The sequence below is a fragment of the Bidens hawaiensis genome, unplaced genomic scaffold (assembly GCF_021521415.1).
Source record: "Bidens hawaiensis isolate Kalapana, Puna unplaced genomic scaffold, B.hawaiensis_p1.1 tig00021999_1, whole genome shotgun sequence".
NCBI lineage: Eukaryota > Viridiplantae > Streptophyta > Magnoliopsida > Asterales > Asteraceae > Bidens > Bidens hawaiensis.
In genome coordinates, this window is record NW_027493407.1 from 33,393 (window position 1) to 105,481 (window position 72,089).

A 72,089-nucleotide genomic window follows, 5' to 3' on the forward strand; every position below is an offset into this window, starting at 1 on the left:
AGTATTGGCTGCCAAGCTGAGAAAACAAGAAGAAGAGAGGGCTGCAATGATAAGCATTCTCTGTAAAAGAGGTGTAAATTTGGGAAAGTTAATGATGCAGAATGATGAGACAATACGGAATTGGTTTGAAGAATCTGAGAGGAAAAATGCAAAGAAAGACCCTCCTACAAGGTCTGGTAGACTTGTAGTCAGATCAGAGATTGTGAGGCCTACTGATCCACCAAGAGCCTTGAATTTGCCCACACATCTCTTCTTTGATAAACGATCAAGAACCTTGAGGGTAATCACTGAATATGGTGAGGAGACTCTCATCATTTTCAGAGATGACTTCAGGAACTTTTCAAAAGAACAACTACAGAATATGGCTTAGTTGGACTTACTTGATAATTAACAAGGAAATCAATTTGCTGGCCAACAGAGGAATGACTTCTCAAAATTCTTAAAAGAACAAGTTGAAAAAGGATTTCCATTCCTTAACCAGAAAAGGAGAGAAGCCCACAACGAAGCAGAGAAGGAAAGAAGAAGAAAAAGGATAAGTGAAATAAATCTATTAGAACTCTCCCTATGGGAAACAAAGAAGAAGGAAACTCAAAAGGCAAGCAGTTCCAGCTCAAAAGAAAGAAATTTAAAGGAATGCTTGGCCATGAGAAGGGAGATGAATGAGCCAAACTCACAAGTCCAACAAAATGGAAGAATTGCTCATCTCACCTACAACAAGAAAAATAATTCTGTATCCTTGAGAAACTCATCAGGAGGAACTATTGCTGTGGTGGAGTATGATGGAGACTTACAATTCATACACATCCAAGACCTTGAAGATATTATTGATGCAGAAGTTCCTCTTGATTCTCAGGATCGTGTGGAACTTGAGATGTTCAAGTAGAAGGCTGCCTTGGTAAGACTTAAAAAGAAGAAAGCTGCTAAAAGGAGCCTAGGAAGAAGATAGCGGGATGGAGCATATGGATGATCAAACTTGTTCCTGTTTATCTTTTGTTTTTGTCTCTTGTTATGAATATTTGTTTTGTATTTTGAACGATACTTAAATTTGATGTGTAATGCCTAAGTGGCAGAATTCCTTTATGTAATGTAATGATATTTGTGCCTAAATTGACTATCTTAAATTTTAATACATGTGTAACTTTATGCAGGTATGTTTTGGTACATCTGAGTTTATTCCAATCTACGGAGAGTTGTTGAATCGGATATTTGCAAAGGAAGATTGGAATCTTTTCAACCTCCTCAAGAAATCTGCTAAGGATGGACTACGAGCAAGCTTGGACCATCGAGCATGGTTTACTACCTCGAGCATGGTCTTCCAGATCTTTTACAGTGAATTCTTCTAAGTGTTGAAGGCTTCGAGCAAGCTACACTTCTCCGAGCAAGATTGTTCTTCTATCAAGTACGGATTGCCAATCAAGAAAACGACTTGATCATTCAAGTTTCAGCCAAGTGATCCGAGCACAAGTGATCCGGGCACATTGGTGTCGAGCATGGATGAAATAAGAAGATGTCATATGCTCTAAGTATCGACTTCGAGCATGGTTCAATCTCAAACAAGATTTACATCCGAGCATGCTGAAGATTGCTAAATAAGTTACAAGGCAGGATTGAAGACATCAAGAAGAATATTCTTGCTCAATGGACAAATTCGAGCAAAGCAAGGATTAGTAAAGAAGAATGAAGCGTGCTAGAGGAGAATGTTTTCTATCAGAAAATATTCTAAGTAAAGTATGCTCGAAGACTCTCATCAAGCATACAATGCATATTGAGTCTGCTCGAGCAAAATAAATCATGCTCGAAGACTCTGATACTTGTACTATAAAGCCATATAGTGACATACAAAAAGTGCCATTAAAAAACATAAATGTGCCACTAAAGACCACTATAAGAATGCGCGGCATACAAAATAAGTGTCACTAGAAGTGGTGACACTAAATCCTTTTAGTGTCACTTTTTCAAAGTGCCACACAAAGTTTTTAGGCTTTTAGTGACACTTTTTTTATGCCATAATATATTGAAAGACTTTTGTGGCACAATCTTTGCATCTTTAAAAAGTAACCTCAGTTGCATATTCAGACTAATTTTAGTGACACTTTTCTTTTGCCACAATCTAAAAACAACTTTTGCGACACAAATTCTGTGTTAGTAAAAACTGTTCAATCTACATATAAGCACTACTTTTACTAGTACATAATTTTGTCACATAAATCGCAATATTTACAATACAAAATATTAAATAAAAGTTTGATAAAATTATAAATGTAGAAATAATATTATAATAACTTCAATCCTAAACATATTACAAATGTTAAATATATACTCTGTAATAAATGACATTCCAAATTTTAATTGTTGACAAGATAAGTCAAAACGTTCTATTGGGTGAGAACTTCAATTTCATAAAACTAAGCTCCAATTCTTCTCATGATATCTACCCTGTCATCATCAACCATAAAACAAGCATTAGTATTGATTAAAAAAACTCTAAAAGTTCTTTTTTTCTTTTTTATGAAAGTCATTATTCTTGATTCAAAAGAAAAACAGGTATATGAAAATGGCCTAAACACCTAATAATTCGAAGAAAAAACCATCACGTTACCTTAACTGCAATATTAACAAAATTTTAAAGATCAATTGTTCAAACATGTTGAACTAGTTCTTCCCATGAAACCCTTGATCACACCCGCAACACATACAGCTCCAAGGGTCTGCATAACCATGTAGAACACTGGAATGGTCAAATATAGTTTTCTTGCGAGCAATAAACCAAATGTCACAACTGGGTTTATGTCTCATGTTTTAAAACAACTAGTAACATGATTAAAAGAACCCATATCATACGGAAGCAAATTGAATTGTGGCCGATTTAAAGAGGGTTAACTAAATGAATTGATAATGAAACCCAAAGAAGAAAACATGAAGGTAACACTATCTTTAAAATAAAGCGTAAAACTCAAGAAAATAAAACTTTTAATATAGTACAACACTTTTTTACCCAATACAACAATAGCTGATATCATATGAAGCAATATTATGTTCAGTTTAATAACAGTATAGAAGCCTAAATTAAAAATAAAAAATGGTAGAACTTTAAGGGAAAGCAACATTTCTTGAAATCAATTGTAAAATTCAAGAAACATAGTCTTAAAACACACTTTTTCTTTTTTACAAAAACTCAAACCTTTTAACTCAAAAACACAGAGAGAAGGTAATTAGATCAAAGTTGAAAATCATTTAAAAAAACACTTAATTTTGTCAAATTAGCAATCACTCATTAAACTAAAAGTTATAAATAGCATATAATAATATCATATGATTGAATAGAAAATGTATATTAACTGAACAAGACAGTGCAATATCAAAACAAATAAATCATGGGAATAAAGTTTGTTTATCTTGTTTACCTAGGGTACCAAGTCGATGTCGACGACAAAGGTTGAGGAATTAAGGTGGAAGTTAGCATCTTTTACTCATCTGCATTTCCCTTTACCTGTTCAACCAAAATGCAACAAATGAATTCATTTAAGCATCGTACAAAATCAATATTTATACCAAAAAAATAGTAAAAAAAGAAAAACTATTCACGGGTAATGTTTGAATTATTTCCCTATTCAACCAAAATGTAACAAATGAATTCATTTTAGCATCCTACAAAATCAATATTTATACCAAGAAATCGTAAAGAAGGTTGAAAAAAACGAAATCCTATTTTTTATACACGCTTTATCTAATCTAATATATTAATATACTACTATACAAACTATTATAAGATAAAAGTATGTTAAAGTTAGCTAACAAGTATATAGTATGGTACATATAGATATAAATAAATTAACAAATTTAATAAAAAAACTGAACTGACCCGTGCATGAGATTTAGAAATAGAGTTTGATAGAAGCTAAATTCATATCCCCACAAGTTAAACTAGCCAAGCTCTAGTCCCTGTAAGTTAAATGAACCGATCTTAGCTTTAGCATGGTTGGGCTTGACAAATTGAACCTTTCTTACATTAATGAAACTCAATTATGCGTATAAGTTAAAAGGGCCGGGTCAAATACAACAAATATAATATTGTCTTTTAATGGCAAAGAATCTCACGTCTAAACTCACCTGTTCGAGGCTATATCCAAGGTCGACTCCTTGACCTCCGTGAGACCGTACCCCTATCAGGGTTTCGAACATAGGATTAAAGCCCTGATTCTTTCCTTCACCGGATGTCCATCGGACTGGCCTAAGTGGAAATCAAACATGCGTCTCCACTAAAAGAGGGCATGCCTCTAATTATTACCTAGAACTATTAGTTGTATCTAGATAAAAGAAATGCCTTCGATACAACCCTATGAAATAGTTAGTTGTGTATACTTCCATTTCTATGAGTTAACTGATAGAGTGATTCACATGTCTCTATTTACCAAATGTTCCCGTAAGTAAGAAATCTGATTTTTTAAAATTTTGTTTGTTGAACAACTTCCTAATTCCCATACTTGTCTTCTAGTTGATCATTCCATTCTTCACCCATATACCAAAAGCAAGTTTGCTTGTGCAGCCCTTCAAAAGATTACTAACATTTATTTAAATAATTTCATGGATTAAACCGACATCAAGTTCTCGCATAAATCATTATATATACTATTTCTTTTATTAAAAGTTCAGATACATATCGCATAGCTAGTTCCATTTAAATATGATGGGTTCTCGTGGAAGTAAGGGAGCACAGAGACTACATAAAGATAAAGATAAATTATATTTTCAAATTAAACATCTCTACAATAGCGTTATGTCAAACAACAATTAAAACTGTGGATGGAAAAAGAACATGGAATTGAAACTGTATATGAATTTCTTCGAACTCATTTCTCCCCATTCCAATACCTATGCTTGAGAAATCGAATTTTAATTTCTTAGAACTCAATTTCTCCCAATTAAATTATTAGTAGGACTACAACTCGACACTAAAGATGGTTTTAGTCAATTTGCTATGAGATTAAATTTCAGGATAACTTCGTACGTTTCCGTATATGTTGATGTCAACTTGTCAGTTTCTCAACTCGGATAACACTTTTCAAAGGTCAACAATTCATTACGTACATCGGTGTAGTTCTTTTATTAAATTTATGCGGCCTTCAGTTTGTTTTTGATTTCTACGAGTTTTATCTGTGGTTTCTGGACTCAAATTGGGTTTTGAATTTTGAATGTTGCAAACTTTTAGCTTTTTAAGCTAACAATTTATACTCTTGCTTGTATCGTACCAGCTATAGTGTCGCTCATATAATACTATGGTAATTATTAGAATACGAGAATTAAACCAGTGGAAAATGCTGGCCTTAACTTTCTTCAAGATTTAATATACATTTGCAATGTAATTATCCGAATATTTGTATAGTTCACCCAGCTCAATCTATTATTTGGGAATGATAGGTTGTGCTCAAACCGATTGGGTTTCTTAAGTTTTGCCAAAGATTAAGAGGTCAAATGACTATTTCAGTTTGAAGTAATCGAAATACACATACCATGTCGAGGTATGATTTTGTTGACATAATTGTAGGTGTGCCTTTCAGTTGTGAAATTGTTATGGATCGGAAGAGAGTATGCAATTTAAGTTAGCCGGCCTATTTAGTACCCGGACTATACTATGTTCTCGGAATGAACAAGTGTGTTATGAGGCTTATTATAATCTTTTCCCACTTCTATTGGGAGTTTCCGGTTGTTATAACATTATTGAGGGTTTTAGATACTTTATTTTAGTTCTCGCACAATTCAGGTATTTATCGATATGTGTAGTTACAACTTTCTTCATACCGGTCACCATTAACATTCCTTAATTCCTTGTATGTCTTAACAGTTCCTGAATAGTTGGAATATCTAGACTCGTGTACTACGTCCATGACCAAGCCACGTAAGTTACCAAGATTTAGAATCTAAACTCGATTTGTTCGAGGTATAGAATTTCTTCTGTTTTCCTCTTTTAAAGTTCTTCTCGTCCCCGTACAGGATTTAATTTTCTAAATATTATACTCTTAGAGTTTTATTTTGGGCGTTAAGAATAGGCCCAATTATGTTTGCCTAACCAATCGTTTTAAATACCCGTACTTTCCAATGTTAAAATTTATTCCTTCACATTTTTTTTACAATTGTTCCGTACTCCGAGTCAAGGAAAGTGTAATTTTCTCGTGTGTTTTTGATTGTTAGGAAATGTATGTTATAACCTTTTTTCTCTGCATTACTACACATTCTAATTCTTCTCGGATGTATCACATAGATTACAAGATCATCAGTCCCTTCTGGGAGATTTAGCATGGGGTTTGACAAAGTTTCTATTTTAACGATTAAAAGTCATTTCTTGTTCTCTTTTCTAATCATAAATTCAGTTTTCTTTAGTTGAAAGGGTTAAAGGTTGGGGTTAAACTGGAAAGCGTACAATGAAGCGCCAATAATACTCAGCTTTAATACTGGTGTGCGTTAAAACTTATTAGAAACCCATAGGTGTCTTTTGAGAAGGGTCAGGGGTCCTATTCGGGTTTTCTCTTAGGTGTCTATTATACGATCCCAGTCCATAACTATATATTTTCCCGATTAATTAACAACTGAAATGTAGGGGATTCTAGCCTAGGTAATTATCTCATCATCATCTGAATTAAGTCAAAGTCCTAATTTTAGTCGTCTTTAGTTTTTTAAATTAGTTTATTAGTAAAACCCCCCTTAAACGAATAATAAATAAATAAGTCGTGTCTATAGTTGAGTCTAATTAGCTAGTAAACATAATTTAAAGAGTTTCGTGGGTTCGATATCCGGAGTTACTTAGCTGTACTAGAGTCGATCGGTTCACTTTCTAGTTAGTAGTTTAATTAAGTTTAATAGTCTAGAATTTATTACTTAGTGTCTAGATTAGCGTAATTTAGTTAGTAATGAATAGACTACTTTTAGCACATCAACAGCCATACCCAGATTAGCTATACAGCCCAGTTTAGTATAATGATTATAATAATATTAATGGAAGGGTTCATGAACTGCTATAATGCATTTCTAGCTGGAGACTTGGTTCAACCAGCTGTGGCTGCTGAACTCGATCAGATTCACCCTGATGATGTTGAGGAAATGGATATTGCTTGTTAAATCGCCATGGCAGTGTTTCGCTCCAAGAAATTCACTAAGAGGACTGGTAGAAACAATTGGAACATGCCTAATAATCAGAAGGTGGGTTTTAACAAGACCCTTTAGTGGAACAAATGAATGGGCAAAAGACTTATTGGGTATTATACATTCGGATGTATGTGGTCCCTTTAAGGCAATGACAAGGAATGGTGAAAGATACTTTATCACCTTTATCGACGATTATAGTCGTTATGGGTATGTGTACTTATTAAGACACAAAGATGAAGCCTTTGAAATGTTCAAAGTCTTCAAAAATGAATTACAAAATCAACTCGATAAAACCATCAAAGTACTTCGTTCGGATAGAGGAGGTGAATACCTAAGTGATGTTTTCCAAGATCATCTTAGGAGTTGTGGGATCATCTCACAACTTACTCCGCCCGGAACACCACAACACAATGGTGTGTCCGAAAGAAGGAATCGAACTCTATTGGATGTTCTACCAGCTCATTAGCTTTTAATTCAAGACCTTCATCTTTGTCAAAAATAACGGATCGAAATCTAACTTCCTCCAATATATATCTATCAAATTCAAAGGAATGGTTTGATCTGAAGTCAAATACTTTGAAATCATACATGCACATGGCATACCACAACTTGTGTGAACATGACACTCGCACGCTCTACCAGACTCCATCAACTTGGTGACCCAGTTAAGCTCGTCCCATAATATATCTAGAGCTTTACATGAAACATGACGGCGTAACTCGTTGAAAAGTGGTATGTTGTGGTGATTCATTTTCTTTTTACAACTCTCTTCAAAGGTTGCTTCTAATAACCGTTCAATGAGGTATAAAACATCAAGAAAGGAATCCACACACAAGTCCAATTATGAATTGTAGTTTTGTGGCAATGAGGCCAAAATAAAGTGTTTTGCTAGGTTATGTGTGCTACCTCTAAACTACGTAAAATAATAAAAGGGGTGTGAGAAACTCACATGAAAAGTGGCGCGAGGATTACTACGAACATGACTTTAAATGAATGAACCAACGAAATTCGGTCCAAAGATTGACCCTAGATTTAAATAACTAGGTTTAATAAAGCGCACGAGAAAATAGAAATAATGAAGGACGACGAGTCGGGCGTTTCGACTTTTCGGTTTATAGTTATAATAAAGATAAATAATTTAGTTTAAGGTTCATAGATTAAAGAATTTAGATGTTAAAATGCCTCAAACCAACCTACGGAAGAATATGACGGGGCCCGAACTGTTGGTTCACAGATCATAAGACACTATCATATAATTTAAGTGACAATATCTAATATCACTTTATTAATTTCGAACAAATACACATCGTCTTAGACAATTACAAATATAACCAAAACAAATAATGTAATATCGACTTGTTGTTTTATTTATAACCTAGAGCCCATTCTATGTGATCTTCAACCTTCACTTCGAACCAAAAATAACCTACAATGTACGCACAAAATAGATATATTTGTCAACAACACATGCTGAGTAAGTAATCACCAGATTTTGATGTAACAATATAATATAAATAAAATTAAGCAAACCAGTCTTTGAGTATCAACGATTAAACCGTCAGCAAGTAATTGATATCGTTGTACAAGAACGTTCCTAACGAAATTACTTGCCTATTCTCTAAAGTGTCGGAACATAATGCCATGTTGTGGCATCGTCGTCTCGGCCATGCAAATGTGAAAAACCTGAACCGACTTTCGATGAACAACATTGTGCGAGGGTTACCTGTTAAAGACTTCTGATGCCAATTGTAAGCCCACGACGGATCTTTCAGTATGATATCAGTATACTTGAGGATTAGGCAAAACTAACCTCAAGCCGATTATATGCAATGCACAATACCGCACGTAAAACCAATAGGTGAACACAATAATCATAGTAAAGATGCTTCAAAACACACGTATATTATACGTCGGGTGCTTAGGCCCTTAATCAGTTACACGGTTGATAATAGAATGGACTAACAACCCTAAACCGTAAACTTATTTTTTATATATATTTAACTAAATAAGCCCAACACTACCCAAAATCCCACTGAGATCAACAGATCTCGGTTTACAATCAAAGCTCAAATCAGCCCAAAACTAAAACCAAAAACTACAAGCATAAACCAAAAATACAACCTAGCATTCTCCCCCTTGGTTTATTGCTTGATCACAAACGTTTCAGCCATAGACATTCAATGTGCTTCTATACCTTCATTTAGACCTTTCAGTGTATATATTGTGGCTCCTAAATAGACACTTGGAAGTTGAGTGTCTTATTTAGGGCCTTTATTAAACCTGGCTAGTAATCCAGCACAGGTCATGCTACTTCCCATAAAAAGTAGATGAACATGACCTTTGTTATCATGAACAACATCAAGTATTAGGCTTGATTGACTCAGAAAAATCAAACACGATGTATCTTTGGTAGAACCAACAAGTCCTCGATCAAAGTTTGACCGAGAATGCTTCAAAACCTCTTCAAAACGAAGATCTCTCTAATTGATTAAAAGAATCTGGTCAGTCCTTGCCGAGAACCTCAGAGCACTACTCATCATCTTCATCATACCACCAATCACCATTTATGACCAAACCTGTAACTACAATCAATGACTAAACCGATAATCAGTAACTTCAATAGAGAAACCTTCTGAATGATGAATCAAGTAAATTGATGTGTTGTAAAACACACACATTTTCCGCACCTTTTATCCACGTTTTTATATTATATTATATGTATTTTAACTTGTTTTAGATAGGTTTTACATATTTTTATTTATCTTGTAGGTTTTGGGTTACAAGGAAGAGAAACCGGGACTTTTCGAGGAGCTTACGAGCATTATACGCATACGATTTCAAGTAAAACTCAAAGCCCCGGCCCGTCTACGACATGAAAAAGCCCAAGCCTCATATTATATCATAAAATAAAAAAGAAAAAAACCCTAGGGGTGGGCAGCTAAGTGCCGATCGCAACAGGGAGCAGCAAGGAGAAGAAGAAAAAAGTTTTTTCGGCTTAGGGTTTGATCGTGTGACGGCTAGGGAAGGAAGAAGACACAAGAACCAAGTCTCGGGGACGTTTCTCATCAGTTGTAGCAGCGAAGAACAGCCCCTATTCATCTACATATCCTTTCTTCCATAACATTGTTCATCATCTTTAATATACTTGTTCAATTGATTAGTAGTTTTGCAATTGCTTGAGATATTGATTTGTTATTGATTTTAATATGGCACGCTCTGAGATATCACGTATTCGAATTGATTATTCTTGATATGTAGATGTCGCTTCTTCGGTATTTGCCGCTCACAAAACCACAAAGCGATCTAACAATTAGGTTTTGAAAAGGGTGTGCTGTATGCGAGCCTATCCAAAGTATTAAAGGGGCCTTTTGGTTTTTCGGTTCTTCCAATTAATTATATTATTTTCATGTATTTTACTCATTAGCTTTTGAACTCGTGTATTATAAGGGATTTATCAAATAATAATAATAAATAAAGTTCGTTATTTGAAAGATATGAACAAAATTAAAGTCAAAAAGAAAATAAAATATCTTACATCTTACATCTTATCTTATCTTACAATACTAATAAAAGAAATTGTTGAAGCTTAGGTGTCAAGCCCATATTTTGACCCATAACCCATAAATAGCTGGGATAAGTGAGATAAGATATTAGAGAATTAGAAAGGAAATTATAATCCATTTTTTAAAATGGTTTTGCCCCATAACCCATGGATAGCTAGGATGAATGAGAAGAGAGATTAGGCCAAGAATGATTGTGATATTGCCACATTATCCTCATTATTTTCTTTTATTAGTATAGTTAGATTATATTAGATTCTTGTATTCATATATTTTCACGTTTAAAATATCATTTCTATGATAGTGTTACTATTTTCATTATATTTTTTTTTTCAATTTTTACATTAATTTAACCGGATGCTACATTAAAATAAAATATGTATTAATATTAGGATTAAGTAGAAATCTGGTTGACTCGAAAAAACAAGTCTAAGAGAAAAGTACTCGAAATAAAACTTGTTTCATACTCCCATTTTAAAATGTTAGTATTTGGTTTATATAGGCTCAAAATTTTGGGTTTCGGGACGTTCTATGGGGGTCTAACATAAGTTGCAGGAAAGTAACTAACAATATTCATGGATTATGCGTTGTTAGGGTGCCAGTGTGTAGATAGAAGTAAGGATGTCAGTAGGTTAGGTTTGGGCCATGTATTAATAATCTCTGTCCTATACTCACATACTTGATTGCAAATGCATATACATCACAATCCAAAAAGAAGTCATCATGGTTTCTAGTAATGCACAATACATGATAAAGAAATTAACCTCTAGGTACAAAATTAGTGTTAATATAGGTCAATGATAGCCAATTAAGGTCAAAGGATGGCCAACAATGGTGTATTGACAATTAATCATGATCGAACATAGTTGACGTTAGTCAAATAAAGGTTTAGCACATTGATCACGATAAATATAGTGATCAAATATAGCATACATTATGACTCTGTAAGATCCAATATAACACTTATTTTACAGCGTAGCACATTATGTCAAACTTCGTAATTGAATGTCATACTTGGTAAATTCACAATGATTTATGGCCAAATCTAGTCAACATAGGCTAAGTAGTGGTCAATCACAGAGGTCACGACCAAACATAATATTTTTTTGTATAATTGAGTGTGTGTGGGTGTGTATGTTAGGGCCACCCACAAGCAAAATTGCAACGCTGGTGATGTAACCCAACCAGTTACCAATTCCAAGGGAAATAGAGGTGGAAAAGAGCTGAGCTGAGCTCAAGCTCTACTAAGGTTGAGCTTGACTTGTTTAACTTACACACAGCTCGAGCTCAACTCATTGCGATCACTATTTTTAAAGATCGACCTCCCCTAGTTTCGATCATTACATATCTAAACAAAGTCAACTTAAATATGCAATGATTAATCATAGTGGCCGATAATGATTTAACATAGTAATCATTGCCAAACAATGGTGTATATGACCTTTGATTAGTCAATATAATAATGTACATCATAACTAGAGTTGGTAAACCATAATCTTGTTGTTGGTGTGTAAACAAGCTTCATACATAATTTATATTACTTACGTGTCTTTTTATTATAGACGTAACACTTTTATATTACATATTATTATTGAACTCTTATCTAACTCACACTTTTACTATTCATTGTATTTGAAGCTTAATAAATTATACCATATGCTTTCATAATGGTACTTCTAAACATCATGCCTGAGTAAAACACACGTATTATTTAATCCACATGTCCTGTTCACACCCCACCACTTATATCGATGAACTGTCTTCTTACCCCACCTTATTATATCAATGAGACCTGCAACATATCTCTTTCATTTCACCTTTCAATCTCTCTCTCTCTCTGAGTTTGTTACCGTCGCCGGCATGTGGCGACTCACGTTGCCTCACCATGAGCGTCGGTTTCCATCACCGACAGCACACAGTCTGGAGGCCGGTCGTTGATGATATCCCTTTTGGGTGAATATGTTTGCAATTGATTTTGAACTATGATGGTTTTGTACCTGAGTTATTTGTTTGCAATTGATTTCAAACCGTGATGGTTTTGTACCCGAGTTCTTTGTTTGCAATTGATTTCAAACCGTGATGGTTTTGTACCTAAGTTCTTTGCATGTATTTCTTTAGTATTTTTTAGAGAGAAACAAGGGAAAATGAGGTGTTGCTCCGCCATTGCCGGTGGCCCCGGCCGCCCATGGTGGTGCGGACCTATAACGTGCAGTGTCTTGCCTTTATTGTGACATTAGATCTGGTGCACATGAGGTGTTCGATGAAATGACGGCCTGTCTGTAGTGTCTGTAGTGCTATAGCTGGGTGTTGCCCTGCCGTTGCCGGCGGCTCTGGCTGTCTATGGCAACGACGGACCTACAATGTGCGGTGCCTTGCATCTACTATGACCTTAAATGCGGTGCACATTAAGGTGTTTGATAAAATGCATTCTGTCCGTTGGGTTTTGGAAAGGTTGTAATGGTTTGTTGAGCCTAGGTTCATTGCACACGAGGTGTTTCGTGGAATGCTTTGACGATTATGCTACACCTTTTGGTGCGATGATGATGACGGATTCTTGGCGTAGCAAAATTTGGTGCTTCGAAGCAAGCAACAATAACCGCAGCCATGAATGATCTGACCCTTCCATCTAACTTAAGAACACATTTTAAAAGTGAAAAATGTTACAAATGTAGTTCAATCTGGTTATATGTTATTCATGGCTTATCATGTTATTATAGCGAGTGTTAATAGTATAAATCTTGCATATGTTTCTTTTGCTATGTGCTTCTTATGGCAATTGTGGGATAGTTGGTCAGTGAAGTACGTCTCTCACTATCTTCATCACAAAATTTGTTTTAAAGTTGGTTTCACAGACAGCACGAAGCTTTCTCAAATTTGGTTTCATGAGGTGAAAATGATCAAGGTTCTCAGATTACATGAATTTTTACTGTTTGTCACATACCTGAATTTTTATCGTTGTCACATACCCGTGCAACGCGCGGGTACTAAATACTAGTTCATAATATTAAAAATACAAATTTTATGTTATATAGGTTTAAAATTTACATTTTTATAATTTTTATAGTAACATATTTCAATTAGTAAACTGAATCAGATTTCATATTAGCTTAATAGCTTATGCTTGTTATAACAAGAACATACGTCGGGATAAAATTATCATATTAATTTTATTATTCATGCTATGATGATTGAAAAGAATAGATTGTTTATTTAGCATGCATAATTAAACGAAAATAAAGAAACTCAACATAACAAATTATTTGGTTTCCCTCTCAACTTAATGGATTTCCCTCCACAAATCGAATTCTCCCCTTCCCATTCAGAATCAAAATCGATCCAAACTCTTGGTTCCAAAATCAAATATTTTGCTCTACGTTTCAAAATCAAAATTGCAAATAGAAACTCAAATTAAAATCAAATTAAAATACTAAATCGACAAGTTTTACTTCCAAAACCAAAACCTGAGTATTTTAAAAGCATGATTTCAGCCTCAAACATTTCTCTGATACCTGCACTTTCATTTTTCGGGTTGAATTGGAATCCAAGCAATTGAGATTTGATTTGACCCCCAAATCTCACAACAGCAGGAAACGAAGTGAGGTTCAATTTCTTAGATTTGATTTTGTTATTATTTTTAGTCTGTCATTAGGTCATTGGATATTTTTGTTCTTTGCTGTAGGTTCCTTCACTTTTGTTGCACAACCTAAGCATGATTATCATTTAGGTTTCCTGAGGCATCGAATATCAACCCAGAAAACAAGGTTTTGAGTAGATTCAAAAATCAAGTTCTTTGTGTTGCATTTTTTTTATTTATGTTTTCTTCTCTGTTTTCATAAGCAAAATGCCATTAAAATCCATTTCACGCAAATATGACACGCATAAAGTGATACACAAAACAATAAAACCTTAGATTTACATGACATAAATGTTAAATGCCACTATAATTGTTCTTAAGAAAATAAGGCATACACAAGGTGCCATTAAATACATATATTTTAGAGTCATAAATACTAAATGCCATTAAAAATGTGTGACAGACAAATGTGGCATACACAAAGTGCCATTAAAGTCTAAATTTTAGTGGCACAAATGATAAATGGCACTAAAGGTTTGTGCCAAGCAAATGTGGCATACACAAAGTGTCATTAAAATCTAAATTTTAGTGACACATATGATAAATGTAACTAAAAGTGTGTGCAAAGCAAATGTGGCATACGCAAAGTGCCACTAAAACCTAAAATAGTGGCACAAAAGTTAAATGCCATAAAAAACGTGTGCTAAATGTCATTTTTTTTGGAGTTTCATTATGTAATAAGTAGGGATTCTAGAAGAAATGTCAGGGTCTATAAATAGGGTACTAGGTTTCCAATCATTGTATGCGTAACCCTAGACATTCCTTTCACTGTTACATTAAATGATATATTCAATGCAGCAAATCTTTTTCTTTGATATTGTTCTTTCTGATTATCGATTGTTGTTTTGTTTATATTCATTTCACACCTTCGGTCCTACCAGTATGTTGAGATTCCTCCTCCATTCCACAATGATTATACATCCATTCCAGACACAAATAACTTACAGCAAGTTGATATTGATATCCCTTTGACTATTGATCCTCTTGTGACTGCGAATGAAAGTATTAAAAAGGAGAATTCTAACAGAGTGAACCATTAAAACTAGTTAATTCAAATCAACTCCAAAACCTCAAATTCATAGCAATGTAGATTTTACTGAAACTGATCATGATGCATTAGTTGAAGATGTTGTGGAGCCAAATGTGATTCACAAAGAAGAGAATATTTCACTTTAAAATCATATTCTTTGTGAACTACATGAATTTGAGAAATGTAAATTTTTTTCTAAATATTCTAATGTAAAACATGTTTTATTTGAAAAGAAAGTGATTTGGAATGAGGATTTGATGAAATTCATAAATCCAGTAAAACATTATAAGTAAAAAGTGGAAGGGTTTTCAAGATCAAGGGAAGAAATCAAGTGTTTGATGATCGAACTATTCCCTTGAACCTAATAAAAACTGATATGGTAGAAAGTGTATTTATTTATTGATGAGACATCGAGCTTAATTAAACTTAAGAAGGAGTTTGAAAAGTCAAAATTGATAAGCAAATCTCATGAGAAAGTTAAAACAAATTTGTTGAAACCCATAAAATTCGCAAAGTCTTCTGGCTTGGATTCACCTCAAAATTTCTCTAGGTGTTCTAATTTAGAGTTTTACAATAACAAACGAGAAAACAAAATGGGTAATCCTAATGTAAAGGTTGCATCTTTTCGACCTGAGGATTTACATATCAATGCTAGTGTTAATATCAATGATAATTCACCACAAGAATTTGTGGATATGAGTACCTGTTTCTCATGTGGTGAAAGAGGACATGTGGCAAAGAAATGTGTCTCTAAGGTAAAACTGAATGAAAACCCCTTAGTTAAGGAGCAAGTTCCAAAAATTAAGAGTATTTTGAAAAGACAACCTTCGCAAGTTAAGATTGATGATACTCATGTCATGTTCAGCGAAGTTAATCCTAGGAAGGTCGTGAGGGTTAATGTTGAAAAGAAGAATATAAATGAATAACGAACACAATTGTATGACTTCAAAGCACATGTATACTACGTCGGGTAGTTAAGTCCCTCTCGCAAGAGTACCTATTACAATGATATTGATTTTAATGTCTAACCCTAATGATGATAAACAAAACATTATATATAGGGTGTACATAAGCCGAAGTCTGCCAAGCCCATATCAAGCCCAAACCCAAAGGCCTACCAAAATCCGTATAGAGATTTCGATTATTCTGAACAAAATCATGAACACATAATATCAAGTATAAACGATCTAAAAACATGTTCCAACAACATCATATCGTACTTTATGTTAAAATCCATGTGCTATGGTGTTTTGATTGCTCTACGTCACATGCTACGTTGTTGCCATGTCAGTCAGCTGTTTATTTGTTTCTACTTTTTTTTTCAAATTTTGCATGGTAGTAATGTTAGGGGCTTACTAATTTATCTTTATGATTTAGTGGCGTTACCGTCGATACCGACTAAATTCTACGTTTATGATTTCGTGTTGGCACGGTCGATACCGGCCAAATTTGCATCGGTTCGCTGCTGCAACGCGCTAGTTTTGTTATTTTTTTGTTTTTTTGTTATCGTCGATACCAACCGAATTCGCCTCGGTTTTCCAATTTAACGTGCATTTTTTTTAAATATGTTATTTTGTTGTATTTAGGTATTGATGACTTTATTTAATTTATTTTTTACTTTCATTGTAAATACCGACCAATATTTATTTATTTATTTGTTTAACCGGGGGGGGGGGGGGGGTTCCTAATTTGTTTCTACGATTTAGCGTTGATAGCAACCAAATTCTATGTTTACGGTTTAGTGCTGGTATCGTCGATACTGACCGAATTCACATCGCTCGTTGCATGCACAACTTTTTTTTAATTATCATCGATACCGACCTAGTTTGCATCGATCGTTTTGCCACCGCAATTTTTTTAAATATGTTGATTTCTTATATTTGGGTCTTGACTAATTTATTTATTGTTGTTTAGTTCTAGTTATGGGTTTCAATCGTGTCGGTTGGTAGGTTGACGGGTTGAAATGTGCAACACAAACACGACCTATATTATTATTCGTGTCAAATATTTCAACCTTGTCACACCCCAACCTACGACGGAATATGCCTTGGTGTGAACTGTTGGTTCACAGTTTACAATACACTATCATACAATTTAAATGACAATATCTAAAAATTTTTTATTGATTTTCACATCAAGTACACAAATCTCAATCAATTACTATGACATTCGTGACAAAGCCGGATACACCTTGGTATTCACAAACCGAATAAGCGTTTAACGGCTTATTGCGTAACGAACGAATGAGTAACCGAACGGGTCTGGTTATGACCCAGATATCCCGGGGGGGCATCTATAAGTGATATACGTTTATTATAAGCTAAAATATTAGTATTATGGCCTTAGTTTGATAGCAAAAAAGTTAAACGAAAACATGTTCGTTTAACTACCCGCTATAGATTTAAATGCGAAAGATAGTTACAAACCAAGCATTGTATCATCCGTTAAGCCGAAAAAGATTTACAAAACACTTATTGGGAATGTTTTAAGCAATCCGTGAAAATATTTTCAATTTTTATAAACGTATAGTATGTTTTTCTAAATTTACAAAAAATTGCCGAAAAACACTCGTTTTCGCATTGTTTGTCGTACCTGATATATTTTTCACGCCAAAAACCGAACCCGAAGTAAATTTGGACTTGGCATTTCACATTCGGGCACGTAAATTGAGAAAAGTGGGCCAAACGGGCCCAAAAGGGGGTCCAACAAGCCCAGCCCGCCAAAGTTGACTAAGAACCCTTTGTTTTCTTTTCACATATAAACTAGATCCAAGACATTTTCAACATAATTTCTTGAAAACTCTGGACACAACTTCTGCTCCAGCCAGAAAACCTTCAAACCCTAAGGTAAGGAGCTTAAATAAGTAGCTTTTGTACTTGTTTAAACTTGTTTAATACCATAAAAACATGTCTTGATTACTAAAAATCATTCCTAACCGTGTAAAAATCCTAAAAATGGTCCATAAATATGTTTTGATCATACACATAGTAAGGAACCTGTTTTGATAGTTTTTCTGGCCATAAACACGGATTAAAGGGTTGAAACGGCGTTTTTACGGTTCAAAAGTTCGTTTTTGTGCACTAGCCGAAACCCAAAGTTAAGGGCTGTTATGTTGATGAAAAATTGCTTGTTTTGTGAAATAGGACTTGTACCTAGCTTACTTAGAAGCACAAGAACCTGAAAACTTGATTGAAAAGTCGGAATCGAGCCAAACCCGCTAAGGTAATGCCGAAACACTCGCTTACGGGCTATTTAGGTTAAGGTTGTGATGTGCATATTTTTAGGCCTTAAAATTTTTCAGGGACATCAGGGACCATATCAATGAGTCCCTGTTCAAATTTGGTAATTTTTCGACCATCCGAGAATATTTGGCGAATTTATTACCGAATTGGGACATTTATTTCGGAAAAATATCTAAAATACTTCAAAAACTATGAAATTTTTTTGGGAACTCATATTTGATGTATTTTGATCTCATATGAATTTTGGGATCATTTGGAGAAGTTTAAAGGTGTTTTGTTTATATGTGTTCGTGTGAATTTTTACAGCCGAATTTGGGCCGAAAAGAATATCGCACGAGCTTTTTACATTCTGGAATTGATACAGGTTGATCTGGGACATGATTTGAACATTCAGGAATTTTTGTGGAATTTTTGGAAATTGTTTGGGCTATAAATGAATTTTTATAAATTAATAAATCAGTAAATAAATTCCAGAAATATATTTATAAAAATATACATATATTAATTGATAAGTGGTTAAATTTTTATAATTTAATGATTAACGATTAATTAATTATGCTAATCTGAATATTAAACAAATTCAGTTTTTATAAAAACCGGCAAGTTCGCGACTAGCGAATCTGCGGGAATATCAAAACACCCAAATCATATTTTTGGACTAATTAAGTAAAAACGAACTTTTCTATGAAAAACCTGGACAATCCGGATGGATTGTGCGCGTTTCTTCTTAAATCAAACTGAATAAAAGGAAACGGGCCCCGTGGCTAATCCGGGACCCCAATGTGTGATCCTTCTTTATAACTTAATCATTTATTTAACTAATACATTTACCCAAGCTTATTTTTCCATAACTGTTTTCTAAACGTGTAAACTAACAACTTGGCCCAGCTGGGAAAATAGGAATCTGAGCCAAATTCAGTTTTAAGTATTAGACATTGAACAACATCACAACCTAAGCCTATTGCCACTTTCTGGGCGTTCCAGCTGCACCCAGATTAGTTATACAGCCCAGTTTAGTATTGACATTATAATAATATTAAAATATTAATATTATTATAATATTGATTATAGGAACTACTGATAGCGGACCGAACAAACTACGAGCTGATACAGTACTGATTATCTACTAAACCGTGAGTTTCATGACCCAACTTTTAAACTGTTTTACGAACTTTTGGGGTGAAAAGCATGTTTAATTACATATACATACCTGAATCATGTATTGATGTGAATTATCTAAGTGCTAACACACGAAAGTCCCCACGATCACAGTGATTAACTTCGAGCCGGTGGCTTGTGAATAGTACTATTGATTTGACAAACCCGAACGGAATCGGCCTGGTTGTCGTGTCACATAGCGCCGTTTGCACATGACCATATTTATACAAACAGGCTATGTAGTGTTAGACATAGCTACCGGGGCATGTTGTCGGCGAAAAGGGGCCACAGTGGTTGATGGAGCGTGGGAAATGGATGCACGCAGCACATACAGTCAAGGCTTCACTGTAGCTTAGCATAATTACATCATTTACATACATACATACTTATATCATGATTACAAGTGTTAACTTGTGAATACTCATAACTGTTTTCTTGAAACTTGTGAAACTCACCAACTCTAGTAGTTGACCCGTTTTAAACTGCTTTTCAGGTGTACCTAAATCGGAATGATTTGGTGATCTGTTACTTATCCAAGGTGTGTGGTTGATGCTATGTGAATAGAAGCAAGGAAGTTAGTAGTAAGATCGTATAGTTAACGAACTAGTTTGGGTTGTATCACCTAGACTGTAAAACGATGACAAAACAAGGAAATGTAATATATTGTAAATTAGTTTGTAATGTTTCTTTATAAACAATGTGTTGATACCAGAGGTGTCTGTCATATTCCCGTTTTACGCTTCCGCATTGTGCTAGTCGGGGTGTGACAATTACAAATAAAACCAAAACGGATAATGTAAAACAACTTGTCTTTTTATTTATAACCTAAAGCTCATTCTATGTGATCTTCAACATTCACTTCAAATCAAACAATAACCTGCAATATGCGTACAAAATAGAATATATTTGTCAACACAAGGTTGAGTAAGTAATCACAAGATTTTGTTGTAATAATATAATATGCAAGAAATAAGCCAAACATTATTGTGAGCATCAACAATTAATTGAAAGAGCAAATAATTTGTGTCAGTTGACCATTGCCTTACTAATCGGGCTTTGGCTACTAAGACGACGTATGATAGACCCTAAATGAAAGACTTTAATGACAGACCTCTCCAAGTGTGATAAAATAAACAAATAAGCCAGTAAAGATGTAGCATATAAGCATTCAATTGTTCAGCACACAAATCATGATTTGCTAGTTATAGATAATATGTAGTATGAAAATAATAATAGGTACACATAAAGTCCCCAAAGGTTTGAAAACAGTAAAATAAGGGCAGTGATTACTCACCTTATTAATTAGATGAGTTTAACGATAATAAAAATGTAAAATCAAAGCTTGAACTTTAACGTGTTAACTGAGCCGGCACGAATGAACCTGAAACTTGGAGACAATAAAGTGAAACTAAAATCGAAAATAATGCAAATGGAATCAGTTTAAACAGACATGTGAAACTCAGGATATGAAGTTTTTAGTATTTAAGTGAGTTGGTACTGTTCAGAATCTAAACTTTAAATCTGGAGTCGGGATCTGACCAGTATACTCAAATCTCATGATGAACAATAAAGTCTTCTAGCTCGAAAGCTAGTTTTGACTAGAAGTAGACGTAATTTTTGTGCCCTTAAATGGGTCGGGATCAAATTGACCATCAAAACTCTCTAAATTAATGAAATTTATTGAGGGCTTTGTTTATGATATGAAAACCTAGAACTTTACATAAGACAACTTACCCGTACAATAAATAGAATAAGAGATAATCCAGGTCAAAGGAGTAGAGGAATTTCATGGGATATGGGGAGGACGGCTGAGATACAGTAGTTTTAGGGTTTAAGCATGTGTTTTGATTTGATACATAACTTGTTGATTTAGTAACGAAGTCATTTAGGGAATGAAATAAGCCATTGATGAAAAAAATCGGGTCAATTAATTTAATGGTTTCGTTTGAAAAAAAAATGAACGTGGATATGTTTCAACATCAGATTACTTAGCTTGGGCCTAAATTTTCATGATTTGGGGTCGGTTTAGGAAGGATGTAGCATTAAACGAAAATCAAAAACAAAATCTGAAATGGGCATCGTAGCGGGTCGCCAGGTAGTGAGCTTAAGGCGTAGTGACGCGCGAGGAAATGTTAAGTTTCACATTTTCATTTTTGATACTCTTAGTCCCTGGACTTTTGGTCAAACGCAATAATAACATTAAATAATAGATTTGGAAGCAATTGATTAAATGCAATAATAACATAAAATAATAAATTTTGAAGATTGTTTAATGAGTACATGACAGTATAATAATATAAAACAAGCACGATTTTATTAATATGAAAGATCCTGATTACATTCTCAAGTCGGGTAAACGGAAACGAATACAATTACGAAAATCCGAAATGTTACAAACCCTAACCAACACACACATAAACTCGGGTCAACCAGAACACAACCCCTTTAGCCGATTTATCAAAAAAATTAAATATAAAATTGATATAGTCTAGAGTCGGTAGAGTAAATGGGTAACATGAATATTTTTTTGAAAATTATTAAAAATCTTGAAAATGAATTAGAAATTAAAAGTGTTTATGGAGAACGGAAAAAACACGATTAAAAATATAATTATAAAAGTTTTTTTTAAATAGTTAAAACAAGCTTATGGGACAACCCGAACCCGGCCCGTTTTTTAAGCGGGTTGTGTTAGTTGATTCGAATCCAACGCGATTTTTAAAACGGTCCATATTAGACGTTCAGAAACATGTTTTTCTTTAGGTGTAAGGTTCGGGCCGTGTCAACAATTGCCGCCCCTAGTTCTAATGTTGTACTCCGATATAGACCGAATTCACATCGATTCTTCACCGCAACACGTGGATTTTATGTATTTGTATCTTTTATTTTAAATATGTTAATTTATTGTATTTTAACGTCGATAAATTTAGTTTTTGGTTTAATTCTAGTGAAGTAACCCAATACTAACCAAATTTATATCGACTCACAGTTGTACCGCACGGGTTTTATCAGCAGTCTTCAAGTCGTTCTAAAAATGCTATTTTTGTCATATGTTATACGAGTGCCAATACTATTTTGAGTTTTTATATTTGTGGGTTTATTGTCGTTACTATAACAAATCTAACCAATACCAACCCAGTTTATGTGGATGCGCCGCCACAACGTGATGGGTTTTTGTTTGTTTTATTGAAAAAAAAAACAAGGCACGTTGCTTTCTCTCTTTTTTATGTTGATAAGTCAGAATTAGTGCCCGGAACTATTCCTAAGCATAAGCCACATATCGTAATTATATTTCTTATTCGTGTTTTTTCTGTTCTCCATAAGAGCATTCCCGTTTTTTCTTAACGTTAGTCTCTAAAAGCATTCCCAACCTATTCTCTACCATATATCCATATATATATCATATAATAACACTACGAATCACTGTTTTTTTTTCTCTTTTGTTTAATTAAATAATATATTTTTATATCTTTATCATTATATTTTCTCTTTCTTCCACTCAGAACCACTTTTAGAAAATATTAAAAAACTATACTTAACAGTGAAATCCTAAATTTAACTTTCTCATATAACATTTTCTGTCTCCACTACTCATAACCATTAATAATCATGTCATATAATTTATAAACCTCTCTCACGTATATTTAGAAAGCAGGATTTTATTAAAACAAAATAAATGCTACGCAAATAGTGTATGTGGTTTGTCAAAAAGTAGCAACCTAACCTTAGAGCATCTTTGTCAAAAAGTAGTAAGCTAAGCTTACTGCTTACTACTTTTTGACAAAGATGCTCTGCTTACTACTTTTTGACAAAGATGCTCTAAGGTTAGGTTGCTACTTTTTGACAAACCACATACACTATTTGCGTAGCAGCAATTGTAAGCTTAGCTTACTACTTTTTGACAAAGATGCTCTAAGGTTAGGTTGCTACTTTTTGACAAACCACATACACTAATTGCGTAGCAGCAATTTTGTTTTAATAAAAGTATAATTGTTTCCTTCTTACCATTAAAGTTATATCGGTTAATATCTTAATAAATGCTTGGTGGTTTTAATTTACAAATTAAAAATATCTATGATACACAAATTCATAAATTGTTTCAAATGCTTACGTTATGCAAGGGAATATGCCAAGAATGTAGAAAACAATAAATATATCCATCAACGATGGCGGCCAATGTCTTCATCATAGAGTAAGGTACATGAAAATCTAAAGGGTGAAAAAATCATATATCTTTGCCGGCTTAAATTATATAATCACAATCCCCATCAGCTGTTAATGGAGACAATGTCAAATGTTACCATCAATGGTGACTTGCGCCAATACCATATTATATGAGTGAAGGCTTTATGTAAGAGGTTAGCCCAGTGATAGCAACCTCAGTTTGCGGCAATGCTTGCTTAACTTTATTCTTTAGCAGTGTGAGCTTGTCAACTTCACGTGTAACTTGTTTGACGAGTCACAAACTCCCACAGCTGGTAATTTGGACTTGGTCGGTAACCACTTTGTCTGCCCAGTTGTACAAATCTTCATTGAATAGTTGGTGACGATGACTCATGATCGGTGGCAGCAACTCATTAGTTGCAACCTAACTTTGCTGATGAATTGTATTAGCTCACCTTTTAACAGTAACCTGCTTGGTAAATCATATTTCAAAGTAACTTATCATAAATGTTACATAGAAAAATGCTTATTAAAACTTTCAAATCTAACAATATTTTGGAACCAAAATTCACGCACCACAAATCTCCAATAAAGGGTACCATGCAATAGCCAATGCTTATTACAAAGAACTCAGATTCTTATATTTGAACACATGTTCATCACTTGATCAACAAATAACACAATTTGGGCCATCATCATAAACAGCTTTAGAATAGTATGGTATGGGTTGGGGATTATACTGATTATATCCTTGCGGCTGTTGATAATTATAAGAAGGGTACCCTTGTGAAGAAACACTAACCGGACCCCGAGCAGATTACGGATAACCTGGGGGTTAGATAGATGTTTCCCACAAGGGGTTAGACCCCGAGAAGATGGTTCTTCTGATAACCTGCAAAACAGGCACCGTGAGCTTGTCACTGAGAAGGGGGGGGGTTCCTCCTTGTGACCACCCTCCGGCGTGAGAATCAGACTAGATTGCTCTTTAAATATAAATGTATATTAAGAGATTGCTAGAGCAGATATCAGGTATAATAATGATATAAGATAAGATATGATGGTCATACCATTTGTGGTATTTATAGCCGAAGGTAGGTTTCCAAGGAGGTATGGCCGGCTGCAACAGTGTTCCTGTTCTACCAACAGTAGCCTACGCACGTGCCCTGCTGGTAGTTGGTGGGTAGGTAGCGGCTGATAGCGACCAGGCCTGCTGTATACTATTCCTTTTCCACCAACTGCCGGCTACGCACGTGGTATGACAAGAGTTGGTGAGTAGGCAGCGGCTAATAGTGACATACAGTGTAGGAGCATGCTGCTCGCCATACTGTTGTCCATAAGCTGTCGTATCTTTAGTCAGATCTTTTTCCCATACCTCGTCAGGTACAGTACAGAAGATCTTCCCGTATCGTACGGACTGGCTTATTTGGGCGGGAGTATTCCCCCTCCCGCCCTTGTGCGGGATTGTTCCCGGCTTCGCTCATTCCTTCAGGTGACACTGAATGAGAGCTAAGTGCCTTGTGCGTGTAGCCTTGCTGCGCGGGTGGCCTTCCCTAATGGCTTGTATCCGAGGCTGCGGGGACAGGCGGAGTCCTTCACCATTGGGAGGCATTTCCTGCGGGACCAGCTTGCGTACTGCGCGTAAGGACGTCACGTCTCTAAGCATGTTGGTCCTGCGGGTCCAGTTGGTTTCTGCGCAGACGTCCCTGTTTAAGGTGAGTCTTGCGGGTCCAACTGGGCTCTGCTGGGACCTACCTCTTCAAGTCCCCCCAGTCCAATGTTCTTCTCATGCGTGTTTAATAAAGTGAGGTGAACTTTTGGACTTAAGCAAAGGGTTTTGAAAAGGGTTTTTTAAGGTTTTCCATGGGGATTCTTCCCGCGGAAGTCCTTGTCACTTGCAGAAATTCCCGAGTTTCCTGCTTGGTCTTTGGGTATGATGCGGGTAGGTCTGTAACCTCCTCGCAAGTCAGGAGCGTTGAGTCCCACTTGTGTGGACTCTCCATGAGGTTTTGGTAGTTTTGAACATAGTGATCAATTATGTTAAAACCACCAATTCCATCATGGAGCTTCAAACAACGTAGTTCTCGACGTTCCCGCTATGCGGGGATGTTATTTCCGTTTCCGCAAGCATTGCCCAGAAGATCCTTCTTGGTTTCAATTCCCAGCGGAGCGCTAGGTATGTGAAGGGTTTTGCCTTAACACTGTACCAGCGCTCGTCTTACGGTTACTTTACTTCCAAGGTATTCCAGGCGTCAATTCCCTGCGGGTGCTAGGTATGTGAAGGGTTTTGCCTTTACATTGTACCCGCACTCGTCTTATAGTTACTTGGTTGCCGAGGAATATTTGGCTTCAATTCCCTGCGGGTGCTAGGTATGTGAAGGGTTTTGCCTTTACACTGTACCCGCATCCGTCTTACGGTTACTTGTTCGCCAAAGTTTACTTGGCTTCAATTCCCTGCGGGTGCTAGGTATGTGAAGGGTTTTGCCTTTACACTGTACCCGCATCCGTCTTACGGTTACTTGTTTGCCAAGGTTTTACTTGGCTTCAATTCCCTGCGGGTGCTAGGTATGTGAAGGGTTTTGCCTTTACACTGTACTCGCATCCGTCTTACGGTTACTTGTTTGCCAAGGTAAGGGGTATTTTCCCGCTTACTTTTTAATATTTTTAAATTTTGAATTTTGAAATTCGAAAGGTTGGTGGAAAGATAGGAACAGTCCAAACCTCTGAAACGTCGTGCGACGGTTTCTTCTGACTGTGTCAGGACGTGCAGGAAGTTATGGTGACGTGACAGTACATGGTCATTCCAGACGCTTTTCAGGCGCGTGGGCGCGATTTTTCGGGCGCGTGGCCGCGAAATTAATGGTACGCGTCCTGTCAACAGCTGTTGCCAGCTTGCTTTTTGCCACGTGTCATAGTTTCATTGCACCTTCGATTTCTCTCTCCTCCGCATTAAATTCATCGCATTAATTGCGATTAGTATATAAAGGGGGAGAGACCTCTTTGTAATCCACACTTTCACTCTTCTCTTCTTCTTCTTAGCGATTTCCGGCAAATACTCCCCTTTTCCGGCAAGCATTTTCCCGAAATCGCTTTCTTCTTTCTGCAAGATGTCTTCACGTGATCTCGAGTCTTCGGCCGATGACAAGAGTACTGCTGGCGAGTGCCAGTGTGCTCTGCCCGGCGATCTGTACCGGTATGTTGTCAGGAAGTTCATGCTCGATCATCTCGAGCCTGAGTTTCCTGAACCCCATCAGACCGTGTACGATGCCCCCAGAGGCAAGATCGGGGTTTATGCAGCATTCTTTGTCTATGGGAATCTTAGGTTCCCATTGACAAAGTTTGTTTACCGTGTCCTTGAGAGGCACGGTGTTCATTTGACCGAGTTGCACCCCATGGCGATCGCCAAGATTCGCCATTTTGAGTGGGTGTGCCGGATACTGGGTGTTGAGCCCTACGTTGACCGCCTGATGACCTTCTACACTTGGAGGTGCATACAGGGGTGGTACACGTTGACAACCCGGATTAAGGGTTTAAAGATCTGCGCGACGGAGCGCAGTCTTCGCGCATGGAAGAGGGAGTTTTTCTTTATCTCCGCCCGCGCCATTCCCCTTGCCATGAAGTTTAAAAATGGGCAAGCTCTCCCAAGCCTTCACGCCTCCAACTACCAGGAGGCGGAATGGTTTTCGAGGATATCTCGGATCCAATCTCCGGTTTACCGGTTTGCGGAGTCCGGGATGGTCATGTTGGGGATGAGCCGGGTCTGGAAGGCGGCGGACGCGCAGAAGGTTCCGATCGTCCTCGAATACGGTTCGAACTCTGTTCCTTACGGTATGCTTTCTTTCCCTTTGTTGATTTTAAATTTCTTCTAAATTTTCTGTTTATTTCAGAGGGGAACGACCTGAAGTCGCTCCTCAACCCGCGGGAGGCTGACGGTCCCGTACGGATGGGTACTCACGCTCTTGACGAGAACGAGTTGCCCATCCTCGAACAAACTGCGGATCGGTTCGTGGAGGTCTATCCGCAAGGCCATGAGATCCTTAGCGCCAGGCGGCCAGGTAAGGCGCTCTTCAACCCTCGACCCCTCAATGTTGAAACCTCTGCTGGAATTCCTCTAATCGTCTGTTCTGATGAGGAATCCGCAGATGGTCCTCCGTTGGTGCGGAAGAAGAAGGCTGCCGGCGGGAAGGGAAAGGAGAAGGTGGCCTCCACTGCCGATCCGGTGCCTCTGTCTGACTCGGAGACAGAGAGCGACGAGGTGGCGGGGAATCCCGGTGGTGATAAGACCACGGCTCCGGAGGTTGCGACTGTCCCCTCCGGAGAGCCCAAGAAGACGACGGTGACCGGCGCAAAGAGGCCGGCTCCATCGGGTTCGTCCCCGCCCGTCCGTACTTTCAGGCTCAAGAAAACCCGTAAGTACAACTTCCTTCAGCTTTTATCTTCATAGTTCAATATCCTTTTAACACTTTTCTTCTTTACGCAGGCGTGGATGTTGACGCATTCCAGGGTGGAGTGCCGAGTACTATCTCCCCGCCGATGACGGTAGGCTTGGTCAGCCTACCAGAGGCGACGACCCAGGCGCCTGCGCCTGCTTCCGCTGGTCCAGTTGCTCACTCTGAGCCGACTGTTCCAGCCGAGTTGACGTCTCCGCCGGCGGTGAGTGCGATTTTTACAGCATCCTTCACCGAGCCGGCGGTTACCATTGCTGCGGATTCTGCGGCAGTGACTGCGGCGGCTGCCACCATGCCCCCGCCACCGGCACCGACGGCCGGCCCATCAGGTACGCATGGGGGCTCTCGCCAATCTTTGCCACCTTCCCATCTGCCTGACCTTTTGGATGGATTTCCTTTGGGTTCAGGTGATGGGTTCGGCGGCTATCGGCCTGTTATAGACCCTACAGGTGCGTAGGGTTCCTTTGGCCCTTTTTCACTTATATTTTTTATCATCTTTTTCCTAACTGCTTTTTTGTTTTTTGCAGTGTCGGATTCCAATGAAGTGTATGTTCCGCGATGAAACATACGCCGAGGAACAACCCTTCGTACCCCTGTGGAGTGCGTGGAATGGGCTCGTCACGCTGCTCCCAGTGGTGCGTTGGGGGAAGCCATGGCTAGCTACCAGGAGGGTAGGCTAAGCAATGAGCTTCGGGTTCTCCTCGCCCGGATGCAGCCGCGCGTCGAGCTGCTTTGTCGTGAAAACGACAAGTTAAAAGCAGCTCGCGCTAAAGAAGTAGCTCAGGCGCGGGCTATCCGGGAGGAGAACCAAAAACTCTCCGCAGCGGCTGCGGAGAAGGAGAAGGCCTTCAAGGCCCTTGAGGTTGAAGTTCAGGCTCGACTCAAGGCCCGTTCCAAGGCTGCCCAAGCTGTTAATGAACAGCTTCGGCTGGCTAAGGAAACTGCGAGGAACGCAACCGAGAGGGCCACCAAGGCTGAAGCTGTTGCTGAGCCTCTACGCGTGGAGAATGAAGAGCTTAAAGCAAAATTAGAGGCTCTTCAGCAGGCTCATGATGCCTTGGCAATGGAGGATGCAAAGAAGCTTCAAGAAATCCTGGACCAGAGGGGGGTGCTTGACCATACCGAGAGTAAGCTAAAGGGCGTCGAAGAGGCTGCGGCTAAAGAGGTGTTGCTTGCCAACCTCAACAAGAGTGTAGCCGAACGCGCCCGTAACGAAGCTCAAGCTGCCCTCCAAGAAGCTCTGGCTGCCAAGGAATGGCTTCTTCGAGAAGCGTTGTCTCAGGTATGTTTTCATGTCTTCACGCTTTTCTTTGTAAATAGAAGGTTTTAACACTTGTATATTTTCTTTTGTAGGTTGTGCATCGGGTCTTCTCAGAGACATCCTACGACGATGCTATGAGCGCAGCCCTCAACGCTTCTCACGAGGATGGGGAACGGGCCGGCTTCCTGCTTGGTCTAGGGTTCGTTGAGAAAGGCGTCCCGCCTTCCAACTTCCCTTTGTACAATGTTGATACTGAAGCCATATATGACCAAGCAGTAAATCAATACGCCGCCTTCCCGCATCCGGTGGTGGAGAAGGTAAACGAAGTTGCTGCTGCTGATGATGGGCTAGCTATCCTCAAAGCTTTCCTTGAACTGCCACGCTCTACTGATGGGGCTGGTCCAAGTGGAAGTGGCCCTGAAGCCTGATCCTGAAGATCCCTTCCCGCTGCTAGGATAGTTTTAGCTTGTATAGATTTATTTTCTTGTAGGCGGGTAGTTACCCGGCCATTCTTGTAACGAATATTTATGAAATATAAATCTTTTGTGCGGATAAGACCGTTTCTTTTATTGGATTCCTTGCTTTATAAACGTTATGACTTGCACACTTTAGTTTAAATTAGCAATTTTCCAAGTGTTTAGAATAAGTTAACCTTTGAACGTGGTAGATAATGGGTGTGAAGTTTTGCTTCCTCCTTAGTGATTGTGCGGGTAGGACCGTCACTTGCACTTAGTAGGATGGCTAAACTTTACCCATATCTGACCTGCGTGTAGGTTTTCCCCATCTTTTGAGGATAAGTAAACCTTTGAACGTGGTTGATAATAGGTGTGAAGTTTTGCTTCCTCCTTAGTGATTGTGCGGGTAGGACCGTCACTTGCACTTAGTAGGATGGCTAAACTTTACCCATATCTGACCTGCGTGTAGGTTTTCCTCATCTTTTGAGGATAAGTTAACCTTTGAACGTAGTTGATAATAGGTGTGAAGTTTTGCTTCCTCCTTAGTGATTGTGCGGGTAGGACCGTCACTTGCACTTAGTAGGATGGCTAAACTTTACCCATATCTGACCTGCGTGTAGGTTTTCCTCATCCTTTTAAGAATTTTGTTTTGAACCGTTCGACGCGCGGTTGTCAATAGGTTAGTGTTCAGTTTCCTTTCATGATTCATGCGGGTAGACCGGCACTTTCATTTGATGGGATAACTGAACTTTTCCCCTTCAACTGACCTGCGTGAAGGTTTGTCGTTTTTTGGGTTTATGCGGGTTAGGCCGCCTTCCCCATGCAACGACTTTTCACGTAATTATGCGGTAAAAACCGGCATACTGGTGTTGATAAAATTAACCGTTCGACGCTTGGTTGTTGATAGGTTAGTGTTCAGTTTCCTCTCATGATTCATGCGGTTAGACCGACACTTTCATTTAGTGGGATAACTGAACTTTTCCCCTTCAACTGACCTGCGTGAAGGTTTGTCGTTTTTTTGGGTTTATGCGGGTTTTTCCGCCTTCCCCATGCAACGACTTTCCACGTAATTATGCGGTGAAAACCGGCATATCCGTGTTGATAGTTAAAAGTATAAATGTAAAATCATCAGCATCGATGTTTTAAGGAGAATCATTTCCATTAGAAGTGGCTCTTGGCCTTTTCTTTACAAATTTGGAATTGATTTACATGCAAACTGTGTAAATGAGCTCCCTTCCATGTTGTTGGGATGGGAGTGTCATCGAGCCGATACGCACCTGGTTCGGGATCTCGTTCTTTACGCAGCATGTAGTCTCCACCTTGAAGCTGGAATTTTATTCGTGTTTCCCCCATCTGGGGTTCTACACGCATCAGCCTGCTCAGCGTTTATTGCGCCACGAGGTGCGCAAGCGTCCTATCTCTGACGAATGCTTCGACCATGTCCTTCACGTCTATGCATTCTTCGATGGTGTGGCCTTTTGTCCTGTGAAAGTCACAGTACTTGCTCCGATCAGCATTGTGACGATGTCGGATTATTTGAGGCTTTGGCCATGGGAGCTCCTCGGTGGCGAATATCTCGGTGACGCTTTTGGTGAGCGGCGTCCATCTGGAGTTCTTGGACTGTACGTTATCCCTTCCGCCTAACCGATGCTGCAAGCCGGATGAGGTGTCAAAGTTTACCCTTGACTGCCAAATGCCTAGCTTCCGCTTTTTGTTTAATCGGGCGGTTAGAACGTTGTCCTCTCTTGTTTTCTGGGTGTAGAGGTTTGTGCTCTGTGGGAGATCTCTACCCAGTTGCTTCTCCGTTTCCGCAAAGCGCTTAGCTGCTGTCATGATGGCATCCCATGTGGATGGCATGCCATCTTTACCTGTTAAGGTGCGGATGAGCTCTGGGTCGTTCGCGCCCTGTATGAAAGCAGCGCGAACAAGATCTTCGCTAATGTTACCCAGACTAAGCTTCTTCGAGTTGAAGCGAGTGATGAAGTCCAGCAAAGATTCATCTGTCTCTCGAACGCATTTGAGGATTGTCCATTGCTCCTCTGTATACTTTCTTTGCTGGCTGAAGTGCTGGCTAAACTTCTGTTGGAAGTCTGCCCAGTAGTAGATGTGGTTGACCGGTAGACGATCGAACCACGCTCTAGCGGCCCCGACCAATGTCATTTGGAACATGTAACACCATGTAGGCTCCGTCCAACTACTGACGGTTGCCCCCGCTATGAATCTGTTCAAATGATCATCGGGGTCAGATATACCATCATATGTGCCTATGCTTGACATTTGTTTAACACTTTTTGGGGCGATTGCTTCCGCAATGTCCCTTGCAAATTTGGACGTTCCCGCATTTGCAACGTTTGGTCTGAACGTTTTGGAGAAGTCTCGTGGACTTCCACCTGTGCTTTTTGGTTTGAAGGCCTGTCCAAAATGCCTTTTCGGTTGGGATTCCGTTTCCTTACGCTTCCCTTTTGCCCTATGGCGAGGGTTCGCGTCGGAGTCGGATTCCTCCGAGTCATCCTCCCAGTATTCGAATTCGTCGGCCTGTTGTACGGAACGCAAGCGTTCGTCCAACTCAGCCTGGAATTCCTTTTGTCGTGCCTCCGCCCATGCCTTAACTTCATCGAGAGTTTGGCGGGGGAATCTTCGTTTCTCAAACTGGGTATCAGTAGATCCCAGTAGGCGATCATTTACTGCACTTGCCCCAGCATGAGTAACTGGGGTAGTGTTCGTAAAATTTACTTCACTTGCCCCGACTTGGGTAACCGGGGTAGTGTTCGTAAAGTTTGTGTACTCGGTATTCCCCCTTATAGCTGGGGTTGTAATTACCGGAGTGTCTTGGTTACTCGGTTTTGGGACCGGAGTATCCTTAACCATCTTTCCAGAAATTTTAAAGAAACTGGAGAAAAATAAAGTTCTAGCTTTATGCACGGATGGCGCCAATGAAGAAACACTAACCGGACCCCGGGCAGATTACGGATAACCTGGGGGTTAGATAGATGTTTCCCACAAGGGGTTAGACCCTAAGAAGATGGTTCTTCTGATAACCTGCAAAACAGGCACCAGGAGCTTGTCACTGAGAAGGGGGGGGTTCCTTCTTGTGACCACCCTCCGGCGTGAGAATCAGACTAGATTGCTCTTTAAATATAAATGTATATTAAGAGATTGCTAGAGCAGATATCAGGTATAATAATGATATAAGTTAAGATATGATGGTCATACCATTTGTGGTATTTATAGCCGAATGTAGGTTTCTAAGGAGGTATGGCCGGCTGCAACAGTGTTCCTGTTCTACCAACAGTAGCCTACGCACGTGCCCTGCTGGTAGTTGGTGGGTAGGTAGCGGCTGATAGCGACCAAGCCTGCTGTATACTATTCCTTTTCCACCAACTGCCGGCTACGCACGTGGTATGACAAGAGTTGGTGAGTAGGCAGCGGCTAATAGTGACATACAGTGTAGGAGCATGCTGCTCGCCATACTGTTGTCCATAAGCTGTCGTATCTTTAGTCAGATCTTTTTCCCATACCTCGTCAGGTACAGTACAGAAGATCTTCCCGTATCGTACGGACTGGCTTATTTGGGCGGGAGTATTCCCCCTCCCGCCCTTGTGCGGGATTGTTCCCGGCTTCGCTCATTCCTTCAGGTGACACTGAATGAGAGCTAAGTGCCTTGTGCGTGTAGCCTTGCTGCGCGGGTGGCCTTCCCTAATGGCTTGTATCCGAGGCTGCGGGGACAGGCGGAGTCCTTCACCATTGGGAGGCATTTCCTGCGGGACCAGCTTGCGTACTGCGCGTAAGGACGTCACGTCTCTGAGCATGTTGGTCCTGCGGGTCCAGTTGGTTTCTGCGCAGACGTCCCTGTTTAAGGTGAGTCTTGCGGGTCCAACTGGGCTCTGCTGGGACCTACCTCTTCACCTTGATTATTATTATTATTATTATTATTATTGTGAAAATGATTGTGATAAGCAGCAGCATACGCTGCTTTCCATGCGTCCTCTGCTTTCTTCTTTTCTTCTTCTTTCTTCTTAGCATCGCCAACATCATCCTTCTTCTTCTCCGGACCAACGGATACTATTTCCGTGTGACAAATCTTCCTCAATTTTGACACGATTGCAACCGGATCCATATCCCCTGTTACTGTTAATTTCTTGTCTTTCATATCCATTGCTATTGATTCCACACCTGTTTTGATAAAATTGCATCAATTTCAGATCTGGGTTTTGTTTACTTTTGGAAAATATTATGACCCTTATGAAATTAATAATGGCTTTCCAGTACCTGTGAGGCTGGATACGTTTTTCATGGCTTTTGTTTTGACCTTTTCATCCAAGACGTCCCATTTCAACACGACTTTCTGCAACAAATTAATAAAAAGCATAAAATTTAATGAAGCCCAGATGGATTTAACATTTTCACATTAAAAAGACATCTAAATTGTGAAATTTGACGATGAAATTAAAGAACAGAGTAATATAAGCATACCTTCATGCTCTGTTTTTGTCTGGAAGTTGAAGAGGTGTGTGTAGGATTTTAAGCTTCAGAACAGAATAAGAATGTGGTTACAATTTGTGGTCGACGGCCACAGCCCCGACACCCTGTAAGGCCCGGAATTTTTTTTTTTTGAAAAAAATTATGTATGTTTATTGAAAAAAATTATGTATATTTAATGTTTAAAAACAATTACATAACCACTTGTTTGGTCTAGCGGCAAACGGGTATTATTCACAATCAAGAGATTGTGTGTTCTACCCTCACTTAAGGCTGTTCAAAAAGTTCAAGGCTCGAAGCTCGGGCTCGTGGCTCACTCGATAAAAGCTCGAATAAAACTAGCTATAAAAAGTTGATTTGAAACATCCTAAGTTGATTTGGATCATTTTTGTAGCCGAGCCAAAATCGACCCCGACTCGGCTCGTTGGCTCGATCTTAAGCTCGTTTAACTTCAAAATCGAGCTAGAGCCTAGTTAAGTTGCCTCATTTAGTTTCGAGCCCGAGCTCAAAACCACCTTAGCTTGACTCGAGCTCGACTCGTGAACAGCCCTACCCTCACTTGAGACATGTTTAATATTTTTTTTATACAAAAGTTTTTTACACAACCCAAATTATCACTTGAGACATGTTTAATCCTTTTTTTATACAAAAGTTTTTTACACAACTCAAATTATAACCAAGCCCAAAAATTAAACTGTTTAAACCAAACAAAATACTTTTTTTACTTAAGGCCAAAAAAATTTGTGCCCTCGACCCAAAATTTTTTTTCTTTCTCAGAGCTGGCCCTGGTTGGGTGAACCAAGTTACGGCAAGTAAAGTGAACCTGATGAGTGAGGTTGGACTGAGTCCACGAGTCAACATTTTATAAGGTTTTCAAATCAAGATTGTTATGTGCTGCTTGCGCTACGTGCATATAGCCATATAATGTATACTAGACGGGTGCCAGCATGATGTAGCGGGAAACGAGGTCTAGTAATTACATAAGAAGTTTATGTGTTCATTGTCTGGTCTGAAACCATGAAACCTTTCAAACAGGAAACTGGTTTAATTTCACGGTTGATTTTTTTTTTTGGCTAGCCGATTTCAATTTTCAAGGGTTCGTTTTCTGTTTTCGACGACAAAAAAACGTTACTAACAGTCTAGCTCACGGTTTAATTTTAAAAACCATCAAAACTGAACCGCAAATATCTCTACGTAAAATATTGTTTTTTAACTGAAAAAACTATAGCAGTATCATATTTAATTTAAAGATAATAAAATGCTTGTATTTATGGTGCAATATTTTTAAAAAAATAGTAACATGTCAAAAAGTTATGACTATTTAAAAATCATGGAGGAAATTGGGTTAATAGTGAAAATAAAAAGAATATATAGGCAAAAGATTAAGGGTTATACTTATAAGTATTGTTTATATTTACAATATATGATTAAAATTAAGATAGAAAAATTGTAAATATTTTTAACTAATTGAAATTGCACATTTTGCACGAATTTTTTCCCAAAAGAGTGTTATAAGAAATAATATTTACCAATATGGTGTTCTTTCAAAAGTATTTACAAAGATAGTGTTTTTAGCTTTTCTCTCTTCTATTATAATTGAATAGCATATAACTTCAATAAAACAAAGTATATGTTTAATATTTACGTGAAGTACTTTTTTTATTCAATACATGTGTATTTTTTTTCTTAATAAGATAAAACATTTTTTTTAATTTGCAGTTATCAAAATATTGAGAGATTCTTTCGCATTATTATTATTATTATTATTATTATTATTAGAAACGTTTGTAAAATAAAAATAATAAATAATAATAATAATAATATGAAGACTACACAAAAGATTACAAAAAAATTCCGATATGAAATTTGATCAAACCGAACATCGAATAGCGAACTAGAATTGATTAGTTCAGTATTTTTTTTTGTTCATATAAACTTTTAACTTTTGATATTTTGATAATCTCGCTTTTTTATATAATCTCCATCGCGATTATAGTAAATACTAAATCCTACTACCATACCCGGTTCTTTTTTATGCACTTTCGTTTCTTTATATAATCTCCATTGTGCTTATGGTAAATATTAAATACATTACTTTGTATAATAAGATAAAAAAAAGGTATAATATTTTCAGATATGGCAATATTTAAGTTTTAGTTTGAGAAGGTTGTACATGGAATTTGTTGTTTGAATCACCATATTTGAATTCAACATAGAGAGAAAAATAAATTTGCCAATAACAATCTTATTCGGATTAGGAGCCGAACCAAGCCTCAAGCTTACGCTTGAAAAAACAAGCCGGGTTAGCCCGGCACGTTTATTTTAACAAGTTGAAAAGTCAAGCTCAAACTCGACTTGTTAAAAGCTTTAGCCAGCTCGTGGCTCGTCGAGCTAGCTTGTTAATTTTTTTACAATAACTATATATGAAAGACAAATTAAATTAAAAAAATTTAGCATACGCATAATATAAAATAAAATTTCTTAACTAGAGAATTATAACTTATTTGTATTATATTTTGTCACACCCCGTCAAGGCGGAAGCGCGGACGCGTGACGTCATGTATACAGTAAGCATATGATTATCGCAAACATAAATTTATATAGGATACCAATTGTTTAAAACGTTTACAAAACATGAGTTATTCGAAAAACATAATTAGATTTCAAAACACTTTAAGTTATAACAATGAAATCCTTCAAAAGATGGTATCCTATGATGCATGTGGGGTCCCTACTTGTATTCCACGACTTCGCTTTTAACCTGAAAAACATACTCGAAAACGTAAACATAATGTTGGTGAGTTCACAAGTTTTATAGTCGTAATGTAAAATAGTTTTCCAAGAAAACAATAAAAAGGTTTAAGTGTTCATAACATGAAAACATTCTTGTTGAAAGTGTTAGTAGGAATTCTTTGTTCATAAATAGAAATACGTTTTTTATAATAATGTCACAAATATTCCAAAAACCATATTTAGAAAGCGTTTTCCCTTAATAATGATTAGTAACAGTAATAATTTAGGGGTCATAACATGTAATCGTTTCCCCAAAAACTTCAGTAACAGTAATGATCTTGTGTATAAGTATAATTCAATCCTCGTACATCTAGTTTGGTCTACCAGTATCTTATCATACGACCTATATCCAACACCTGACCTATAAATCATACATGCCAAATACTTTCATGCGCCTTGCTTGATAATGTGTATCGATAACTTTAGTGGCCAACCATGACTCGGGAGTCAACCCATTAGTCATATCTGTATAATCTCAGGCTAAGTCGTAGCTAATGGTTAAAGTGTGAATGATCTCTACGATCCCCTAGTGAATGATCCTACAATCCCTGAATGAATGATCTTACGATCCCAGTGACTGATCTTTCGATCCAGTGAATGATCTTTCATCCCAATGAATGATCAGTATTTTATAGTCTTGTGTTCGCAAAGAACTTAGTTATATTGCATAAAACATGGTTATAATTTATTTCAAGTATAATATGGTCTGGTGATTGTATAAAAATAGGTTTGAGTATGTTTCTCCCCCGGAGTTACAAAAGCAGTAAAAAGCATAAAAAGGGGGTCGTGAACTCACATGGTAATTTCATTCTTGTGACCTAGAGAATTAGCTAAATCTGATTCTTGCGCTGTTCTAAATAGGTAAAGATGGTTAGTTCTGGTGATTATATTGCGGATCTGTTTATGCCAGTTGTTCACCTTACTTAGTTATATTTAATATTTATGTCACGTTACAGACATTGATCTTGGCAACACGTTGGTGATGTATTCTTGTGTACTTGAAAACTTATATAAACATTAAGATTATGGGATATTCTTTTCGTCTCGTAGTTATTCTTGTAAGCTTTATTAATTTATCGTTTGTTTAAATATGAAGTATTCTGTCGCCAAAAAAAAATGTATACTTTATAAAAGATGTTTAATTACGACCGATATTTGTATAATATAACATATTTATGTGTATTTGCTCACTGACATTTATGATTGTTGAACCTTTAATATTTATTATTCTTATATATAAATATTTGCATCTATGTTTAAATCTCCTCACGGGATATAATTTCTTTTTATATCAAGATATTTGTTTATGGAAATCTCTTTCACAAACATAAGCCCATTTAATGTTTTAATATGATATATAAAACCATACTGTTTCTTTTATGATTTATCCGATAACCTTTACTACACATTCTTGTTTGTGAAAAAATCTTTTTCACCATGTGGTTAGTTATCTAGTTAAATTACTTAATCAAGTTTTTAGTCAGCATATGCGTTTTTATTTTCAAATTCGTATTCCTTAAACATGTTAATCAGGTTTTAGATAATATATCATGTATGTGTGTAAATGAAGGCATTAATATATTTTCACTCATGTTTCACCCAAGATGTCTCCGTTACCATGTGTATTTATGTGACCAGCTTGTTAATATCTTTAGCTTCTTTTATTATATTACATGTTTTTATTGAAGCTATTATTTAGGTGAACATGCTTATAGCATAAACAACATTCGTATGTGGAGTTAGAGTTTCACGATAGAATGCTCACTTAAAGATAATAGATGTGTTTAGAAGGAGATTAAGAAGAGCTTGAGTTTGGATCCACTTCGTATTGCTAGGTTTGACAATCTATCTTTCCAAATTTTTGCTTTAGCTCGGAAAACCGGCAACGGGCTCGGTGTGCTTGTTTTCCGGGAAGAGACCGAAGATTGTTTCGGTTGTAATAATGAACCGTAGTGGTGTCTCAAGTCGGGTTTGAAGCCATGAGCAGGTTGTGCACGGGTGGTGATGGTGTTACGTTGGTGGCGGTGTACCGATGGTGGATGTCTAGGGAAAAGGAGTGTAGCGGTGTATGTGTTGGTGTGTGTTTCTTAAGGACCCGAAGAGAGAGTGTAGAGAGAGAGAAAAAGTGATCGACAGTCTGATGGTGGTTTCGGGGTGGTGGTATAGTGGCTCGATGGAGGTGGAGGGTGGTGTGTTGGGATGTTGCTGCTGCGAGAGAGAGAGAAAGGTGGCGAAGATGGATGGTCAAAGTGGTGGAGGTGGTTACCGATGGCTACCGTGAGGGAGGAGGGTGGGGTGTTCTCCTTGGTGGCCGATTGCAAGGGGCAAAGAAACTAAGAGCCAAAGTGTATTTGAATGCATGTGTTTGTGTAAATGTTTAGATGAGTGACTGATCATCGAACATTGTGGTTCCTTTTATATATATATATATATATATATATATATATATATATATATATATATATGAATGTTCTAGCAAGCCTACATGTTAACCTTTAAGTTGGATTTGATAGTTGTGTGTAAATCAAGTTAAATCACAAGGGAGGGGATGAGATTTTAGTGGATTTCAGTATGGGGTACGGTGAGAAAGCTGGTTGTGATGATGATTTTTTTATGTCTCTCAACCTTTGACCAATTCACGTACTATACATTAGATATTTTGGGTGCATAGTTTCTAATTTATTTATACTAGTTATTATTTAAAATATTTCATTTGTGCTTGTATCATATTTTAGTTATTGTAAGTGGGAATTTTTGGGTGTGTTGGTCTTGCCTTGAACTGGTCACGCAAGAAAGGGTATTACAGGATGATAATTCATTTTGTCAAAGTTTTGTGAATTTAATTGTTTTATTGATATTAAATATTAGTTACAAGTATGAATATAAAGCACTATATTTAATTATGCTTAGTTGTTTAGCTTGTTAAGTTTAATTAGGATATGCCACTATGAATTTAGGTAATGTTTGTAAGAGTTTAGATGTTAAAACATTAATCTTTAACATCTGCATGTTTGTATACCGGCAATATTACGCAACGTAGGATTTTTAAAATATATATGAAGAAACACTAAGTGAACCCTTGGACAGATTATAGATAATCTGGGGGTTAAGTAATGTTTCCCACGGGGATGAGGTCCAGCAGAGAAGGTTGTTCTTCTGGAGACCTGCAAAACAGACACCGTAAGCTCGTCACTGAGAAGGGGGGGGTTCCTCCTTGTGACCACCCTCCGGCGTGAGAATCAGACTAGATTGCTCTGAATATAAGTGTATATTAAGAGATTGCTAGATAAGATTGAGATATCAGATGATCTTACCATTCCAAGGTGTTGGAGTATTTATAGCCGAAGGTAGGTTTCCTAGAAGGTACTGCCGGCTGAATAGTATTCCTGTTCCACCAACAGTGGACTACGCACAGGCCATGCTGGTTGGTGGGTAGGCTACGGCCAACAGTAAAGGTCGGCTGTATACTGTTCCTTTACTGCCGGCTACGCACTGTTCCACCAACTGTAGGCTGCGCACGTCCCCTCGTAAGGGTTGGTGAGTAGGCAGCGGCTAATAGTGACAAACAGTACTAGAGGGTGCTCCTCCTCGTATTGTTGTCGGTGAGCTGTCACCCTGTGATTGGTTCATGGGCTGCTCTGGTCAATTTGGCTGTTCCGCCCATACCTTAGTAGGTATAGCACGAAAGACCTTCCAGAAGCATACGGACTGGCTCACTTGGGCGGGAGTATTCCCGCCTTGCTCATTCCTTCATGTGACTACTGAAGTAGCTAATGCCTTGTGCGTGTAGCCTTGCTGTTAGTGCGGGTAGCCTTCCCTGATGGCTTGTATCCGCAGCTGCGGGAACAGGCAGGGTACTTCACCATTGGGAGGCTTTCCCTGCGGGTACAGCTGGCGTACTGCGCGTAAGGTTCTTTGAGCATGGTGGGTCCTGCTGGAGCAGTTGGTCATTGCGCAGACGTCCCTGTTCAAGGTGAGTCTTGCGGGTCCAACTGGGCTCTGCTGGGACCTACCTCTTCAAGTCCCCCCAGTCCAATGTTCTTCTCATGAATTCTTAATAAGTGAGGTGAACTTTTGGACTTAGCTAGGGGTTTTGAAAAGGGTTTAGTTTTTAGGTTTTCCGTGGTGATTCTTCCCGCGGTTTTCCTGATGTCACGCAGAAATTCCCGACTTTTCTGCTTGATCTTTGGGTATGAAGCGGGTAGGTTTGTAACCTCCTCGCACGTCAGGAGCGTTGAGTCCCATTTGTGTGGATTCTCCATGGGGTCTTGGTAGTTTTCAACATAGTGATCAATTATGTTAAAACCACCAATTCCATCTTGGAGTTTCAAACAATATAGTTCTCGACGTTCCCGTCATGCGGGGATGTTATTCCCGTTTCCGCAAGCATGGCCCAGAAGATCCTTCTTGGTTTGAATTCCCTGCAGAGTGCTAAGTATGTGAAGGGTTTTGCCTTGACACTGTACCCGCACTTGTCTTACGGTTACTTTATTTCCAAGGTATTCCTGGCGTCAATTCCCTGCGGGTGCTAAGTATGTGAAGGGTTTTGCCTTGACACTGTACCCGCACCCGTCTTATGGTTACTTGGTTGCCAAGGTAAGGGGTATTTTCCCGCTTACTTTTGAATCTTTTTGAATTTTGAATTTCGAAATTCGAAGAGTTGGTGGAAAGATAGGAACAGTCCAAACATCTGAAACGTCGTGCGACGGTTTCTTCTGACTGTGTCAGGACGTGCAGGAAGTTATGGTGACGTGACAGTACATGGTCATTCCAGACGCTTTTTCAGGCGCGTGGGCGCGATTTTTCGGGCGCGTGGCCGCTAAATTAATGGTATGTGTCCTGTCAAAAGCTGTTGCCAGCTTGCTTTTTGCCACGTGTCATAGTTTCATTGCACCTTCGTTTTCTCTCTCTTCCGTATTAAATGCATCGCATTAATTGCGATTAGTATATAAAGGGGGAGAGGGTTCTTTGTAATCCACACTTTCACTCTTCTCTTCATCTTTTAAGCGATTTCCGGCGAATACTCATCCTTTTCAGGCAAGCGTTCTCCCGAAATCGTTTTCTTCTTCTTTTACAAGATGTCTCGTGATATCGATTCTACAGCTGATGACAAGAGTACTGCTGGTGAGTGCCAGTGTGCTCTGCCTGGCGATCTATATCGGTACGTCGTCAGGAAGTTCATGCTCGAGTCTCTCGAGCCTGAGTTTCCTGAACCCCACCAGACGGTATACGATGCCCCCAGAGGCAAGATCGGGGTTTATGCTGCATTCTTTGTCTATGGGAATCTTAGGTTCCCATTGACAAAGTTTGTTTACCGTGTCCTTGAGAGGCATGGTGTTCATTTGACCGAGTTGCACCCCATGGCGATCGCCAAGATTCGCCACTTTGAGTGGGTGTGCCGGATACTAGGCGTTGAGCCCTATGTTGACCGCCTGATGACCTTCTACACTTGGAGGTGCATCCAGGGGTGGTACACGTTGACAACCCGGATTAAGGGTTTAAAGATCTGCGCGACCGAGCGCAGTCTTCGCGCGTGGAAGAGGGAGTTTTTCTTCATATCCGCTCGCGCCATCCATGAAATTCAAGAACGGGCAAGCACTTCCCAGCCTTCACGCCTCCAACTACCAGGAGGCGGAATGGTTTGCGAAGATATCTCGGGTCCAATCTCCGGTTTACCGGTTTGCGGAGTCCGGGATGGTGATGCTGGGGATGAGCCGAGTGTGGAAGGCTGCCGATGCGCAAAAGATCCCAATCGTCCTCGAATACGGTTCGAACTCTGTTCCTTACGGTATGCTTTGTCTCTTATTGTTGATTCTGAATTGCTTCTAACTTTTTTCCTGTTTATTTCAGAGGGGAACGACCTGCAGTCGCTCCTTAATCCGCGGGAGGCTGACGGTCCCGCCCGGATGGGTACTCGCGCTCTAGACGAGAACGAGTTGCCCATCCTAGAACAAACGGCGGATCGGTTCGTGGAGGTCTATCCGCTAGGCCATGAGATCCTTAGTGCCCGTCGGCCAGGTAAGGCGTTATTCGACCCTCGACCCCTCAATGTTGAAACCTCTGCTGGAATTCCTTTAATCGTATGTTCTGATGAGGAATCCGCAGATGGTCCTCCGTTGGTGCGGAAGAAGAAGGCTGCCGGCGGGAAGGGGAAAGAGAAGGCCTCCACTGCCGATCCAGCGCCTCGGTCTGATTCGGAGACCGAGAGCGAAGAGGTGGCGGGGAATCCCGATGGTGATAAGACCACCGCTCCGGAGGTTGCGACCGTCACCTCCGGAGAGCCAAAGAAGACGACGGTGACCGGCGCAAAGAGGCCGGCTCCATCGGGTCCGTCCCCGCCTCTCCGTACCTTTAGGTTCAAGAAAACCCGTAAGTACAACTTTCCTTTAGCTTTTATCTTCATAGCTTAATCTTTTAACACTTTTCTTCTTTACGCAGGCGTGGATGTTGACGCATTCCAGGGTGAAGCGCCGAGTAGTACCTCTCCGCCAATGACGGTAGGCTTGGTCAGCCTACCTGAGGCGTCGACCCAGCGCCTGCGCCTGCTTCCGCTGGTTCAGTTGCTCACTCCTTTGAGCCGACTGTTCCAGCCGAGATGACGTCACCGCCGGCTGTGAGTGCGATTTTTACAGCATCCTTCACCGAGCCGGCGGTTACTATTGCTGCGGATTCCGCGGCAGCGACCGCGGCGGCGACCACGGCGGCTGCTACCATGCCCCCGCCATCGGCAACGACGGCCGGTCCATCAGGTACGCATGGGGCTTCCCGCCAATCTTTGCCACCTTCCCATCTGCCTGACCTCTTGGATGGATTTCCTTTGGGTTCAGGTGATGGGTTCGGCGGCTATCGGCCTGTTATTGACCCTACAGGTGCGTAGGGTTCTTCTGGCCCATTTTATATATATATATTTTATCATCTTTTCCTAACTGCTTTGTGTTTTTTGCAGTGTCGGATTCCAATGAAGTGTATGTTCCACGATGGAACATTCGCCGAGGAACAACCCTTCGCACCCCTGTGGAGTGCGTGGAATGGGCTCGTCACGCTGCTCCCAGTGGTGCGTTGGGGGAAGCCATGGCTAGCTACATGGAGGGTAGGCTAACCAATGAGCTTCGGGTTCTCCTGGCCCGGATGCAGCCGCGCGTCGAGCTGCTTTGTCGTGAAAACGACAAGTTAAAAGCAGCTCGCCTCAAGGAAGTAGCTCAGGCGCGGGCTGTCCGGGAGGAGAACCAAAAACTTGCCGCAGTGGCTGCGGAGAAGGAGAAGGCCTTCAAGGCCCTCGAGGTTGAAGTTCAGGCTCGACTCGAGGCCCGTTCCAAGGCTGCCCAAGCTGTTAATGAACAGCTTCGGTTGGCTAAGGAAACTGCGAGGAACGCAACCGAGAGGGCCACCAAGGCTGAAGCTGTTGCTGAGCCTCTGCGCGTGGAGAATGAAGAACTTAAAGCCAAATTAGAGGCTCTCCAGCAGGCTCATGATGCCTTGGCGATGGAAGACGCCAAAAAGCTCCAGGAGATCTTGGACCAGAGGGGGGTGCTTGACCATACTGAGCGGAAGCTAAAGGGCGTCGAAGAGGCTGCGGCTAAAGAAGTGTTGCTTGCCAACCTTAACAAGAGTGAAGCCGAACGCGCCCGTAACAAAGCTCAAGCTGCCCTCCAAGAAGCTCTGGTTGCCAAGGAATGGCTTCTTCGAGAAGCGTTGTCTCAGGTAAGCTTTCATGTCTTTACGCTTTTCTTTGTAAATAGAAAGGGTGTTGACACTTGTATATTTTCTTTTGTAGGTTGTGCATCGGGTCTTCTCAGAGACATCTTACGACGATGCTATGAGCGCAGCCCTCAACGCTTCTCACGAGGATGGGGAACGGGCCGGCTTCCTGCTTGGTCTAGGGTTCGTTGAGAAAGGCGTCCCGCCTTCCAACTTCCCTTTGTATAATGTGGATACTGAAGCTATTTACGACCAAGCAGTGAACCAGTATGCTGCCTTCCCGCATCCGGTGGTGGAGAAGGTGAATGAAGTTGCTGCTGCTGATGATGGGCTAGCTATCCTTAAGGCTTTCCTTGAACTGCCACGCTCTACTGACGGCGCTGGTCCAAGTGGAAGTGGCCCTGAAGCCTGATCCTGAAGATCCCTTCCCGCTGCTAGGATAGATTTAGTTTGTATAGATTTACTTTCTTGTAGGCGGGTAGTTACCCGGCCATTCTTGTAACGAATATTTATGAAATATAAATCTTTGTGCGGCTAAGACCGCTTCTTTCATTGGATTCCTTGCTTTATAAACGTTATATGACTTGCATACTTTAGTTTAAATTAGCAATTTTCCAAGTGTTTTAGAATAAGTTAACCTTTGAACGTGGTAGATAATAGGTGTGAAGTTTTGCTTCCTCTTTCGTGATTGTGCGGGTAGGACCGTCACTTGCACTTAGTAGGATGGCTAAACTTTACCCATATCTGACCTGCGTGTAGGTTTTCCTCATCCTTTTTTAGGATAACCTTTGAACGTGGTAGATGATAGGTTGAAGTTTTGCTTCCTTGTTCGTGATTGTGCGGGTAAGACCGTCACTTGTACTTACAAGGATGGCTAAACTTTACTTACATCTGAGCTGCGTGTAGGTTTTCCTTATTTTTAGCGTTGTGTTTATGCGGGTTTTGCCGCCTTCCACACGTAACGACTTACTTCTTCCCCATTTATGCGGTGAATACCGGCACCAGTATGGGAAGTTCATAAGTATAAAGGTAAAGTTATCAACACATTATGAAAGGAGAATCATTTCCATTAGAAGTGGCTCTAGGCCTTTTCTTTACAAGTTTGGAATTGATCTACATATAACATTTGCGTAATTGAGCTCCATTCCATGTTCTTGGGATGGGAGTGCCATCGAGCCTTTCGAGCCGGTATGCGCCCTTTCCCAGGACTTCTTTGATAATGTATGGCCCTTCCCAGACCGGGGCCAGCTTTCCTGGGCGTTCTTGGTTTGAAGCCTCGTTGTTACGCAGTATGTAGTCTCCTACATTGAAGTTGCAGAGTTTTACCCGCGTGTTGTAGTACTTTTGAATTTGTCGCTTGTAGTTCTCTTCACGCACTGCGGCTAAGTCTCTGCGTTCCTCGGTCAGCATAAGATCCAACCGTCTTTCCGCATCATTGTCTTCTGGCTGAATCAAGATCCTTGGTGAGGGTAAACCAATTTCGACCGGGACCATGGCTTCCGTGCCATAAGTGAGGCTGAACGGGGTTTCTCCCGTACTGGCCTTCTTCAGCGTTCTGTTTGCCCAAAGGACGTGCGGAAGCTCGTCCACCCAGCCGGATCTGTGTTCCAAGAGTCTTTTCTTGATGCCTTCGACGATGCTCTTGTTTGCTCTTTCCACCTCACCATTACCTTGCGGGTGTGCCACTGAGGTAAAGGTGTGGGTGATTTGAAGTTCTTTCAGCCACTGTTGTAGCTTCTTGTCAGCAAAGTTGGTGCCGTTATCGCTCACCAAATTCTGTGGAAGTCCAAAACGACAAATAATAAATTCCCAAATAAATTTTTTGATATGTTTTGCGGTTGTTTGGGCTAAAGGTTTTGCTTCTATCCACTTGGTGAAGTAGTCGATGGCTACCACAAGGAACTGAACATTTCCTGCTGCTGTAGGAAATGGGCCTGTCACATCGATGGCCCACTTCTGAAATGGCCATGAAGAAGTGACTGGAACAAGTTCATTCTTCGGGCGGTGCGTATTGGGTGCGTAAAGCTGGCAAGACCTGCATTTTCTGATGTATGCCAGGGCATCCATATGCATCCCCGGCCAAAAGTATCCCGCGTTGTTTAGCTTAGCTACAACAGCGCGGGGACCTGCGTGTACTCCACAGATGCCTTCGTGTACTTCCCTTAGGAGGTAGTCAGCATCTTGGTTGTCCACGCATCTTAAGAGTGGGCCAAGAAAGTTACGTCTGTAAAGGATGTCATCGATGAGTTGATAATTCAGTGCTTTACAGCGTAGTTTTCTTGCCTGTGTTTTGGATTCTGGTAGTGTACCTGCCGCAAGGTATTTTATTATTGGTGTCATCCACGTTTCCGAGCTGGTTTGGATGACACAAATTTCCTTGTGCGGGACCGAAGGTGTCTCGAGGAGTTCAATGCGGATATCCTTTCCTAAGTGGGTGAAGGCTAATGATGCAAGCTTGCTTAACGCATCCGCAGATTTGTTTTCACTTCGCTTGACGTGTATGACTTTGCAGTCATTGAAATCGCGCATAAGGGATTTTGCTTGTTCGAGGTACAGGGCCATTGTGTCGTTCACGGCCGTGTACGTCCCGTTGATTTGATTGGCTATCAACATGGAATCCACGAGGGCTTCCAAGTTTTTCACCCCCATCTTACGCGCAATTCTCAGCCCAGCCAAGAATGCCTCATATTCGGCTTCGTTATTCGTACTTGGAAAATCCAGTCGAATAGCGTAAGTGTATTCTTGGCCTGCTGGGTTGGTTAGTTTCAGCCCTGCGCCTGAACCCTCGTTACTGGCTGCTCCATCAGTGTAGAGTTGCCAGACATCATTGATGTCTTGTGCTGGAGAGGGTTGAACCTCTTCCTGGCACTCTTTTTCCCGCGATGCAGGCACTTCTGCAATAAAGTCGTCCAGAACCTGGCCTTTTATGGCTGGTCTTGGTTTATACTTTATCGCGTATTCTCCCAACTCAATTGCCCATTTGGCTAGGCGTCCCGATAACTCGGGTTTGCCTAGAACGTTTGCAAGTTTGAAGTTAGAGAGAATGGTTATTGGGTGGCCCTGGAAATATCGTCTTAACCTGCGTGAAGCGTGTATAAGTGCTAAGACTAATTTTTCGAGGGCAGAGTACTGGGTTTCTACGTCTGTTAGGACACGGCTGACATAATAGATTGGCATCTGGATGCCTTTTCGCTCTACTAGCAGGACTGCCCCGGTTGCTCTATCTGTTGCGGAAAGGTATAGGATTAATTCCTCTCCCGCTTTTGGTGCTGTGAGTGTTGGGAGTTCGATCAAGCGTGACTGAATCTCCTGAAAAGCTGCTTCCGCTTCTGGTGTCCAGCGGAAGTGCGTTTTCTTTAAACAGTTTCTCAACGTTGACACGAAGGGAAACGACTTATCCGCGTGGTTTGCCAAAAAGCGATTAAGTGCCACCAGTCGTCCATTCAGTGTCTGAGCCTGTTTGATGGTAGTAGGTGATTCCATTTTGATAATGGCTTCGACCTTTTCAGGGTTCGCTCTGAAGCCATCTTTAGTGACGATGACCCCCAAGAACTTCCCTTCTTCCATTCCAAAGGCACATTTGCTCGGGTTGAGCTTCATGTTTATCTTCCTGAGCGTGTTGAAAGTCTCTTCGATGTCTTTCAACATCACTTCTGGGTCAGGGCTTTTGATGACCAAGTCATCCATGTAGACTTTCAAGTTCCTCCCAATTTGGGCCTGAAACTGGTTGTCCATCAGGCGTTGGTATGTGGACCCGGCATTCTTAAGTCCGAATGGCATCATTTGGTAACAAAATGTGCCATCGGGCGTCCGAAAAGCGGTTTTGTCCTGATCATCAACGGCTATGTGTATTTGATGGTACCCCTTATACGCATCCAGGAAGCATTTAAGGCGGAACGGTGCCAGCGAGTCCACCTTAAGATCAATTTAGGGTAACGGATAACAATCTTTGGGGCATGCTTTGTTCAAGTCCTTGAAATCTATGCACATACGCCATTGTTTGTTATTCTTCGGTACCATAACGGGATTTGCAACCCAAGTTTGATATCTACTAACGCGTACGATGCCTGCGTCAAGGAGTTCCTTGACTTGGGTTCTACACGCGTTAGTTTGTTCTGGCCCCATTACTCTGCGCTTTTGTACGATCGGCGTAACAGCCGGATCGCATTTGAGCTTATGCTCTGCCTTACTTCGGGGCACACCAGTCATGTCAGCTGGTGTCCACGCGAAGATGTCAGCGTTTTTTTGTAATAGGCGCTTGAGTAAGGTGCGTGTGGGATCAACAATTGTAGGGCCAATGGTGACGGCCTGGTCTAGGTACTTGCAATTGAAGGCCCATTTTTCTGGTTCGGTGATGGTCGGTTTAGCCATATTTGGTTTGGGTTTAGATGAGACAGATGCGATGCATACCTGGGGAATGCCGGTGATCATCGCTACACCCTCAGCTGTTGGCCATCCCATCATGCCGTGGACTGAGGATACCACGGCGTTGAATCTTGCCATCCCGTCTCTCCCGAAGAGAATGTCGTATGTGTGGTGTGGCTTCCTCATCACGACAAAGTCCACATCTTCTGTGCGGGAGTGTTTCCCATCCGTAAGAGTGACGGGGAAAGATAGGATACCCAGGGGGGTGTTTGTGCTGCCATCAAACCCTTCCATCGAGGCGCAGATCGTTTCCAGGCGTTCCTTGTCTTCGTCATCTAGCTTGTCGAAGAACTGCCTGTACATCACCGTTGACGAGGCGCCGTTGTCAGCAAGAGTGCGGGAGGTGATGTAGTGCCCCAGCTGGCTTTTGATGATGATAGGGCCTTCTTTGCTGGGTCCTCCTGGCACTCGCGGGAAGCGCACCTCAGCTTCCTTCCACGCACATGGTTCTATCGTTCGCCTTTTTCTTCCTCTGATATTACCATGAACCATGTTGATGCTGATGTCAACGGGCTTTCGTCCGTTGCCTCGGTACCGGTTGTCGTTCCGTCCTCCCTTCTTGATTGATGCCACCAGGTGTGCCAGTCTTCCATCCTTGACGAATGCTTCAACAATATCCTTCAAGGATGTACACTCTTCCGTACCATGACCTTTTGTCCCGTGGAAGTCACAGGATTTGCTCTGATCCGCATTAGGTCGCTGCCGGATCATTGGAGCTTTTGGCCACGGTAGCTTTTCAGTGGCAAATATCTCTGTGACGCTTTTGGTGAGTGGCGTCCACCGGTTCTTTTGGCTTGAAGGGTGTGTGTGATTTTCTTCCGCCAACAAGAGGGTGAGAGCTAGATGAGGTGTCAAAGTTTACCCTTGACTGCCAGATACCTAGCTTCCTCTTTTTGTTCTGCCGGGCGATCCGAACATTGTTCTCTCTTGTCCTCTGCGTGTAGAGGTGTGTACTCTGGGGAAGATCCCTTCCCAGTTGCTTTTCCGTCTCGGCAAAGCGTTTTGCCGCCGTCATGATGGCATCCCATGTTGATGGCATGCCATCCTTACCCGTCAATGTGCGGATAAGCTCTGGGTATTCGGCGCCTTGGATGAAAGCGGCGCGAACCAGATCTTCACTTATGTTGCCGAGACTTAGCTTTTTGGAGTTGAAGCGGGTGATGAAGTCTAATAAAGATTCATCCTCCTTTCTAACGCAGTTGAGGATCGTCCACTGTTCTTCAGTGTATTTCCTCTGTTGGCTGAAGTGCTGGCTGAACTTGTTCTGAAAGTCCGCCTAGTCATATATGTGGTGGACTGGTAAACGATCGAACCATGCCCTGGCCGCTCCGACCAGAGTCATCTGGAACATGTAACACCACGTGGGTTCCGTCCAGTTACTGACGGTAGCCCCCGCAATGAACCTGTTCAAATGGTCGTCTGGGTCGGATAGACCATCATAAGTGCCAATGTTGGACATTTGTTTGGCACTTCTCGGGGCGATTGCTTCCGCAATGTCCCTTGCGAATTTTGACTTTCCTGCATTTGTAGCAGTTGGTCTAAAGGTTTTGGAGAAGTCACGCGGGTTTCTCTCCGCATTTGTTGGTTTAAAAGCTTCCCCAAAATTCCTTTTTGGTTGGAAGTCCGTTTCCTTACGCTTCCCTTTCGCCTTATGGCGAGGGTTTGCGTCGGTATCGGATTCTTCCCTCTCGTCGTCTGAGTACTCGCACTCACTGTTCATATTGAGGTGTTGGCGAGTACTGCCGAATTCGTCAGCCTGTTGAACTGAACGCAAGCGTTCATCCAATTCAGCTTGGAACTCTCTTTGACGTGCTTCGGCCCAGCCTTCACTTGATCTAGTGTTTGGCGAGGGACCCTCGTTCGTTTTTCCAACTGGGCATCAGTGAACCCCAGTGGAATATTTACTGCACTTGCCCCGGCTTGGGTAGTCGGGGTAGTGTTCGTAAGATTTGTATAACCGCCGGTGTTCCCCCCAGTTGCTGGGGTTGTGGTTACCGGGGTTTCTTGGTCGGTTACTGGCCTTGGGACCGGAGTAACGTTAACCATTTCTTCAGAAATTTTGAAAAAACTAAATTAGTTCTAGCTTTTATGCACGGATGGCGCCAATGAAGAAACACTAAGTGAACCCTTGGACAGATTATAGATAATCTGGGGGTTAAGTAATGTTTCCCACGGGGATGAGGTCCAGCAGAGAAGGTTGTTCTTCTGGAGACCTGCAAAACAGACACCGTAAGCTCGTCACTGAGAAGGGGGGGGGGGGGTTCCTCCTTGTGACCACCCTCCGGCGTGAGAATCAGACTAGATTGCTCTGAATATAAGTGTATATTAAGAGATTGCTAGATAAGATTGAGATATCAGATGATCTTACCATTCCAAGGTGTTGGAGTATTTATAGCCGAAGGTAGGTTTCCTAGAAGGTACTGCCGGCTGAATAGTATTCCTGTTCCACCAACAGTGGACTACGCACAGGCCATGCTGGTTGGTGGGTAGGCTACGGCCAACAGTAAAGGTCGGCTGTATACTGTTCCTTTACTGCCGGCTACGCACTGTTCCACCAACTGTAGGCTGCGCACGTCCCCTCGTAAGGGTTGGTGAGTAGGCAGCGGCTAATAGTGACAAACAGTACTAGAGGGTGCTCCTCCTCGTATTGTTGTCGGTGAGCTGTCACCCTGTGATTGGTTCATGGGCTGCTCTGGTCAATTTGGCTGTTCCGCCCATACCTTAGTAGGTATAGCACGAAAGACCTTCCAGAAGCATACGGACTGGCTCACTTGGGCGGGAGTATTCCCGCCTTGCTCATTCCTTCATGTGACTACTGAAGTAGCTAATGCCTTGTGCATGTAGCCTTGCTGTTAGTGCTGGTAGCCTTCCCTGATGGCTTGTATCCGCAGATGCGGGAACAGGCGGGGTACTTCACCATTGGGAGGCTTTCCCTGCGGGTACAGCTGGCGTACTGCGCGTAAGGTTCTTTGAGCATGGTGGGTCCTGCTGGAGCAGTTGGTCATTGCGCAGACGTCCCTGTTCAAGGTGAGTCTTACGGGTCCAACTGGGCTCTGCTGGGACCTACCTCTTCAGCTTCGTATTCAACGTCAATATGCTATATAAACAACTACAAAATGTAATCAATTGCATAGAATTCAAATCTCCATGTTCATTTTTATTTTTGAGTAGTTTCAATAGTTTGTCATCAATGTTGGTATTTGTCGGATAAATCCAAAAATGCAAGTAATTTATATAAAAGCAATTAATTAAAAGCAATATATCGTGCATGTGTGGGCTTAAGCTAGATTCATTGTGATTAACCTTAACGACTTTTAATTATGCGGGGATTAACGTTAGGAAGTTATGTTTAATATTTTTACTGAAGATGACCATTTTAGCAGGGTGTCACATATTTCTTCTTTTTAAATTTTTATATACATCGAAAAGCATATTTCATTTGTTATTTCTGATATTTTATATGTTATTACTATTATATAAAAAACATGTTCATCTAATAGAAAAAGAAAAAAAAAACAGAATTATTTAATACAAAACAAAATCTCACTTTTAAAAGTATTCAAATAATTTGTTTAGTTAAAGTTTTAGGCTAACCAATGATATTATGAGAGAGAAATCTAAAAACATTAAATTAGTAAATACTTTTATAGGAACGCTATATTGGTAAATATTTTTCTCCACGACACTATTTTGAGAAAAAAATTCCATTTTGCACATATTTATATGCTTCAAAGACTATATTACTTTTCTTCACTATGGTTTGTATGTTGTACCATGTGTTATAATGTTTGTAAATCCCTTAAAACCAAAATGTCTTAATTTATCCTTCTTTCCTATATTATTTATATATAGTATAGATATGTGTGAATTTCGGGTGGACAAAAGTGAAATTGCACCAATTTTGAGGTTATTTTTATTAATCTCGTAAAAATAATGTTAAAAGTAAGGGAAGGTTAATTAGGCATCATGTGGTGACGCTGATAGCCGAAGGTCAAGGGTACATTCACCAATCGTGCAATATCCTGATGATGAGTGTTATGTGCCTATGTACAAGGCTTAATACAAAACTACTATCGAGCCGGGGTCTCACCGAAAGCAGTCTTTCTATTCATACAGGGTAGAGCTAAGGTTGTCTACATCTTACTTATTCGGATGATGAATTGATGATTGTATTTTTTTTCTCTTTAAAGAAAAAGTAAGTCTAATGAGAATTTTGAATTATATATTTTGACATGTTCAACCAATTAAGTATTCAACCTACAGGCTATAGGCACAAATCATAATCGGTTAATTTATTGAAACCGAATTCACAAAAGATTTTGTAAGTCATGAGTAATTACAACCCTTATTTTCTTAAAAATGGGTAATCTCAACCTTTAGTTCACAATTGTGGATGCTCAGAACCCTTTATAAGTTCAAATATAGAATTCTTCACATAACACATACCATTTAGCATAAAATTGACATCTCAAAGGTGTTACTTTTAACAAACCAGTGTCGTGTGCTAACACCGCGCTAGAGGGACGTGGCAGGCGTTGCCGACGTGGATGGTGGTGACTAGTGGCATCCCCGACGTAACCACACTGATTCACCCATTGTGGACATAAAGAGATGCGCCGCTCTAGAAGATGCAAAGATAACTTTTGAAGATTTCTTTGAAGATCGGTTGTAACACCTCAAAATTTGGGTTCGCTTACCTAATAAGTGTTGTATAACTAAAAAATGCTTTGGGTTTTTTAAATAAAAATTACAAATTGCTCACTTCTGTTAGATTAAGTTTATGTTTATGTTTATTGTTGAATAGTTCAGTGGGTGGAATTGCAATTGCATTATCTATTTATCTCTTATTAACATAATGAAAAGGCAGATTTGAAGTTGAAATTCTGGTAGTTCCTCCAAGTTTTTCTCTTTTATGGTTACCATAACAAAGGTATCATCGCCGTTCCGATCTTCCATGGATACTCAAACCTTAACCGTTGAAGAGTTCAATGAGTATGTGTGCAAGAAGATTGCTCAACACGGGTCAATCCTTCACCAAATGCAAGCCATGATGTGAACCCTTCTCTCTATGATGCAATCTCAAGAGGTCTTCATGAGCCGACTGTCGTAGCCTATTCCGATAGCACCACGGCTACTCAATTTCTTTCACCACCGCTACGCCCTCACCAACTTCTGTTATTGTTCAAAACCCAACCCCCAAACAACCTCCCTCACCCGCAACAGAACCAATCTCGAAACAGGCACCCTCACTCGTGATGTTTGCATCGGAAACAACCCTGGACCAAGCTCCATTTGCACCAAGATCAGCCCCGAAGCAAATCACACCTCCCATCCCAAAATGGGCAACAATAACCGCACAGATATCTGTGTCAAAACGCGCTTCATCAACTGTTTATAACCTTTCGAAATAGGCTGAAAAATCAGCAGTAACAAAGGGACTGATGATATTGATCAACGGGTCCGGTCAGGAATCCGAAGTGGCATCAACCATGGACTTTCGTTTACACAGTCTCGATGCCTTCAGACGAACTGAATGACGTCCACCGTGGAATGAGTCGATCCAAAGAGTCCATAGATACTGAAAAACTGTTTCTGTTTTTCAAGTTTTTTTTCTTTATTTTGTGATTCTTGAGGTCAAGAATGTTTTAAGGGTGGAGTATTGTTAGGTCTAAGTTTATTGTTAAATAGTTCAGGGGGTTGAATTGTAACTGCACTATCTATTTATATCTTTTATTATTAACATAATGAAAAGGGAGATTTGAAGTTGAAATTATCGTATCTCCTCCAAGTTTTTCTCTTTTATAGTTTTACTTCCTTCCAGGAAGAAACTAAAATTTCTAGGCAGGTATCTTTGACACTACAATGCACCGGTCATGCTAATTGTACTATGAAAGTATTGTCTCAGAAAGACTCACTCGATACTAGAGGTAGTTCCAAACGTTGTTAACAAAAGAAAGCTAATATTTTACAATTATTTATTTTATAAACAACATTTTACAGTAGGGGTGAGCATGGTTCGGTTCGGTTCGGTTACTGGGTGAAACCCAAACCGAAACCTAAGCCATCGGTTATTTTATAACACCAACCAATCGATTTTCGGTTATTTGATTATTCGGTTATTTGGTTTCCGGTTATTTTCGGTTTCGGTTTTGGTTATTTTCGGTTTTTTTATTGCATGTAGACATTGCAAAAAAAAAAAAAATTATCAAATAGAGTACCACATATATATTGAATTCAAAATGCAAAAAAAGCACGTGTTACGTGAACCAAACAAATGCAAAGTTTCTTGAGTAGTAGAATTTAAAATTAAACAAAATAAAAAAAGTTCTTAATAAAAAAACCCATTAAAAGTTTGGTCCGAATCTTCATTCATTATTTTAGTCATCTTCAAAGTGTTAAGACCCAATCGTCGTAATCTTCATAATCTTCATCACCGTCAATGATAGATTCCTTTGGTATTTTGTTTGCGGTCATAACATCTACAAAAAAACGGGTACAATTGTAGTAATATTTAAGTAAAAATTAAAAAGTCAAAACACGTCATAAATAAACATTATTACCAATTTCTATGTTCTCCAACCTTTCAATCAAAGTCTCTAATTGTTGACCATACACGTCATAAATAAACATTATTACCAATTTTTATTCATTGGTTCGGTTAATTGGTTTGGTTCGGTTTTTTCGGTTTTTTAAAAATGGATAACTGAACCTAAACCGAAAAATTGGTTTTCCAAAAAACTAAAAAATTAGCCGTCGGTTAATGCTTCGGTTCTGTTTTTTCAGTTCGGTCTTTTGATTTGTTCGGTTACGATTTGGTTAATTCGGTTTTCTGCTCAACCCTATTTTATAGTAAGTTTTCTCACAAGTAAAGAATGCATTTTTATTTTGTGTTTTGAAAAATACTAAATTTTCTCAAGAATAGTCTTAAAAGGCTAAAGCCATAATGTTAGATTGGTCAATCTTAATATCACTTGGTCGTTATAATTTATAAATAAATAATATCTAGAAAAAGTTAAAAATTTTATCTTAATGTTAGGTTGGTCAATCTTAGTATCACTTGGTCGTTATAATTTATAAATAAATAATATCTAGAAAAAATTAAAAATTTTATCTTTTTAAATTATTAAAATTATGGAATGGGTCATTTTCGAAAATGAGTTTCATTATTTATCTTCATTAGCACATTTTCCTCGGTTTTAATCCTTTACACTAACGACCATCCATTTGTCTAGTTAAGTATTAACATGTATCATGCATATTAAGGTATTGTGGTAATTCTACTTCGAAATATTTATTATTAAAAATCCACGTATATAAAATGAATAAAAGAATCAAATATAGACCCACCACCAAACCCTATCATATTCATTTTCTTCATCTTCATTAGCCCCTCCTTCTAACCTTACAAAGAACCACCTGCCACCACAATCAACGGAACCATCGGCCACCACCAACAACAGGAGTTCCGCCTACCACACTCAACAGGACCTCCGACTACCACCACTTCAACATATTTTATGAAATCGGATTGGAGAACCGCTGAACACTTCTTAGATCCACCATTATTACTAGATATAGCTAGAAAAAAACAAGACCCAAAATTTGAATCACATTACAACCTTATGTCACAAATCAACAACAAAGGTTTATATCAGAAACACTGACAAGCGAAAACAGAAGCATGTTCAGCCTCATCTCACAAATTGGTGATTTAGGGTTTCTCGGCAAGGGAATGAAGATGGTGAAGGGTTTTAATTTGATCCCTCAAATTCAATTTTGTTTTGTAAGAGTGTTATAACGTCTCTTGCGCGTGCTTGTTAGTATTTTAGTGTAATTGGATTAACTGGTCGATCAATTTAATCATAGTAAACATTAAGCAAGTTTGGGATGTGCGGAGTGCACGCTTTCTTTAGTTTACTATGATGTTAGGCGCGAAGCCCCTAACAAACGGTGGTCTGGGGGCATCGCCCCCGGTTGCGGGGTTCTAGGGGCGGCAACCCCTAGCAGGGTCCAAGGGGCAGCGCCCCTGGCTGGGGTTAATATTGCTTCATTAAAATTTCATTAGAAAAATGAATTTTATGATTATGTCACACATAATCATAAGTTTAATTTGGAGTTTATTTATTAACGAATTTTGAATTTTAAATAGATAACTGCTTAAAGTAATTATCTAACTTTGAAACTACCTGGAAACTGCCCTTGGGTTAATATATCATTCATATTTGGATTGACGCTTTCTCTGGTTCATCTTCCTCACAAATTCCATACGAAATTCTTGTCTCAATTTAGAGTTTTATCCGATTAAAGTATTTTGGAGAACCACCAAAATAACTTTTAATCTGAAAGTTATCACACGACTCTCTAAATAATCCAGGTTGCTATTTTGAAATCCCCAACAAAAGATTAAAAATTATTGCTTGTTGAAAGATGTCAAACGGAGAGTCTTATAAGAACGTGATTGAGAAATTCGGGAAATTGGAGAAGTATGAAGGGATCGATTTTCATAGATGGCAGAAAAAGATGCACTTCTTTTTAACCACTCTCAAACTTGTGTACGTACTGAGTACACCGATGCCTGCAGTGGAGATGAGTGATGATGAGAACGTGACAATGCAGCAGACCCAAAGGCAGACCAAATGGAAAAACGATGATTATTTGTGTCGAGGTCACATATTAAATGGTATGTCTGATTCATTGTTTGATGTTTATCATAGTGTAGAATCTGCTAGTGAATTATGGGAAACCGTAGAATCAAAATACATGGCAGAAGATGCATCTAGTAAGAAATTCCTTGTTGGTAATTTCTTAAACTATAAGATGGTTGATTCTAGATCTGTGATGGAACAATATAATGAGTTGTTGAGAATGTTAGGGCAGTTTAAGCAGTATAACATGAACATGGATGAATCAATTGCTGTGTCGAGCATGATTGATAAATTACCTCCTTCTTGGAAAGATTTTAGAAACACCATGAAACATAAGAAGGAGGAATATACCATGGTTGAATTAGCAACCACGTTTCAAATAGAAGAGTCTATAAGGGCTCAAGAGAAAGTGTGGATTAAAGAACCCACGGGCCCTAATTCTGTTAACATGGTGGAATCATCCAAGGCTGCTGAAAAACGCAAAGGGAAACGAAAGTTTCAAAGTTCCAACAATTTCAATCCCAGTAAGAAGTCAAAGTCAGTGTGTTGGAAGTGTGGAAAGCCCGGCCACTTTAAAAAGGACTATCGGACTGGTAAAAGTGATGGAAAAGGCAAGTTAGATGGTGCTGGTCCAAGCGGGTCTAAGGACTCGGGAAAACAACAAGGTCATGCTTTAATACCTAATTATAATTCGGTACAGAATTATTGTTCTTTAATATCTCAAGCATGTTATGTGCAGGATGATGATATTGCCTGGTGGGTGGATTCAAGAGCAACAAGTCATGTTTGCAAAAATCTCCAATGGTTTAGGAAGCTTGAACCAGTTGAAGATGAATCTACTTTAATCATGGGAAACGTTGCTATTGAACCTATCAAGGGTTTAGGATCTGTTGAACTTTTATTTACTTCCGGAAAACATTTGCTTTTAAATAATATCTTGTCTGTACCCGGGATTCGAAAGAATCTGTTGTCTGGTTTTGCTTTGAATAATTATGGTTACAAACAAGTGATCGAAAGTGACAAGTTTATCTTGTCAAGACATGGTGCCTTTGTTGGCTTTGGTTATCTTTGTAATGGGATGTTTAAGTTGAATTTGAATGTTCCTTTTCATAATTCTGTTTGCATGATTTCTACTAACTCTAATAGAACTTTGGATAAATTTGTTTTATGGCATGCTAGATTAGGACATGTTCATTATAAAAGGTTAAAAGATATGTCTAAAATAAGTTTAATACCTGGTTTGATATTATTAATGGAAAATTTCATACTTGTGATTTAACTAAGATAACTAGAAAACCTTTTACAAATCGAGTAAATAGAGAATGCAAAGTATTAGAACTGATTCATAGTGATTTATGTAATTACAATGGTACACCATCTTTAGGAAATAAAAGATATGTAATTACATTTATTGATGATTCTTCTAGATTTTGCTTTGTTTATTTATGACATGCTAAAGATGAATCACATGAAAAATTTAAAATATATAAACAAGAAGTTGAATTACATCAAAATGAGTTGATCAAAAATCTTTGTACTGATAAAGGAGGTGAGTATTATGATCCGGAATATTTTCAATCTACAGGTATAATACATCAAACAACGGCTCCTTATACACCACAACAAAATGGTGTGGCGGAAAGGAAGAATAGGACCTTAAAAGAAATGGTTAATGACATGTTATCCTATTCGGGTTTAAGTGATGGATTTTGGGGTGAGGCTATGTTAACAACATGTTATTTATTGAATAGAGTTCCAAATAAACGGAATAAAATAACCCCATATGAACTTTGGTACAAAAAGTCACCAAATTTAAGTTTTCTTAAAGTTTGGGGATGTAGAGCCGTGGTTAGGCTAACGAACCAAAAAGGAAAACTTTGGGTGAAAGAGGTATAGATTGCATATTTATTAGTTATGCTGAGCATCCAAGGCTTATAGGTTTTATGTATTAGAACCTAATGACTCAGTGTCTATTAACACTGTTATAGAGTCAAGAGATGCAATATTTGACGAACAAAGATTCACTTCCGTACCTAGACCAAAGGACATGAGTCATAATTTGAAGATATCTCAAACTATAGATGAAGATGTACCATTAACCAGCACTGAACCAAGAAAAAGTACAAGAATAAATAAACCTAAAAATTTTGGTGATGATCTTCAAGTTTATTTAGTTGAAGGGTCAAGTGATGGGATTGTATCCCAATATCAATATTGTATTAATATTGAGGAGGATCCAAGAACATTTAGTGAAGCAATGGCATCTAGGGATGTTGCTTTCTGGAAAGAAGCAATTCAAGATGAAATTGATTCTATAATGCAAAACAATACTTGGAAACTGACTGACTTACCCCCTGGGTGTAAACCATTGGGAAGTAAGTGGATTTTCAAAAAGAAAATGAAGGTGGATGGTAGCATAGACAAGTTTAAAGCCCGATTGGTTATCCAAGGTTTTAGACAAAAAGGAAGGCATTGACTTCTTTGATACATATGCACCAGTTGCTAGGATTTCGACCATTAGGTTGTTAATAGCACTTGCTGCTATACACAATCTTGTAATTCACCAAATGGATGTAAAAACTGCATTTTTGAATGGTGAATTGGATGAGGAGATCTATATGAAACAACCTGAAGGCTTTGTTTTTCCTGGAAATGAGAATAAGGTTTGTAAATTGATCAAATCGTTGTATGGTCTTAAGCAAGCACCAAAACAATGGCATCAAAAATTTGATGATGTGATATTGCCTAATGGCTTTATACTAAATCAAGCTGACAAATGTGTATATAGTAAATTTGATGCATCTGGTAAAGGAGCAATAATTTGCTTATATGTAGATGACATGTTGATATTTGGCACTAACCAATATCAAGTTGATAACACAAAGAAATTTTTGTCATCTAAATTTGCCATGAAAGACATGGGGAGGCAGAGGTGATTCTTGGTATAAAAATCACACGTAATAACAATGGTATTACAATTTCTCAATCTCATTATATTGAGAAGGTTTTGAAGAAATTTAACTTCAAAGATTGTTATTCCGTGAGTACTCCCATGGATCCTAATGTTAAGCTCCTACAAAATAAAGGTATTGCTGTAAATCAACTGGAATACTCAAGAGCTATAGGATCACTCATGTATGCTATGATAAGCACTAGGCCTGATATTGCTTATGCTGTTGGAAAGCTTAGTAGATATACTAGTAATCCAAGTTCATATCATTGGCAAGCGATTAATCGAGTATTTAGATACTTGAAAGGAACCATGGACTATGGTTTAAGTTACAAAGGATTTCCTTCTATTTTAGAAGGATATTCTGATGCGAGTTGGATTACTAATATGGAAGATCATTCTTCCACAAGTGGATGGGTATTTCTACTTGGAGGAGGTGCTATATCTTGGGCATCAAAGAAGCAAACCTGTATAACTAACTCGACAATGGAATCTGAGTTTGTGGCATTAGCAGCAGCTGGTAAAGAAGCTGAGTGGCTAATAAATTTAATTTATGAAATTCCATTGTGGCCTAAACCGATATCTTCTATATCTATCCGATGTGATAGTGAAGCTACTTTGGCTAAGGTATATAGTCAAGTGTATAATGGCAAGTCTAGACACTTAGGTGTTATACATAGCATGATTCGTGAACTTATAACGAATGGAGTAATATCGGTGGAGTTTGTGAGAACTCACATGAATTTAGCCGATCATTTAACCAAAGGGTTGAGTAAGGATCTTGTGCACAAGGCGGCTATAGGGATGGGTTTAAAGTCCATATAAAATCTTCCATGTTAAGATACCCAATTCCCATCTAATATGACATTAGGTGCTGAATTCAATGTGGAAAGCTTAACATCTGAAGATTTGAACACATTATTATTTACATCCCTAGGTATGTGTTCAGACCTGCAAGTTGAGGAGGTTGAAGTATAACTTCTTAATAGTTCTTTTGAAAAATTGCATATGCAGGTGCAAGAACAAAAGAACTACCTATATGAGTATGAAGTTTAGCTGCTTCAAGAAGCTGGGACTTGGCTTTGATATGCTTATGAAGGATTAGGACACCAAGCTAGTAAAATAAAGTGTCATGTAAGAATATGTAAGTATGTAAACTTATGTGTATATTATCTTCGAGTATTCACTATGAATAGCAAGGGTTCAATCCATAGCGACACCCCGATATTCGGATATTTGGAATGTGTAATATACTAAGATGAAATTCAATCGTCACGACATTTCATTTATGCATAAGTTTGTTTGTTTGTGAGAAGTTTTAGTTAATCAAGGATTGCACTAAAATGGGGGAGGATTCTTAGTATTTTAGTGTAATTGGATTAACTGGTCGATCAATTTAATCATAGTAAACATTAAGCAAGTTCGGGATGTGCGGAGTGCACGCTTTCTTTAGTTTACTATGATCTTAGGGGCGAAGCCCCTAACGAACGGTGGTCGCTGCCCCCGGTTGCGGGGTTCTAGGGGCGGCAGCCCCTAGCAGGGTCCAAGGGGCAGCGCCCCTGGCTGGGGTTAAGCTGCCAGGTCAGCTTGAAAAAATTTTATTTTAGTTAATATTGCTTCATTAAAATTTCATTAGAAAAATGAATTTTATGATTATGTCACATATAATCATAAGTTTAATTTGGAGTTTATTTATTAACGAATTTTGAATTTTGAATAGATAACTGCTTAAAGCAGTTATCTAACTTTGAAACTGCCTGGAAACTGCCCTAGGGTTAATATATCGTTCATATTTGGATTGATGCTTTCTCTGGTTCATCTTCCTCACAAATTCCATACGAAATTCTTGTCTCAATTTAGAGTTTTATCCGATTAAAGTATTTTGGAGAACCACCAAAATAACTTTTAATCTGAAAGTTATCACATGACTCTCTAAATAATCCAGGTTGCTATTTTGAAATCCCCAACACAACGCACCGCAATTATTTGTGGGGGGCATTTAATTAGGTTTTTAATCAACAAAAGACGGCGACCACAACTCCAGCCACGGATATGCACGCTCCCTGGAGTGCCAAAGTCACCAACGCCAAAATCCCTCTCGATATAGAGGTTTGGGTGTCAACCACACTCACATACTGGTTATGCAATTTACAACTATATATATGCATGCATACATACACAATGATTTGTTGTGTTACTTGATTTGCACAGAACCTAACTAGCTGGGTAGGGGCTTTACCCGAATGAAGAAATATCTGATGACAAAGATGAAGGGTTTTATTTTTAACATATATATCCCCTTTATATTTTAGTTGGAACTAAGTCTTTGAGTTAGTTACATAAACTGCCCCTAAAAGGTTAAAAGGACTAAAATGCCCTCATATATACTGCACATGGAGGGACTTAACTGAACAAATGAATGGTCATTAGTGTATCTGATTAAAACCGAGAAAAATATATAAATAGAGAATAAATAATAAAACTTAATTTTGAAAATGACCCATTCCATAATTTTGATAACTCATAAGAACAAAATTTGTATTTTCTTTTTCTAAAATCTATACGGATAAATTGTTTCCATAGGCTACGTAAGCAAAGAATATGTCAAGAATGTAAAAAACAATAAAATATTAAAAATCAAACATCAATGATGGCGGCCAAAGTCTTAATCATGGAATGAGATACAGGAAAAATCCAAGGGGAGTGTTTAAACAAATACGTAGGTTTGCCGGCTTAAATTAATGTATAAAAGATATTTAAATACACTTCCAAATGAAATAATACTAACAAAACTGATCACCTCCTAAATTCTTCTCTTTTACATTGAATCGCGTATAGTAAAAGATTAAAAAGCAGTTAGATATATCAGATTCTAATGATAATAATTTGTATATGACTCACGCTATATATACATGAACATGAACATATATAACAACGTACTAACTTTAAACTCTGAGAAAAAAAGAGTCAATTATATGGCTACATGACTGCATTATGTATCAAATTTAAAAACATTGTGTGAAATATTTAGAAGTTTTCGTATGCTCTACCATTGGTAAATTTTATTGTTATGAACAAACTATCTAAGTACTCTGATCAAAGATCTATGATCATCTACATGTGAATGACCAAACCAGGGGTGTGATCGTTTTTAAACTGTTTATTGCTCTATATAGAGTTCGGAAAATAAACACAAATACCATTCGGTGGAAGGATTTTAATTTGTGGAGTCTCTTTTCAGAAGAAACTTCATGTAAGTGGTAACTTGCATCAGCTACACGTCTTTTATTGGAGGCTAATTCATGTCAGACCTTACTATCTTGCATCAGCTCCATATTATGTCAGATGTTAACAAGTTAACATCAATAGTAGCAATATCGTCGGCAACAATGCTTGCTTGATTGATCTTGGATATGCAGTTTAAGCTTGCCAACATCAGTTGCAACTTGTTTCACCGATGGCAGATTCCCATCAATGGTGTGATTGGGACTAGGTTAGTAGCCACTTGGTTTGCATAGTAGGATTATTTGTTAAACGGTTGGTAGAAACTGATAATCAGTAGCAATGAATTAGTTGCAACCAAACTTTCTTGAATAGTACCGTGACCTTATCAATAACAAATAACAATATTGTCGATAAAAACTTAACCCGCTTAGTAAATCATATTTTCAAGTGACTTATCACATATTTTTATTGAAAAAATTTATTTAAAAGTTTTCAGATCTAACCATCTCTTTAGAACCTAAGTTTATGCCACACAAATCTCCCAATAAAGGGTGAATCACTTCTTTCAGAGTCAAAATAGTTATATCCAGAGCATCAAACAATGACCAATGCATATTGCTTAAGTCACTAAATAATAATCTTTTAAACCCAACTACTGTAGTATACTTAAGAAACCATTTACATTATTAAGAAAACAGCAAATTGCTCACTCCCTCAACCTCACCATCAACCTCCAAGATGTAGCTAGCCCATGGGTTTCATCAAGAGATTTGAACACATGTTCATCACTTAATTTAGCATATAACACAATTTGGGCTTTCATCATGAACAACTTTAGAATAGTATGGTATTGGGGGAGGATTATACTGATTATATCCTTGATAATTATAATAAGGGTATGCTTGATTATTATTATTATTATTATGAAAATGATTATGATATGCAGCTGCATACGCTGCTTTCAAAGCTTCCTCTGCTTTCTTCTTCTTCTCTTCTTCTTCTTTCTTCTTCTTCTCTTCTTCTTCTTTCTTCTTAGCATCACCACCATCATCCTTCTTCTTCTCCGGACCAACGGATACTATTTCCGTGTGACAAATCTTCCTCAATTTCCACACGATTGTCACCGGATCAACATCCCCTGTTACGGTCAGTTTCTTGTCTTTCATATCCATTGCTATTGATTCCACTCCTGTTTTGATAAAATTGCATCAATTTCAGATCTGGGTTTTGTTTACTTTTGGAAAATATTATGACCCATATGAAATTAATAATGGCTTTCCAGTACCTGTGAGGCTGGATACGTTTTTCATGGCCTTTGTTTTGACTTTGTCATCCAAGACGTCCAATTTCAATACGACCTTCTGAAGTGAATTAATAAAGCTTAACATTTATACAAAAAAAAAATAAAAGAAAAAAACACTAATTTGTGAAATTTGACGATGATATTGAGGGAGTAATATAAGCATACCTTCATATTGTCTGGAAATTGAAGAGTTGTGTGTTTTAAGGTTGAGAAGAGAAAGAAGAATGCGTTTACAAAGCTAGGAAAATGGTGTTATTTATAAAGAGGGAAGGGGTTAACTGGGTCACGTGAATGAATAGAGTGAGGTTTGGCTGAGTCCACGAGTCAACATTTTATAAGGTTTTCAAGTTAAAAAAGTCGGGGTGGTGGGGTCCGGGGGTGTGAAGTAAGCCGATATCGGTTCCGGCAAAGGGCAGCCAACGTTGTTCCTTCGTGGATTCAACGATAATAAATTAATTATGGGCCTACTAAGTGTTTAGGCCACTTGTTGTTGATAGGTGTTTGATGGGAACACTATGGGCCACAAACTTGGAGTAAAAGGACTTGAGGAATGAAGAAACAATAGACCGAACTGGATAGTCCGATCGGGTATTCTTTCCAGATGTGGGTGCACTGAAATGATGAGAACAGATCCAAGCTAATGCATGTAAAAACAGAACACCGTTGAGTCTCGTTACGGAAAGGACAGAGTGGGGGGTCTTCCCGTAACCACCCTCCGGCGTGAGAATAAGTATCCGTACTTTAATTGGAATAAAGTATGACACAGTATGTACTTGCTTAAGGCTTGAGAGAGTGAGTGAATACCTTGAAGAGATGGTCCTCGTATTTATAGCCGAAGGGGCCGGGAAGGTGATAGGTGGAATTGTCACTATCAAGTTATTCTCTTCTACCTGAACGGACATGTGTTGGGTGCCTATTGGATGTGACAGCCTGGACCCGTTTATGGTGTGGCCACTATCTGTGCCCGTCGTGGGGTGACTGTTACGTGTCCAGGTGTCCTCTTTCTGTTGGCCGATGTCGCTCTCAGGAGGTTTTGAGGGAATCTTCTAGAAGTAGTTTGTTACAACTGCTCTTCCATATTACGTGGGGGATCATATGTATGATGAGTCCCTTGAGTTTGTTTGTGGATTCCTTCCGCGGACGCTTGCGTGACCGTCCGCGGGTTGTGGCGGAATTCCACTGAGTATCTTGGATTGTGGATGGTTTCACCAGTCCACCTATCCCTTGCGTGGATGTCTTTTGGCGATCCGCGGGTTGGTTGATGGATCTAAGCGATGCGGATGTCTTTGACGATCCGCGGGTCGGATAAGGGGTCCGCGGGTAGCTTTGCTACCCTCCCTCTATAAGTCCCCCTAGTCCATTGTTGCTTCCGTGAGTAGATGTCGCGGGTGGAATTATGGACTTTTGTCTTTTGTCGCGGGTTGCAACTAGTAGTCCTTTAGTATTCTTGTTGCTTTTTGAACTGGGGTACTCTTTATGTGTCTGCGATGTGACGTCCCCTGTCTGAGTCTTGTCAGGGGTGGTGCTCGAGGTTGGTGCACGAGTTTTTAGGCGTTTGATTCAAAATTATTTTGTTGTCAGTTCTCGCCTAACGTGTCGTCTTCTGGTTGGGCGATTCTGACATATGAGCTGGATCCCCCTCTCCTCACATTAATTGCGATGTGTATATATTGGGGATGTCGCTTCAGTTTCCAATTTATATTGCAATTTTTTTTTTCAATCTTTTTCCTCCATTTTCTTCGAACTTTCTGATTTAGTTATGGCCGGCGGCAAGAAGGGTAGCAAGAAGGAAGGCAAAAAAGATTCGTCGAAGGGGCTCGTTGAGAGCATATGCATCAACTGAAAGGCACAGGACTTTCAAGATATTGTTAACCTTTATGGGTTAGCTCCGGAATGGGAGCCGGAGCTTCCATCACCGGGGTCTACGCCCGACCAGCCATCGACCAGGAAGATTGCTCTGTATGGTGAGTCTTTCACCACATTTAATTTCCGGTTGCCTATTACTAAGTTTTTTGGTGCCTTCTTGGATGCCACCGGAATTCATATCTCCCAATTGCATCTGTTCAGGATTATGAGGCTTCGTCATTTCGAGTTCTGTTGTGGAGCTCTTGAGTGGAGCCTACTGTAGATCGCTTCCTTACGATATACAAGATTCAGACCCGAGGAAGTTGGTTCAGCTTCCAGGTACAACGGAAAGCAATAGGTACAGAGCCTCCGCGGAGCGCCCACGAGTGGAAGAATAAATTTCTGTGGGTTAACGCCGATGTTATCCTTCTGACCATGACCCGGCGCTCGCTTACCGATAAATTTTCTCACCTTCCGGTTGCTATTACGGAAGGTGAAGAGTGGTATGCGAAGCTTACGCGGACTCCCACTCCTATGGGTCTCATTCTAGAGTCGGCTCTGGTGCAGGTGGGAATGAGCCACCTGTGGCCGTATCCTAATGAGCATCTATACTTTTCTCGGGATGATGACAGTAAGTTTCTGGACTCATGTTCCTTTCCGGTGTTTGTACTTTATTATGTCATCTTTCTTCCGCCTTCATTTTATGGAAGTGCTCGCTATTTGAAGTTCTCATCCCCACCGTTACGGGGAACACGTACCAGAAGATGCTGGAGATGTACCAGAAAACCGTTCTTGAGGAGACCCGGGGAAACTTCCTTTTCCCAACCCGTGGTCGTATCGAGCCTGTGGTCAATGAGTTCGCTGTGGCTCAAGGTGTGTACATTTTGAACCCTAAACCTTTTACCGTTATGCATCCGGATGGGACGATAGTTCTCTCTTCTAGCGAGGAATCTTCCAGTGAAGATTCAGCTAGTGAGGATTCCTCGCCCGGTACCCCGGAGAGTTTTCATGCCGGCGTGTTGCGTGCTATTGCAGATATGATCCGCCGCAAGAAAAGGGCGGAGATGGCCGGTGTATCCGTCCTGAACAAGGATTCTGATGCCGATGATCCCGTTGGTGGGGAGGTTGATTTGGACGAGGACACTGCTGACCAGGGGACTTTTAGGACTGCCGCTGATCCCTCCGGTGGAGAAGCGCCCAGGGATGCTGATGATCCCGCTAGTGGGGAGGCGACCAAAATTGAAGGGGAAGGTCCTCCCCTTAAGAAGATCAAGCTGGCCCGGCTTCAAGACCGGGTCCGGATGAGGAGCACTGCTCGACAGCCCGCAGGTATCTGAAAATTTTTTTTACTCTCTACTTTTTACTTATCATTATTAACTTTTGTCTGCCTTGACAGCCGCCACCATTGCTCGCCCGCCCTCTCCGCCTCCGGAAGTTTTACAGGCAGGGGTTGGCGGGACTGACTCCGCTACGGCTGCTGATATGCCACCACCCGAGGTAGTGGTGGAGACTGAGGTGCCTCCCAAGGACACAACTAGGTTCCTCCGGTTTCCACAGGTGGTGAGGGAGAATCCTCTAATCTTTTGTCTCAGGATCATGGGACTTCTTTCTGTCCTTCATGGAACCTTGGCCCGGATGCGCTTTTTACTGATCCGCTTGTGTGCCAGGAATTCTTTGAACACTGCCTCCCGCCCTCTGAGTGTAATAGAATACACTCCCAAACTCAGGCTAGTTTAGCTCAAGCGCTTAGCTATCATTTGGCTAATGTGTTATCGACTAGCCGTGAGGTATTTAAGGGATGGGTGGTCTGTCAAGGTGACCTTGAGCGCGCTGTTCAGCGTATGGATGAAGCTGAAGCGGTGAGAGATGCCGCCCAGGCCGAGGCCTGGAAGACGGAAGCCGCTTTCCTGGCTGCCCAGGAGAAGAACAAGCACCTAGAGGAGCGGATAACCGCTCAGGTCAAGTTTGCCGCCGTCTGGGATGAGGATGTTCGGAGGCTTGCGACGGAGGTGAACGGAAAGGATGACCTCCTTGCTTCCGTTTCTAAGAAAAAGGAAGATCTGGAAGCAGCCTTTACCAATGCCTCAGATGAGAGGAAATGACTCCTCAAGTATGGCATCCCTAAGGTAAACATTTTCAACTTTTGTGTCCATGGAATATCATACTAATTTCCATTTCGTTTCAGATCTTCAGGCTCATCAAGGAAGGTCCGGAGCTTGGGGATTGCCTTGCTGACCTGCTGGTCAGCTTTTCACAGGTAGGTCGCCAAGCTGGTTTTGCGGAGGGTTACTCCATGGCTCGCGAGGGACGTCCGTCCTCCGAGTTTGAGCTTCATGGCCAGGATTGTCAAAAGGAATATGAAGCGCGGATGGATTCTTTTGACAAACTTTCCTTTGACATCCTAAAGTACATTGAGCAGAACCGTCGCGAGCCTACCGCGGTTGGGGATCTACGACTTCATGTGAACTGGTTGATTACGGAAGCTAAAGGCAAGGAAGCTTCCATGGAAGGCTAGGAATACTTTGTAAAATTGTTGTATTTCTTTTCTTCTTGTAAATATTTGTAAATGAAATAAAACAATCTTTTTCTTTACTTGGGTTGATTTAACATTTTTATATTCCGACCTTGTTTGATGGGTTGACTCAGTCGTGGGTGACTACCATGTCGGTGATCCTTCCGCATACTAATATAGCTTGTATCCCAATGACGCCTAGCGTACCAACCAAAACATTTGGTTTATCTGGTTATTGTAGAACTAGTAGTTCGCCAGTTATATCTGAATTTGACAGATGTGACAGGTCTGCGCGGCGCCGAAAAAGGTTTGACAGCTGGCGTCAGCCGCACCTAGGGATTTTAATTTTTTCAACTTTGATTTTCCCGCCTGACGTGGCACGATCTGGTCGATTGACAGCTGTTTCACATTATTTCACGCATTTAATGTTGCGTCTATATATACCCGTCGATTTCACTTTGTTTCTTACTTTGCACTTGAACAATCAAAATAACTTCGCGGAATTCTTAAGGCATTTGCCCTCATAGCCCGAAAATCATCTTCGTCTTCTTCTCCGGCGATCATAGCTCGCTGCAGCGAGTTTCTAGCCGAATATATGGCGTCGATGAGGCCTGATTACCAGATCATCGACTCTGTAACCATTGATTCGTCAAGGGTTTTGAGGACGTCGTCAATGCTTACGGCATTGCCCCAAAACCGGCTCCTGGTTCGACGGCAAGCCATTCTGCGGCGGGGAAGATGGCCGTGTTTGCTAAATACTTCAGCTCTGGGAATCTCCGATTTCCGATTTCCCGGTTTCTGGGTAAGCTGATAACTGGGAATATGATTCATATTTCCCAGCTTCATGCTTCGGCAGTGATGCGCATGCGTCACTTTGAGTTTTGTTGCCGGGCGCATGGCATTGTGCCCACTGTTGATAAATTTGGCGTGTTCTATCGCCTGCATGGTAGGGGAGGCCGCTACGTTTGCCTTCCGACTGACCAGAAGGATGTTGCTGTGGACACGCCCCTTCTCGATCCGCATTGGGCCAGGAAGTTTTTCTGGATACGGGAAGACGTTATCCCGTCACCCATGTACTGGCATCCGGCGGATAAGCCTTCACTTGTCTTGCCGTTTGTCGAGCATCCGGATAGGCATGGTGGTACCAACAGTTAACCCATACCGCTACTCCCATGCGTCCCATTCCTGAGTCCGCTCTGGTGAAGGCCGGGATGAGCTACTTGTGGCCCTATCCGGATGATGTGCCTTTCTTCTGGAATCTCGATGGGTGTAAGTGTTTGTGAATAGTGTTCTTCAGGTTAAATGCTGTTTCTAACTGTTATTTATCGTGCAGCCGAAGGTCTTCTGTTGTCCGTTCTTGTTGCGGGTGTGCCTGGAGTTATGCACATTGCCGCTCGCGACAAGAAGGACCTTCCCATCCTTGATAAGACCAAGAATAGTTTTCTGTTTCCTCAACGCCTTCGCCGGAAACCCGTGATTTATGAGGGCTTGTTTGCGACAGGTAATCTTTACTGCATTTTCATCTTTTTTTTTTTTAGACTGTTAACATGTGACCTTTGTGCAGCCTTTGGTCGGAAGAGGAAGGAGGATCCTTCCGGCAATGCCCTTCAAGTGGTTATGGCGGAAGGGAGGATAGGGATCCGTCTCCTCCTCCATACCCTCCTGCCGCGAAGAGGACTTGCCTTTGCGACCGCGTTGCGGTTCGCACCCGGAGTACTCCAGGTATCCATCCTGAGATCTTGTGCCCGCGCTGTTATAATTACTTGACTTCTTATTTTGTGCAGCTCCTGTTATCCTCCTGGATTCTCTCCCTCACAAGAATGACTCCGGCAGGTTATCTGATGCTGATAAAGGGAATCCAAGGAAGGGTGAACTTCAGGTGCTGGGAAGTTAGCGTCTGAGCCGCCACCCTAGCCTCCTGCCCAGCACCTTGAAGACCCATCCGAGCCGGGTATTGGCACCTCCTCCTCCCCATCAATCAGAGAGGGAGGAGAGGGGTCGTACCCGGCGAGGTGGGATGTCTCGGCACATCACTTAATGGAATCTAACGACGTCTTCGCGGTTTTCCGACGGGGACGTGTGTTTCGACTTCCTCCATGAGGGAGTGCCCCCCTACAGAGCGCGAGTA

At 40.0% G+C, this 72,089-nt stretch overlaps 2 protein-coding genes and 1 pseudogene across 2 annotated transcripts; 1 reads left to right on the forward strand and 2 right to left on the reverse strand.

The window, feature by feature from the left end:
* Positions 1–20,619: 20,619 nt before the first annotated feature.
* On the reverse strand, positions 20,620–34,642 carry LOC143564393 (heavy metal-associated isoprenylated plant protein 39-like). Its single transcript, XM_077051685.1, has 4 exons — positions 34,560–34,642; positions 34,356–34,431; positions 34,055–34,259; positions 20,620–20,641 (listed from the first exon to the last, which is right to left on the reverse strand). Exons 1-4 carry the CDS (start codon positions 34,563–34,565, stop codon positions 20,620–20,622), a joined length of 309 nt encoding a protein of 102 aa, XP_076907800.1. The 5' UTR covers positions 34,566–34,642.
* A 26,536-nt stretch (positions 34,643–61,178) lies between these two features.
* LOC143564394 (secreted RxLR effector protein 161 pseudogene) lies at positions 61,179–61,901 on the forward strand (annotated as a pseudogene).
* A 3,104-nt stretch (positions 61,902–65,005) lies between these two features.
* LOC143564390 (uncharacterized) lies at positions 65,006–65,674 on the reverse strand. Its single transcript, XM_077051683.1, has 2 exons — positions 65,587–65,674; positions 65,006–65,490 (listed from the first exon to the last, which is right to left on the reverse strand). The coding sequence occupies exons 1-2, from the start codon at positions 65,609–65,611 to the stop codon at positions 65,096–65,098; spliced, it is 420 nt and encodes a 139-aa protein (XP_076907798.1). The 5' UTR covers positions 65,612–65,674; the 3' UTR covers positions 65,006–65,095.
* Between the last annotated feature and the right edge of the window lie 6,415 nt (positions 65,675–72,089).

Coding starts and splice junctions, on each gene's coding strand:
- LOC143564390 (XM_077051683.1), bottom strand. CDS start 65,611: ATGAAAAACGTATCCAGCCTCACAG. Junction 65,491..65,586: donor AAACGTATCCAGCCTCACAG/GTACTGGAAAGC, acceptor TTATCAAAACAG/GAGTGGAATCAATAGCAATG.
- LOC143564393 (XM_077051685.1), bottom strand. Junction 34,260..34,355: donor AAACGTATCCAGCCTCACAG/GTACTGGAAAGC, acceptor TTATCAAAACAG/GTGTGGAATCAATAGCAATG. Junction 20,642..34,054: donor GAGGACGCATGGAAAGCAGC/GTATGCTGCTGC, acceptor CGCATATTGCAG/GTTATTGTTTGATTTGAAGT.